At 48.6% G+C, this 71,564-nt stretch overlaps 1 protein-coding gene across 1 annotated transcript; it reads left to right on the forward strand.

Moving 5' to 3' along the window:
* Positions 1 to 47,232: 47,232 nt before the first annotated feature.
* Positions 47,233 to 57,713, forward strand: PKDCC (protein kinase domain containing, cytoplasmic). The gene is made up of 7 exons (XM_025354800.1): positions 47,233 to 48,046; positions 52,422 to 52,544; positions 53,218 to 53,489; positions 54,118 to 54,197; positions 54,464 to 54,571; positions 56,399 to 56,572; positions 56,781 to 57,713. Exons 1-7 carry the CDS (start codon positions 47,408 to 47,410, stop codon positions 56,864 to 56,866), a joined length of 1,482 nt encoding a protein of 493 aa, XP_025210585.1. The 5' UTR covers positions 47,233 to 47,407; the 3' UTR covers positions 56,867 to 57,713.
* The last annotated feature ends 13,851 nt before the right edge of the window (positions 57,714 to 71,564 follow it).

Raw genomic sequence — 71,564 nt, forward strand, 5'->3', positions numbered from 1 at the left:
AGGTGTCCCCTGCAATTTTGAACAGGCTGTGGATGTGCTTTACCATCGTCATGCTACTTTGGCTTCTAATTTAGGGAGCAGAGGGTAAGGCCTCTTAGAGCACAACATCTTTGAGCTAAACGGCTTTGAGTGAAAAGTAAAATCACTTAAAAAAAAATACAACTGCTTATCAACTTTATTCAGCTCCTATTTAGATGTGAAAAATGCTCCAGAGGGAGGTTTTCTGAGCAAAGGCCAGGATTTACTGTGTATTTCCCACAAACAGGGCTCACTGGTTCCTTCTGTGAGAAATGAAACCCAGCGGACCCACCCAGCAGGCCTCACGGGCAAAAAGGAGTCTACGCCAGATTAAAAAATCCACTTCAGGACTTTTTTACTGCTGGAGTGGGCTGGAGAGCTGTCAATGGGCAGGAAAATAGCACATCTGGAATGTGGCTCTGTCCCCGTGCTGGCTGGTATAACTCAACATGTACGTCAGATTTTTTTTTCTTTAATGGCCAAGATTTATCTGGCTTCTATTCATTTTTTAAGTCCAGGGTGAATATGATTGTTAACTTCTATACTTTTACATTTGTGTAAATTAAAAGCCATATTTCACTACTGGGCAGATGGCTTGCTTGCCTTAAATGTAAAAATGGCAAAGCTAAGCACTATAATCCAAGACATGGATTACCCAACTCACCCAGAAGATACTAAAAGAGAAAGATCTTGTGATTTTCTTCACCAAAGCTATATCCCCTTTGTGCCTTTATAAAATCTGGTTCTGGAAAAGTTGGCGCCAAGATGCTCAAACTGCAAGTAAACTTTTGGATTAATTTAGTCAGTCGTGTTCTGACTGTGGCAACAAGAGGTTATTACAGGCTTTTTTTTATTATTATTATTTGATTTTATTTTTTTGTAGCAAGCAAATTGGTTTGTAAAACAGATATAGCCATTTTAACTCCTAAAGAGATTTGGAGGAGAGTGGATCCTTCCGGAGACAGCCATCTCTTGCTTTTTTTGGTTGGGGGTTGACATCCGTTTTGAGCATAAGGGAATGTCTTTTTCATGGAAGTCCATACTTGGCATTTTCTCTTAAGTTAAAAGCAAGAGCAATATAATAAACGTTTGCTAACAACCCCCCACATACTTAGATTTATTGGCTAGTTAAATCTTTAATGGTTAAAGTTAAAAACCTTTTATTTTAAGGGCTTGGGGATTTGCACAGCTGGAATGTTACATTTCAATATATTCAAATTGGAATGGAAAAGCCAAAGTGGCCAGGACATTGACTTTCTTTCTTGGATGTCCCAAGCTGACAACAGGCATAGCCTTGCCCCAGGGCCTCCCTCCTCACCCCAAGCCAAGTCCAAAAAGGGAAGGGGAGAGGAGGAAAGCAAGCACACTACAGGGGCCAATTTGGGTGGCTCCCTTCCTACTTTCACTCTCCTGTTCTTGATCTGCACTCAAGTCACTGAGAAATCAAGGAGTCTCTACATTCTGATTCTGCCACTCAAGTGACCCATCTTGGCAGGGTCACACTCCGCTGGTCTCACCCTTCTGGGAGGTCCCTAATTTGGTCGTCTGGGTTAGAAAGGTGGTGTGCAGCAGCAGTGGTGAAGGTGCTAGGGTCACTGAGTTGATGAGGGTTGATAATGTGATGAAGGGAGATGGGAGAGAATGGAAGACTACCAAAGACAATGGAAGGACATGATTTGAGATAAGAGGTAGGAGTGACAGAAGTGACAAAGAAGTGACAAAGGGTGGTACTGATGACATCTAACCAAATGTTTACTCTGTGCCAGGTCATTTCAAGTTCCTTTACATGAATTATTTCACGGATTCTCCAATCTAGTACTATGTTGACCTTATACAGATAAGGAAACTAAGGTGTAGAGAACTAAGCAACTCACCAAGACTAGAAAGAAATAGACCCAGGCAATCTGACTGGACAGACTATAATTTTGATGCAGGCTTCAAAGAGATGGGGATGGGAATATCAGAGGCCTTGAAAATTGAGAGGCATGAGTGTTCAATCACTGCTAAAGCAGAACCAGTAAGGATAGTTCCATCACTTTCAGGAAACATGATTATGAGGAAATGCTAGTTCTCATGCACATCCCACAAGTGCAGACCGTCACTTCATCCCAGTGGTTCCTCATGTACCTTAATACACAGAAACATGTTCTGACAAGATATTTTACGCACTCACCTACTCACTTCACAGACACATGCTTCAGAAACACTATGGCACCAACACTTTCACACGGATGCGCCAACATTCACACTCACATCTGGCACCACACATGCACACACACACTTGTGTACGCCGAGGGGGATACGAGATGTAGTTATCTCTTGATGATCCCTTTGGATTCCACCATGACTTTGTTTCTCAAATACTGACTGACTGTTGTCTGTCCTACTGACAATGATCCACCTAGCCAAGGGCGGATCCTAAAGGATGCAGGATAAAGCATGTGGATCAGATGGCCAGAAATATAAGATGATCGAAAGGCTCCCAGACACAGTGGAGATAAAAGAATCTTCCACCCATCACTTTCAGTCTCCCATCCTGAGGGCTCTCACCTTGAGAAGAGCCACCCAGCCTTTGCTAGTGGCTTTTGCCATTAGGGGTTAAAGGTCAAAGTTGGGTCTTTGGTCACCAAACAGGATGAAGACTGCAGACAGCAGGCATGTGAGTCACTCTTCTTAAGGAAACTTGACTGCTGAGCCCAGGAAGAGAAGACTCAATGGAACACATCAGGCTCCCCGTGAATTTTCTAGCTCCGAAACGTTAATATTTCTCAGATGGAGGCTCACGACGTTCACAGGGTTTTCAATTTCAAGGCCATTTTTGCTTTTTTAAAATGGGGTTTGATGTTCTCTGCACAAACATAGGTTTAACAATCGACAAAGCACCAGGCGGCCGACCTTGGCACTTGTACGTCGGTCCTGCATGACAGTAAGGCCACTCAACTCGTATTGTCTGCAAAGCCATGACTCTGTGTTCCCTGGCACAGAGACCTTGCCAATTGCAGGAAGTTGGGAAATAAAAGAAACTTTTCAAATAAAAAGATGTCAATTTAACAGCCAGGGACCTGGAAACAGATGTTCCTTGCCTAGACCAAGAGCCGCCCACCCGCCCGCCCGCCCATCCGTCCTCCGGGTTTTCAAAGTCACTTCTTGTCAGGTGCCCTGGTTAAGAGACAGAATTAATGAGCTGTGCTCCATTTTACGGCTGCCGTCTGATGTGGGAGCTGTGTGCGCAGCACTCCGCGGACAGGCCAGCTCGGCCCCAGCCCTTCCTCCAGCAGCTCAGCCTGGATCAAAGCGGCGAGCAGCTCAGCTTTTATAGCAAAATGATTAAAACCACGTGGGGTTTATTTCCTCACACGTGACCTCCCGACAAAGTGCAGAGCGGGGAGCCAAGGAAAGGTGAACCCAGGGGTCTGTAGGCCCAGGGAAGAGTAGGACCCACAATGCAGAGACATAACAAGTAAGCACAGATGCAGCAAGTAAGCACAGACGCGCACGCGCACGTGCTGCTTTACACGGACTAAAATAATACACCCTCACACGCATAAATAAATGCTCTTTCCCTGCAAGTGGAAACGGCCCAGAACGAGCAACCAGAAGGCCTAATGGGCCAGGTTAGCTAGGACCACAAAGATAAGTAAATAAATGTTCCTAGTTATTCAATTACTCCTAACACTTGTAGAAAGTACTACTGGATTATAATTGCAAAGTAAGGCCCAAATATCCCTCCAGCATCTGGACAAATAATCTCTCACCTGTCTGTAGTCTTCGGCAACTTCACCACACGTGAAAATTACAGCTCCCTGGTGGCAGGCAACTTTGCCTCTAAATTGATTGATTTGATCAAATGATCACCTGGTTGGTTCCCCTCCCCTGGTATTCCTGCGTAATCTCCTCCGCCCAGTGAGACTGGATTTACTGGCAGAGGTGATGAGATGTCGCTTCCGAGATTAAGTCACTAAAGGACTGTGGCTTCCTTCTTGGGCGTCTCTGGCTTTGGGGGAAGCCAGATGCCATTTTGTGAGCTGAACTAGGGGAGCACCACATGGCAAAGAACCAAGGGAGACCTCCAGCCAACAGCCTGCCAGGAATGGAATCCTGCCAACAGCTCCTGGAGCCAGAGTAGAAACTGACCTTTCCCATCAAGACAGGATAACTGCAGCCCCAGGCCACACCTCAGTTGTAGTCTTAAGAAAAGATCCAAGTTGTGCCTAAATTCCTGATCCCATAGAAATAGTGAGATAATCAATATTTGCTGTTTTAAACTGCTACATTTTCGGGGTGATTTGTTGGGTAGCCATAGGTAACTAATACACCTAATTGGCTCCTTTTCCACGCTGAAAGTCACCGCTTCTTCGATCTTTTCTCCTCCCATGGGATATTCCTGTGCAGTCAGATAGAATTTACTGCAACCTTTAAGAACTTACACCATCAGCCTCACTGCTGCCTTTACCTCTCTGAGCTCATCCCAGCCACTCTGGCCTCTTTGCTGTGCCTTGAACACACCAGGTATGACCCAACTCAAGGCCTCTGCACTTCCCAGGGCTTGCTCTCCCACTTCCTTCAGGTCTTTGCTCAAACATCACCTCTTCAAAAGGCTTTCCCAGACCACTCTGCTTAAATAAATAAATAACCTCCATCTCACCCCTAGGGCTCCTTGTTCCCCTTTCCTGCTCAGTTTTTGCCATAGCCTTTATCATCATCTCACATACTATCTATCTTACTCATTTTATTTCTTGTTTGATTCTCTCCTCCCCAGGCCAAAAGACAGGAATTTTAGGGTTTCGTCTGTTTTGTTCACTGCTCCATTCTGTGTCTAGAACCCTGTTTGGCACAATGTAGGGGTTTTTCTTAGTCCATTCAAACTCTATAATAATGTTCCATAGAAATTTTTATTTCTTACAGTTCTGGAGCCTGGGAAGTCCAAGATCCAGGTGTTGGCAGATTTGGTGTCTGGTGAGGGCCCACTTTCTGGTTGATAGGTGGCACCATTTAGCTGTGTGCTCACATGGGAAGGGGCAAGGTAGCTCTCTGTCGCCTTTTTATACGGCCACTAATCCCATTCCTAAGGCCTCCACCTCCATGATTTAATGACTTCCCAAAGGCCCCAACCTCCTAACACTATTACGGAAACACCAGGGGTTCCATCTAGGTCCTGCTGCTCACCACACACAAAGCCAATCACTAAGGCAATGAGTGTTGCCAGGGAAGAAGGCTTTAATCAGGGACTGCAGCTGAGGAGATAGGAGATCAGCCTAAAATCCATCTCCCTGACCAATTAAAATCAGGGGTTTATATAGCAGGGAAGAAATGTAAGTACATGCGGGGAGCAGGAATTAGAGAAGGATAAAGAAGAGGAGTTGGTCAACAGGAAGCAGGTGGTCAGTTAGGCAGTCATGATGGTTGAAGGGTCTGGCCTCTCATGGCCCAGATGCAGTGATCTGGTCTCAGTTGCTTGATACTATCTGGGAGTCCTGATGACTGGTTTCCTGAGAAAGGAACTCAGATAAAACTATTGTAACTTTCTTAAGTTTTAAGACAGAGAGGGTCTATTTCTATGTTCATTCAAAAGAAACCTTAAACATCAGTTCTATGGGACAATTGGGCCAGTTTCAACACCAACACCTAGTGGGTTAGGATTTCAACATATGAATTTGTAGGGGTGGACACATACATTCAGCAGCATTCAACAAGCACTCATTGAATAAATTAATGAATGAAGATATCAAGCTCCCATTTTCTCAAGCACCTACTATTTGGTTGGTGCAAAGTAATTGAGGTTTTTCCCATTATGTGTGTGTGTGTGTGTGTGTGTGTGTGTGAGAGAGAGAGAGAGAGATGGAGTTTCGCTCTTGTTGCCCAGGCTGGAATGCAGTGGCGTGATCTTGGCTGACTGCAACCCCCACCTCCCGGGTTCAAGCAATTCTCCTGCCTCAGCCTCCCGAGTAGCTGGGATTACAGGTGCCTGCCACCATGCCCAGCTAATTTTTTGTATTTTTGGTAGACACGGGGTTTCACCATGTTGGCCAGGCTGGTCTCGAACTCCTGACCTCAGGTATCAGCCTGCCTGGGCCACCACGTGCATCCAGCCATTACTTTTAATGACTATTACAAAGCAAGTACTTTGCCTGCATTGTCGTTAATCCTCATAAAAACTCTGCAATGTTGACACTATTGTTTCTCAATTTACAGAATCTAAAATCTGAGATTAGGAGATGCTGTCTTTTTCAAGGTCTCGCAAGGCTGTGCTGGGATTCAAGCCCCCAACATCCTTTTTCTCCCCTTCTCCATTGCTTTGGATAGCTCTTTACAGTTAACAAAATGCCTTCAATGCAGTGATCTCATCTGACCTTAACAATAACCCTGGGAAAGAAGAATTGTAATTATCATCTCCATTTTGACATATATGAGAATCAAAGCTCAGAGAGGCAAAAGTATTTGCCCTGGTTGACACAGCTGGTGAACAGCAGAGCCATTCTTCAGTTCATTCAAAAGACATTTGCTGAACAACACCCAGGTGCCAGACCCAATAGCTAATAGGATGTGATGCCTCAAGCTTTCTGCCTCCCCAGTCTTGTGGTGCTGAACCTTGGCCACTGCTATGTGTTGAGTACACATCCAGGGTAATATGTGGGTACTTGTAAATGTTAACTTGTGTTGTCCAGACACGGCCTGAGAGGGGCTGGTCTGAAAGGAGATTGACAAGTGAGGGCTGAGATTACTGGGAAGCAGAACCGGAAGAGATGATGGAAGAAGGAGCTTTTTAAACACTGAGCCAGAAGATGTAGTAAGCAAGAGAAGGTTGTGGGTCAGAGCTTTTTAAAATCCCTTTTTATCCTTATTCCTCACTCCCATCCCCCCACAGGCAACCTTCTCAATGTGTTTGATGTGTATCATTTTGTTTCTTTGTGCTTTTGCAAAGTGCTTATTTTTCTTTTGTGCATAAGTGTTTTGATTCATGCAAATATTATTATGTTGTGTATTTAATTTTTCCACCCAGCAGTGTGTCAAAGATTCATGTGTGTTACTACATTTACACCTAATCCATTGCTTCTAATTGTTACATAACATGGTGTGTACCTATCACATCTTACCCATCTGCTTCCCCAGGGATGACACCCAGACAATGCTGTGATGCACATGCCTGCCATGTCCCCTCCTGGGCCTGTGTGAGTTAGACTGCTGGTTCATAGGGTATAGTCACAATTCAGTAGTGCCTGCGTGCTCTGCTCCCTGAGATACTCCCAGAAGCAGAGGATGAGCATTCATATACCCTCATATCCCTGCCATCACTTGGTGTTATCCAGTTTTCTAATGCCTGCCAGTCTAATAGATGTAAAGTGATATCTCATTATTGCTTTAATTTGCAACTATCTAATTATTAATGTGTTGGAGCAACTCTTTATATATTTGTTGGCCTTTTAGATTCTCTGGAGTAAGCTAATCAGATTTAAAATGGAAGAGGGAAGAGCCATCTATTTAATTAATCTTGATTCCTGGGAAAGTCCAAAGGGTTGAGAGGTCTCCAGGCATAGGAACCAGGGGTGCTCAAGCTTACAAATGGAAAATGTTTCCAGGAGAACCACTGGACCTGAACTGGGAGGTTTTTCTTGGAAACCATCTTTTTGTTTCCCCCAAAATACAAGACAGAGCATGGAAAACTGGATTTAGCCGGTTTGACTGGATTTAACCAGCCAAAACATATTTCCTGGAAACATAAATAAGTTGAATTACATTAAAAGGAAGAATTTCTGTTCTTTGAAAGACATGATTAAGAGATTGAACAGAGAATCCACAGCGTGGGATGAGATATTTACAAATATATATGGCAAAGGACTCAGATCCAGAATATATGAAGAACTTCTACAAATCAGTAAGAAAAAGACAAACCACTCGATAGAAATATGGGCAAAAGACTTGAGAAAGCACTTCATAAAAGAGCATCTCTGTATGGCAAAAATGTGCTCAACTTTTTAAATAATAAGAAATACAAATGAAAACATCAATAAGATGCCACTACACACCCACCGGAATGACTAAAATGAAAAAGACAGACCATACCAAACGTTGGCTGGAATGTAAATTGGCACATCCTCTTTGGAAAACTACTTGGCCAATATCTTCTAAAGATCCCCCTGTGCATACCCTTTGACCCAACAGTTCCATCCTAGGAATTCATCCAAAAGAAATGTGCTCATTAAAATACATGTCCAAGAGTTTCATACACTCTAGCCTGGGCAACACAGTGATACCCTGTCTCCTAAAAAAGGAGTGTTCATAGCAGCATTATTCACAATACAAAACTTGAAAGCTACCCAAAGACTCATCAATAATATGGGTAAATAATGGTGTTATATTCATGTAATGAAATACTACACAGCAACAAAAATGAAAGAACTGCAGTTTTACTTTACGCAATGTACAAAACCAGGTGGTGAAGTCAAGACAGTGATCACCCTTGAGCAGATATCAACTGGGAAGAAGTGGGAGAAATTTTCAGGGTGCTGGTCCCATGGGTGTGTTCCCTTTGTGAAATTTCATCAAGATGTAGTCTTATGATTTTTTAACTTTTCTGTATGTATTTATACTTCGATGAAACATTCAGAAATATTACATGGGTACCTACTGTCCAGCCCCAGCCCCATAGTGACAAATCAGGAATAGGAGACAGCCCTGAAGGTAGAGGGGGTAGTTGGCAACGGGTTGCAGAATCATCGTCCACATACAAGAACAAATCCTCGCCCTGCCTTGCTTTGCCAGTGGAGTACAAGGGAGGTCACAGCCAATATGTGAGATTTCAGAGAAGGCAAGATAGCAGTGTCTTAAATGTGGGTAGGGTTTTATTAAGAACCAAGTACTTTGACCAGGCACGATGGCTCACGCCTGTGATCACAACACTTTGAGATGCCGAGGCAGGCGGATCACTTGAGATCAGGAGTTTGAGACCAGCCTGGCCAACATGGTGAAACTCTATTTCTACTAAAAATACAAAAATGAGCTGGGCATGGTGGCGGGCACCTGTAGTCCCAGCTACTTGGGAGGCTGAAGCAGGAGAATCACTTGAACCCAGGAGGCAGAGGTTGCAGTGAGCCAAGATCACACCACTGCACTCCACCCTGGGTGACAGAGCAAGACTCTGTCTCAAAAAAATAAAATAAAATGAAAAAACAAATACTTTCACATAGTTCCATGCATGCAACCTTTGCAGCAGAGGGAGCAGAGATCTCTAAAGGCAATGTGACTTCCTTGAGTCCACACTGCCAGTAAATACCAGAGCTAGATCTAGTTCTCAGGTCTTTTAGTTCAGGGATCTCCCTCGCATGCCACACTGCCAGCTGCATCTGGGCTGAGGCAATCGGGAGGCTCCACAGGGGAGGAACAAGTTACACTGGAGGTTGAAGAATGGAGGCAATGCACGAGGGCAGACAAAAGCAAATGCTGTAGCAAGAAAGTGCCAGGGCCAGGAGCTCCCAGCTTTAGCAGGATCTCAGCTTCCTGAAGTGGAGCTGTCAGAGGTGTTGCTAAAAGACAGGCAGGAGTGGCTAGGGAAGTGCAGAAGGGCTCCTCCAGCCACGCTGTCTTGCCCCTTCTCTAGAAGCCCTAGGAGACTCTCCTCCCAACAGCCCCTGTGCCCCCAGATTTATTTTGCTTTCTTTCGCTAAATCAAACTTTATCAGACAGTTTTACTGTCAGCCGTTAAACCAAAATGTGTTTGTGCAACAGTAAACACCTTGTTACTGCAGGGAAGGATTACATAAACAAAGGTGGGGACGAGACCTAACTCACTGTACCCAAGAGCCGTGCAGCCCTCAGTGGGGGACGGAGAAGGGCAAACAGAAGGGCACTTCAGGGGCGTCTGGAGGCCTGAGGCGAGGCGACAGGCCATGCTCCAGCCTGAGGCTTCTGCCCTCGCCAGAATGGAATGAATGGCAAGCGTTCCTCCAGTCTGAAGGGTACTGTCCTCTAGAGATCTCAGAGGGGACCCAGGAACCTTGTCAGAGCCCTGAAGGGTGCAGAGGGGGAGGCAGAAAGGCTATACGGAGGATGGGGTGGTCAGTTTGGATTAGAATCTGGTGTGATGGTGGTGGGTTGGGGGCTAAATAGGTGTGGGAAAAACTCGAAGCCTGGGAGGAATGAAGAGAGGAGAGGGTTACAGTCAGATTGAGAAGACACGCAGGTAAAGGAAGAGCATGGTGGGGGGCTGCCTGCTTGGGCCTGAATTATTGGCCAAGGAGTGGAGAGATAAGGGCCCCTTTTGGGGTCAATGGGGCAGGGAGGTTTAGAGTGGCTCTGGGTGGGTGGCAGATACAGACACTGGGGTGTCAGACCAGAGGCAGGACCAGTGGGCAGAGCAGCCAGCTAGACCACCCCTCTCACGAGTGCACCCAAGGTCTCAAGGCCTCCCCTCAGGGCACGTTTCCCTGCCCCTCCCCTGATCTTCTCTCACTCATCCTTGCTCAAAACCCTCTAATCAGGGCTGCTCGCTGAGCCAGACTGCCATATGACATAAGCCGTCTAGGGACAAACCTGAAAGGCTCCGAGGGGACCCCAAGTGCTGTGCAGAACAGAGGGGGACATTCAGAGAGGAGGTGAACAAATAGATTAAAGGTGTGCCCCCACTGGGCACTGTGCTAGGAGCTTCTGCACCACGGGTACTTTCTCACTTACTTTTTTTTTTTGAAATGGAGTCTTGCTCTGTTGCCCAGGCTAGAGTGCAGTGGCGCGATCTCGCCTCATTGCAACCTCTGCCTCCCGTGTTCAAGCAATTCTCCTGCCTCAGACTCCCAAGTAGCTGGGACAAAAGGTGCCCACCACCACGCCTGCCTAATTTTTGTATTTTCAGTAGAGATGGGGTTTTGCCATGTTGGCCAGGCTGGTCTTGAACTCCTGACCTCAGGTAATCCATCCACCTCAGCCTCCCAAAGTGCTGAGGTTACAGGCGTGAGCCACTGCACCCAGCCACAGGCACATTGATTTTGAGTCTCACACCCACACTTTGGGATAGAAAGTATCTGCTTAAGCTGAAAAGTGAAGGCTGCAATGAGCCATGATTGTGCCACTGCATTCCAGCCTAGGTAACAGAGTGAGACCCTGTCAAAAGAAACAGAGAAAGAGAGAAGGAAGAAAGGAAGGGAGGGAGGGAAAGAAATAAAAAACTAGCCCCTTACACCAGGCTTCCTGTTGGCATCTGTTGTCTTATATTTCCTACACTGAGCATTTCCTGTAGGGCAGTCATTCTGGCTCTATTATTTCATTGAATCCTCACACTCATACGAGACAGGTTCTTTTATTATTCCCTTTTATAAATGGGGAAACCAAGACTCAGAGAGGTTAAATTATTTAGCTAGGGTCTTACAGTTAGCAAATGACTGAGTCAGAATTGGAGTCCAGATCTCTCTAATGCCAAAGGCTGTGCTCTTCCTGTCTGAGTCTGGGCTAAGAGGGTCTGGAGGAAGGGTTGGGACATTGTGGGTGGAGGTTAGTAAAAGGGGTGGCCCACACACTAAAGGCTTTGCCCTGAACACTAGGCATGCGGAGGTCCCTACTGAAGAAGAGAGGACAGTTATCAACCTCCCTCATGGTCCAAAGGGGCTGGCATGTTCCCAAACCCCTTCCTCAAACACTAGGATGTGCCTCCAGAGCCCTGGAAGTCTCTGGCCATTCTAAGCTAAGAGTCTGTAGGGCAATAGCCCCAGCTTCCTGAAGTCCTGGCCTGTGGCATTCTAACCCTGGAGGCCACAGCTTCCTCTTTTCTCCAAATGCCAGATCCCAAGCATCCCTTCAGCCCCACCCTTAGCCTTCTAATATACTATTCAGGTACTTCATCTCCCCATCACTACCCCAACCATCCATCCCTCTAATACCCCACCTCGACCACAAACTAGCTCCATCAGCCAGCCACAGCCCTGAAGCCTGAGGCCACACTGCAGAGGCTTTACCCCAGAGGTTAGCATGACCTAAGAACCTTAGATCACTGGGGCTGCAAGTTCCCAGGTCACTGCAATCTTTCTGTTCAGGCCCTGAGCACACACAGGCCACTGACTTCATTAACAACCTAGTCCCTTCTGAGGCTAGGGAATCAAGCAAGCTTGGATTCTGGGGTCTGGATCAGGGCCCAGGGCCACAAATCTCAGGATTCCATTTAGCAAAATCACAAGGTAGGACTCAAAGGGGCAGGCCCAAGGTCCCATGCTCAGAAGGATTCATGCTTGGTTATGGGTTTTTTTGTTTGTTTGTTTGTTTTTTGAGATGAAGTCTCGCTCTTGTCCCTGAGGCTGGAGTGCAATGGTGCGATCACAGCTCACTGCAACCTCCGCCTCCTGAGTTCAAGTGATTCTGCTGCCTCAACCTCCTGAGTAGCTGGGATTACAGGCACCTGCCACCACACCCGGCTAATTCTTGTATTTTTAGTAGAGATGGGGTTTCACCATGTTGGCCAGGCTGCTCTTGAATGCCTGACCTCAGGTGATCCACCCTCCTTGGCCTCCCAAAGTGCTAGGATTACAGGCGTGAGCCACCACGCCCGGCCAGAATTCTTATTACTTTTTTTTTTTTTTTTTAACAGGGAGCCCTGCATTTGTATTTCGTACCAGGCCATGCAGATTGTGTGGTTGGTCCTACCCAACAGCGCTGCTGTTTCTATGGCCTAGGCTGTCTCCTTGGGTCTTGCAGGGGCCAATTACAGACCTTGGAGGCCTGGTCTGGGCAGAAGTGCTCCCTGCCCTCAGTCCCCACCCACAGAGCTGAACACTGCTGTCCTAAGGGGCAACTCAGGGCTGGCCCAGGGAAGGGCACAGCTCAATTATCTGGATCCCTGGCATCTAGGACTCTGGGGACAGAGGGAGGGCAGAAAGAGGTTGTGATTTAGGAAGGAAGGTGGAAGAGAAGAGAAATGGGATTCCAGGGCCTACAGCCGGGGGAGCTGGGAAATGAAACAATCAGGGATCCAGGAGAACTCTACTCCATTCATCCCCCAGGGTCCCTGGAACCACAACGGTGTGGCCAGCTGCAGGCGCAGAGGCAGTATAGCAGAAGGATTGGATACTTGGGCTCAGGGCTGATAGGGTTCAAATCCTGCCCTGTCACTCAGTAGATATAATCTTGCTTCAAAAAACTTGGTTTCCTCCTTTGCAAAATAAAAATATTGCCTACTATGCAGGATTATAATTGGAGGCGATGTAAGTAAAGAACAACTCCTCAAACACCTGCCATTTTGTGTTTAGCATTTGACTAGGCACAAATCCCTGAAGAGGCCTCATTTAATTCCCAGTGTCAACCTGTGAGATGGAGACAGAGTGTCAGAGAGAGTTCCCTGCCCTAGGTCGCAGAACAGGTGAGAAGCAGAGCTGAGGTTTGAATCCAGATCTGTGGTATCCCAAGCCTTCTGGGTGCCACTGCCCCACCCTGTCTGGTGGTATGGTGCTGAGCTGGGGATGTGTGTTTGGGTTTAGTCACACAGAATGCAGGGATTTGTTGGTTAAGAAAAGGATTTCAAGAGTAGATGACACCAAGGAGGTTATTTCATGAACTATCATTTAAAGTCACTCTTTTAGAAGAAAAAAAAAAATTCTTTTTCTAAAAAGAAAAGTATAATTAGAGACCATCATGCTGTCTCTAGGGAGCCTCTTCTTCCTCCACCATCCACCATCCAGTCTGAGACAGAATTGTATGGAGGCTGCCACCATGTCTGGAGTGAAGGATGCTGGGATGTCTGCCAGAGACCCAGGCTCTGCCATATGCCCATTGCACTTACTGGCTTCTTTTCCCCCAATATTTTATGAGAGTATAACTTACAATACGGAAAGTGCACAAATTGTGTGTGGAACTTGATAAATTTTCACAATCAAACATACCCAAGAAACCAATATTAAAACTGAACATTCCCAGCATTCCAGGAGCCCCTCTACTGCCCCCTTTGAGTAACTGCACTACCCCACCCCCAAAAAGCTGACTTCCCACACCACTGATTAGTTTTATCTGTTTCAAAACTTTATATAAATGGAATCAAAGGGCATGTACTCTTTTGCATCTGGCCTTTTTGTTCAGCATAAAGTTTTTGCCCAATATTATATTACAAATATATTTATCTCACATATACCTATGTACAAACCTGCACATTCTGCACTTATATCCTGGAACTTAAAGTAAAATGTTTATATATATATAGTCATCTATATTTTCCTTGTACACAATTGCAGTTCATTTACTTACATTGCTGTATACTAGTCCTTTGTATGAACATGCCACAAGCTTCCTATTCTGGACATTTGAGTAGTTTCCAATCACTTGTAAGTTTTTAATGTCCTGTAATTTTTTATAACTAAAGGACAGTCTCTCCAAAAAAAAAAAAAAAAAAAATTGTTTCTAAAAACTAAGATTGGGGCCAGGTATGGTGACACACAACTGTAGTCCCAAGCTACTTGGGAGGCTGAGGCAGGAGGATTGCTTCAGCCCAGGGGAGTCAAGGTGGGAATGAGCCATGATTGCACCACTGCGCTCCAGCCTGGTGACAAAGCGAGAGCCTGACTCAATATCAAACAAACAAACAAACAAACAAAACAAACACAAAAAACCCTAAGATTATGTTTCATTACTGATGGACTGTTTAAACAAGGACGACCGTTTCTCTTCTCTGAAGCTAAGGCATCACAGTCAGTTGGCGTTATATTTTCACCTCCAGTGGAAGTCCTAGAGAAATATTAATATCACCTTAAAAAAGTTACTTGAAACAAAAACAAAGGTGAATTCTAAAGGCATCTGTCTTAGTCTTCTCTGGCTGCTATAACAAAATACTATAAACCTATAAACAACAGAAATTTATTTCTCACCATTTTGGAGGCTGGAAGTCCAAGATCAAGGTGCCGGCAGATTTAGTGTCAGACGACGTCCTGCTTTCTGATTCACAGACAGCACATTCTAGCTGTGTCCTCCCTCACATGGTAGGGAGTAGAAAGGGCAATGCAGCTCTCTCAAGCCTCTTTTCTTTTCTTTTCTTTTCTTTTTTTTTTTTTTTTTTTTTGAGACAGAGTCTCCCTCTGTTGCCAAGGCTGGAGTGCAGTGGCACAATCTCAGCTCACTGCAACCTCCACCTCCCAGGTTCAAGTAATTCTCCTGCCTCAGCCTCCCAAGTAGCTGGGATTACAGGCACCTGCCATCAAGCCCAGCTAATTTTTGTGTGTGTTTTTTTTTTTTTAGTATAGACAGGGTTTTGCCATGTTGGCCAGGCTGGTCTTGAACTCCTGATAGATGATTAACCCGCCTCGGCCTCCCAAAGTGCTGGGATTACAAGCGTGAGCTACCATGCCCAGCCTCAGGTCTCATTTCTAAGAGCACTAATCCTATTAATGAGAGCTCTGCCCCTATAACCTAATCACCTCCCAAAGGCCCACCACCTAATACCATCACCTTGGGGATTAGGATTTTGACATATACATTTGGAGGGGACACAGATATTGAGATCATGGTAGCATCCCACTGAGTCTTCTCTTAGAACCAATTACAGTTTCAAGAAAATATTGGCACTTTTCCTGTTAGCAAATTACGTTATGAGAGAACAAGACAAAAAAGCATGACACCAAAAAAGGTTTGCGTAAAATATCCCTCATGCAGAAGAGGCAGAAAGACCCTTTCAGCTGGCAAATGCTTGTATTTTTTCCTAAAAATACTAAGACACAAATGTGACTTAAATGCAGCCAACAAACATATGAAAAAAAGCTCATCATCACTGGTCATTAGAGAAATGCAGATCAAAACCATAATGAGATACCATCTCATGCCAGTTAGAATGGCAATCATTAAAAAGTCAGGAAACATGCTGGGCATGGTGGCTCATGCCTGTAATCCCAGCACTTTGGGAGGCCAAGGTGCTGGGATTACATGAGGTCAAGAGATCATGAGGTCAAGAGATCAAGACCATCCTGGCCAACATGGTGAAACCCCATCTCTACTAAAAGTACAAAAATTAGCTGAGCGTGGTGGCACACACCTGTAGTCCCAGTTACTCGAGAGACTGAGGCAGGAGAATCACTTGAACTTTGGAGGTGAAGGCTGCAGTGAGTCGAGATCACACCACTGTACTCCAGCCTGGCAACAGAGCAAGACTTCATCTCAAAAAAAAAAAAAAAAAAAAAAAAGTCAGGAAACAACAGATGCTGGACAGGATGTGGAGAAATGGGAACACTTTTACACTGTTGATGGGAGTGTAAATTAGATCAACCATTGTGAAAGACAGTGGCGATTCCTCAAGGATCTAGAAACAGAAATACCATTTGACCCAGCAATCCCATTACTGAGTATATACCCAAAAGATTATAAGTCATTCTACTATAAAGATACATGCACACATATGTTTATTGCAGCACTGTTCACAATGGCAAAGACTTGGAACCAACCCAAATGCCCATCAATGATAGACTGGATAAAGAAAATGTGGTATATATACACCATGGAATACTATGCAGTCATATAAAAGGATGAGTTCCTGTCCTTTGCAGGGACATGGATGAAACTGGAAAGCATCATTCTCAGCAAACTAACACAGGAACAGAAAACCAAACACCACATGTTCTCACTCATAAGTGGGAGTTGAACAATGAGAACACATGGACACAGAGAGGGGAACATCACACACCGGGGCCTGTCGGGGGCTGGGGGGGACTAGGCGGGGGGATAGCATTAGGAGAAATACCTAATGTAGATGACAGATTGATGGGTGCAGCAAACCACCATGGCACTTACATACCTATGAAACAAACCTGCACGTTCTGCACATGTATCCCAGAACTTAAAGTATAATTAAAAAAAAAGAAAAGAAAGAGAAAAAAAAAAAGAAAGGGAGAGAGAGTAAGTGACATACATAACCACAGTCAGTAATTTCCCTTGCTATGAATTTCTCAGCTGTTATAATGAGAGTCCTTCTATTACTGAAAATGCCTGAGAACTCATTTGAGCCCAAAGTATCACTGAAGCTTTCATGGTTAATCTAGATTTTTTTTTTTCTTTACAAACTTTCCACTGTGGGGGCTGACATTTTTTAATTGTTAAAGTGATATATTGAGAACATTTAAAACAAGTCACAAATGTCACTGGAAACACTTGGGTAAAACACCCACCTTATGGAGTTCTTAAGAAAGAGAAAAAGACAGTGGATATTGCCATATCTACTATGTACTAGCTGGTATTATCTGTAGCCAGGTCACTTCACTTCTCTGGGCTCAGTTTTCTCATCAGTAAAATGGGGACAATAATGACCATCTCCCAGGGTCTTGTATAGATTAAATGAGTTAAACTGTGTAAAAAGCTCTTTAGTCCAAAGCTTGGCCCATAGTAGATGTTCACTCTATAATAAGTATAGACAGTAGTAGCAGAGGAAATACTCCATTTATAAAGCAATATTTTTTTAAAAAGTTAAATATTACTGCTATGCCATTGTACTTGTCATCTGCTGTGTTGATGAGTTTCAATAAGGACACTTGATCCCAGGGAGTACTACAAATACTTCCATGAAAAAAGATTAAGAAATAAATTGACTTAGAAAATGACTGCTACTTTGGCCAGGAGAGGTGGCTCATGCCCGTAATCCCAGCACTTTGGGAGGCCAAGGCAAGCAGATCACTTGAGGTCAGGAGTTCGAGACCGACCTGGCCAACATGGCAAAACCCTGTCTCTACTAAAAATACAAAAATTAGCCAGGCCTGGTGGTGCAAGCCTGTAATCCCACTTACTCAGGAGGCTGAGGCAGAAGAATTGCTTAAACACGGGAGCCGGAGGTTAGCTGAGATCCAGTCACTGCACTCCAGCGTGGGTGACATAGCAAGACTCTGTCTAAAAAAAAAAAAGAAAAAGAAAAAGAAAAGAAAATGACTGCTACTTTGGTTTGTCACTTAAGTTTCTCACAATCCAAGCATTCATTCAATAAATATTTATTGAACATCCCAAATGGTCCTTCCTCCCAATCTAGTTGTGTTGAAAGACAATAAACAAGAAAATAAGCAATCAATATGATTACAAATATTGTAAATTCTATAGATCCTATGAAGAAAATAATCAGAGTGCAACAAGAGACAATCAAGGAAGGAATATTTAGATTAAATTGCTGGGAAGCTCTCAGCAGATGACATTTAAGATGAAATAAGAAGGTTGAGCAGAGCCAGCCAAGCAAAGAATGAGAGGAAAGTGTCCTAAACAGTGGACTAAGATTTAGGAAAGCAAAAAAGAAAGGAGACCAGTGTGGCTGGTACATGGAGATGGAGGAGGAGAGGGTAGGGAAGAGGAAGAGAAGGAAGAGATGAGGCTGGACCGGTGGTCTTGGCTCAGATTATACAGAACCTTCTAAGCCATGCTAAGGAGCTGGGATGTTCCCTGACCTGTGACTACGAACCAATTTCTACTTTTTTTTTAAGAAAAGAAATAAAATTCTAAAATACATTTTAAACTTCTTCAAATTAGATTATTAAACAAAAATAATTTTTTCCCTCATTGTTCAAATCAATGTGTTCTTTCAAGTGTGTATCCAAAATGGTCTTCTGAAAGCTTGTCACAGAAGGGCCTGGGCCACTTTTACACTTTCTCTATTCAATTAAAAATAATAATATCCAAGATATTACCACTGGGGGAAATTGAGTGACAGGTACATGAGCCCTTGTACATTTTTCTGCAACTTCCTTTGACTCTATAATTACTTCAAAATTTAAAAGTTCAAAAATAATAACACTAAAATAGCAAGTAGCCCTGTCGACTTGGAGATCCCCTTCATCTCATTCTGTCTTTCAGCATCATCTGAAGACTCTGAATGGCATTTTGAAGACACTGAAGCTGAAAAACCACCACTTTCCATAACTTTGTTATCATTCCAGAAGATGTATAGAAATATAGCCTCCAAAAAAATGATTCAAAATTATAGACATTTGCAGCCATTCAAGGCTTAAGAGTTTACAAAACATCTACTTTTCTTCTATTTGAAACTTTGAGGAGGGGATGACTTTTGGAAACTTTTCTCCACAAAAGGATTACATTGAAAGGCCTCACTGTGCTCTACATTTTCTGCACATTTTTGGCTCTATTTATATCTGGAAGTAGATTTTTTTTTTCTTCCATAGCTATGTTTAAAATACAAGGATGGAGTTGTGTTAACAAATGTACATTTAGGCAGTCTCAGTTTGCAAAAAAAAAAAAAAGGAAAAAAATTTTAATATTGGAAATGTGCTAAAAATTATCAAAGAGAGTATCATCTTTTTGGCTGGGGGCCACTAATGGAATACTGCCCAGGGACTCTTCGAAGTCCTCTGGGCTATGCCTTTACTTGATTCATTCCCATAACCCAAAATATATATATATACGTGTGTGTGTGTGTGTGTGTGTGTGTGTGTGTGTGTGTGTATATATATATATATATATATATATATATATATATATATATATCTCCTCCAGAGCCATTCACATACTAGGCACTGGATTAACTGCCGGGAATGGCAACTAGATTGAGACACCACGTTCTAATGTCTGGCCCACACCTCTCAGGACAGAAATTGGTTAGTCTTTTAACAGTCTCTCAGCAACAGACTCAGGCTATCAAAATTCATGGAAGCAGCTATGGAAACAAGGGTTCCAATGTGCTAAATTAATATGAGACTGACTCCTCGTTCCAGCACCAAAAACCAGCCAAAGCCACCACCTGAGTATGCAAGGAAGTGGTTAAGAGTGGAGACCTAAGCCGGGCTTGGTGGCTCATGCCTGTAATCCCAGCACTTTGGGAGGCCAAGACTGGCAGATGGCTTGAGTTCATGAGTTGGAGACCAGCCTGGACAACATGCAGAAATTCCATCTCTACAAAAATAATAATAATGAAAAAATGGGGCCGGGCGCGGTGGCTCAAGCCTGTAATCCCAGCACTTTGGGAGGCCGAGACGGGCGGATCACAAGGTCAGGAGATCGAGACCATCCTGGCTAACACAGTGAAACCCCGTCTCTACTAAAAAATACATAAAAAACTAGCCGGGCGAGGTGGCGGGCGCCTGTAGTCCCAGATGCGCGGGAGGCTGAGGCAGGAGAATGGTGTAAACCCGGGAGGTGGAGCTTGCAGTGAGCTGAGATCCGGCCACTGCACTCCAGCCTGGGTGACAGAGCTAGACTCCGTCTCAAAAAAAAATAATAATAATAATAATAATAATAATAAAAATAAAATTAGCCGAACATGGAGACACCACCATGGTGACACCACAGTAGCCTGTAGTCCCAGCTACTTGGGAGGCTGAAGTGGGAGAATGGCTTGAGCCCAGGAGGTAGAGGTTGTAGTGAGCCAAGATCGTGCCACTGCACTCCAGCCTGGGTGACAGAGCCAGACCTTGTTTCAAAAAAAAGAAAAAGTGGAGGAGACCTGAGGGCCCAGCTGCCTGAATCTGAATCCCAGCTCTCTCACTTATTATCTGTGTGACCTTGGGCAAATTAACTAACCTTTCTGTGCCTCAATTCCATCAGCTGTAAAATCCAGATCATCATAACAACCTCTATCATTGGTTATAGTGAAGATTAAATGAGATAGTGCAAGTACAGGACTGAGCAGAATGTTCTCTGTTGTTCCCTATGTGCATAGAAAGTGTTCTCTATTATTAAGTCAAATTCACCAGAAGGCTGCTTGGCAAGCCCAGAATCAGAACAAAGAGCCCTTGAGGAGATCATTTCCCTTCACTTGGGAGACATCAGTGAAATATCCCTCCCCTCGTCCCCCACAGCACTGAACACCCTCTCGTCACCAGGCTGCTTTTCATGTCCTATGCACCAGCCCCGAGGCCAGGCTGCAGAAGCTTGACACATCCTGCTTCTCTGAAGCCATTTTTCCATGTGAACCACCTCTTGTCCGGGGACCGATTTTTTTTTTTTTTCTGTTTAAAGTGCAGTGTCTTCCCACAGTCCTTGTAAACATTCTGTGTCTACCCCACCCCCACCCAGTTCAGTGTTGATTCAATTAGAACCGCTCTCCAAGCTTGGGCTGAGGTGCCCGAGGTCAGAGCCCATGTGCAGAAATCACATTACCTTCCCTGTGAATCACAACCCATCATTTCATATTGGTGTCAGCAAGATTTAAATCTTGCAGTAAGAGCTACACATGAATTTTACAATTGTAACATTCCTGCTTTTTTTTTCTTTTTTTTTTAGTTTAGAGCACATGTAATTTCTAGGTTCGTTGCTCTATTTGCCTCTCACAATGGAAACTCTACATGTTTCCATATTTTTTCACATGACAGGTAAACATGCTGAGGTAGTCCATGTTAATTCCTTTGATCTCAGTTTTTTTGCTTAGCTGAAAGTTGTCTCCTTCCATTTTGACCATGATATTTTTGGAGAACTGGCTTTGAAAATCTCCTAGCCTGGGCATATATCTGTTGACGTGACATTTCCCCTTTTGATTTCCAGAAGCACCTTACGCTTAATATGTCTAAAAACAAATTTGTATCTTACCTCTCAAACTAGGTCTTCTTCCGGAGTAGCCTTATTTGAGTGATGGCCCCTCCATCCACACATTTGGACAAGCTAGAATCCAGTGGTCCTTCTTGACACCTTCTCTCCCTTGCCTGCCATGTGCAACACATCCTCAAGATTTTAGCTCCTGAACACCCCCTGAATCCATTCACTTCTCTCCATCTCTAATGCCTCAACCCTTACCTAGTCCAAGCCCCCTTGTTTTCTGACCTAGACTATAACGAGGGTCTCCTGACTGGTCTCACACCCTGAGGCTCCATTTTCTTATTGACCATTACTGAGAAAGGAAGCTTATTCTGTCGTTCAGATTGTCTGGCTGTGGTTTCTAACCTTCTTGCACATCAAATCACCGGGCATCCTTACTAAAACGCATCATTCACCTGTGGAGATTCTAACTCATTAGGTCTTGAGTAGGATTCCAGGATCTGTATATTTAATAAACACCCTGTTCTGATACAGCAAGTCTGTGAAATTTGCACTTGAGAGTCATTGGCTACAGCTCACCAGCACCACACTTGGCCCGTTTTAGAGATAGCCAAACATGTTTCCTACATGAATCAAGGAATGAGTACCAATCTGACAAATTATTGAGCCCCCACTATGTGTCAGGCTGTTCAGGCACTAGCGACGGAGCAATGAGTGAAACAGACAAAAATCCCTTTCTTCATGGTGCTTACATTCTACTGGTAGGGGACAAATAAAACAAAAAATAAAACGTAAGGAACACTAGAAGGCAATAAGTGCTATGGAGAAAAATTAAGCAAGTCGAAGGATTTGCAGGGAGCAGGGGTATGGAATAGAGCTGTGGAGGGAGAGTGATATGGTTTGGTTTTTTGTCCACACCCAAATCTTATCCTGAATAGTATAATAGTTCCTATAATCTCCACATGTCATGGGAGGGACCTGGTAGGAGGTAATTGAATGTTGGGGATGGGTTTTTCCCATGCTGTTCTCGTGATAGTGAGTAAGTCTCATAAGATTTGATGGTTTTATAAAGAGCAGTTCCCCTGCACACACTCTCTTGCCTGCTGCCATGTAAGACTTGCTTTTGCTCCTCCTTCACCTTTCACCATGATTGTGAGGCCTCCCCAGCCATGTGGAACTGTGAGTCCATTAAACCTCTTTTTCTTTATAAATTACCCAATCTTGGGTATGTCTTTATAAGCAGCGTGAGAATGGACTAATACAGAGAGGCAAGTTGCAATTCCCAGATGGTCATGAAAGACCTCACTGGGAAAGTGGCAAATGAGTAAAGACTTGAAGGAGAAGAGGAGCAAGCCATAAGGTAACTGGAAGAAGGGCTTTCCCAGATGAATTCTAGAGGGAGCAAGCAAACTTAGCTCTTCTAGCATTCTCCAAAAGAAAAATATATTCTACAGATCCCATGTTCATGCTCAGTCTTCAACTCCAAGCTGGAAAAGATATTCCCAATGAAATATGGTATTTCTCACCTTCTTGTTACTGCTCTGCCTGAAAACCTGCCCTGAACCCCTTAGCTTTTAAGATTTACTAACTCAGCTTTTTTATGCTCCACTCTATCTGGGTGTCCTTTTACTATAGGTAGCTAGGACACCACATTGTATTTTCTGGCTTACATGCTTGTCTCCTCATCCCCAAGACCAGACTTCAGTTTGTTTGTCTCTTTCTTATCTGTTACCATTTACTTGGTGCATAGCAAAGTATTGGGCCAGACTAGATTCTTAATAAGTATTAAGTGCAGAAAAGAAAGAATGAGGAAGGAAAAAGGAATGGAAGGGAAGAATGAAGATAGGAGAGAGGAAGAAAGGAAGGAGGGAGGGAAGAGGGAAGATGGAAGCAAAGAAGGCAGCCCTAATTTTGTTTTAAATGCAAGGATAGGCATTACACAGTAGTAGATTTGCAAACCCAGGACTCCTGGATTTGACAAATTATTGAACCCCCACTCAATAATCCTAGGAGTCCTGCCTCAGTCTTATGAAAAGGAACCCTGAGGCCAGGCACGGTGGCTCATGTCTGTAATCCCAGCACTTTGGGAGGCTGAGGCAGGCAGATCACAAGGCCAGGAGTTTGAGACCAACCTGACCAACATGGTGAAACCCCGTCTCTACTAAAACTACAAAAAAACCTGGCATGGTGGCACATGTCTGTAATCCCAGCTACTCAGGAGGCTGAGGCAGGAGAATCACTTGAATCTAGGAGGCAGAGGTTGCAGTGAGCCGAGATCATGCCACCGTGCTCCAGCCTGGGTGATCGGGTGAGACTTTGTCTCAAAAATAAAAAAATAATAGTAATAAAAGGAACCCTGATTCTTCTGTCATCCTTGAACAGTCTCTGTGGAATTGCCTGCAGGTTCAGGTGGGTAATCGTAAGATATGGCAACAGTAATAATAATCTCCATAAGCAGGCCTCTCTTCTGGCTCCCCCAGACTGTCCTTCGTCTTCCCTTTTTGCACTCTTTTTGCACTTCTCTTTTTGCTCTTGCTTCCTCCTCTCTCTTTTTCTTGCTTTCTCAGCAGGGGTAGGAGATGTCCAGGGCTTCAGAGCCTCCATAATTCCCAGGAGCTCAGGCTCTTTGACAAAGCATCTCCTGAGCTGGCCACAAATGAACTTGGGGCCTCTTGTCCCACTGGTGCTACTGGAGGGTCTTTTAAGGATGCCCACTGGCCAGGGTCACCATGTTGCACGGCACCAGGGAGGCCATTCCTACTGGGCTGCAAGAAGGAACTGTTTTCCCCCATGATCAGCAGGCCTAAAGGGAGTTGTGTTTGATCCCTGTGTCCACATGACTCTTTCTTATCCGCTGCACAGAGACCCCTTCTCCATAGCAGCTATCTGTCCTCCTTCACCCTACCCTCGTCCTGCGTGCCCGACACTCCAAGGAAACCTTTCTTCCATTGGATTTTTTCCAACATCTGAAGAACAAAACTGTACTACAGGGAGTGGAGATTGGGCTAAACAGCCTTGGAATGAGAGAGAAAAGACACGGAAAAGGTGAAATTGAGAGAGGTGAGGGGTCTAGCTTGAGTGCAGGCAGGGCCTCTGATTCTGGAAGCTCTGGAGAAACTTGACACCAAGGCCAGGTCCTGAGCCAGGGCAGGGGAGGGAGTAAACCATCTTCCCCAGCAGGAAGTGAGGGAGAGAGGGAGAGCGAGCTGGGGAAGCGCTCTGTTTTCTTTGGCCTCCTCCAGCCCTGGAGGGAACTCAGAGAGAGGGAGAGGGGCTGGAGGGAGGAGGATGGGGCTGTCAGGGAGATCCGGTTTTTGTGTCCTACCCTCCCCCAGGAACTGGAGGCTGGAGCAGGGGCACTGGAGCGGGCACCCAGACCGGGCCAATGTTTTCCCTGCTGCTCCCTATAAATCATGGAAGGGAGCTATCAGATTGGAGTTGTGTCAGATGGGACTCTATGGGGACACAGAGTCCTGGAATCAGAGGCCAGTCCAGGGAGAATGTGGAGTGTGTCAGGGAGAGAGCTGGCTGGAGGTGGGGGGCCTAGGGCTTAGGTGTAGGAGGAATGAACCTACCAGAACTCAAACACGCTGGGCAGCCACAGTGAGTTCCCTACATTCTCTCCAGTCTTGATCTTCTAGGCTTTTCCACAAGGGAGGCCTTGACCTTGTAGACTGCTCTGTCCCCCAGAACAGAGCCTGGAGGAGTTATCCTGGCAATAGCTCAGGCTGAGGTAGACAAGGTCAGCCCCTGAGGAAGCCAGAATTTTAGAGCCCCAATGTGTCTCCTGAGTATATGCTGAGATATAGACAGATGTAGGCCTTCTATTTCCAACAGAAAGAACTTCCTTAAAGCCAACTCCTCCTCTAACCCTAATTCTCCCAGTGACTTCCATCCCACATATGATCCTGACCCTAAGCTCATGAGGGATGACCCTAAAACCATCCCTCACAGGAACTCCACACCGGTCTCAGCCCAAACACTTCAAAATCACTGAATGTAACCCCACACGTTTATCCTCATCCAAATTCTAAACCTTACTCTCACCCCAAATCCGGACTGTCACCTTGATCTGCATCACAAACCTGACTAAGTTATCTGTTGTGAGGTGAGAATTAACACAAAGGAAAAGTTAACATGTATTGTACAGTTATGAGGTGTTTGCAGTATAACAGGCTTTTTCTATTTATTGCCATATTTACATAATAGCAACCCTATGAGTTAGACATTACTATTATTACCATTTTACAGATTAGAAAACCAAGGCTCAAAAAGATTAAGCTAGTTACTCAGGTAAGGCGTCTCTAGCCTGGGAGGTGACTGCTGGAATGATCTACTCCCACCAGCAGTATCCTGCGGAGTGAATAAGAGACCTCAGCTAGGAGGACTTCAATCTGCAGAGGGAACAGAGATTATTATGGCTGCCCCAGAAGCCACACCAAGCCCTGTGAGATGAGATCCAAATGGGGTCTCTGCTCAGATAGGGAGTGAGAGTTGGCCCTGAGGATTCAGAGCCCGGAAACACACTGCAGAGTGACACAAGAATCATAGCACAGACAGGCAGGATCAAATCCAGAAAAATCACCCCAAAGCAAGTTAGCCCCCAGTTCCATGGAACCACCAAGGATCCCACAACTGCAGTCCCCATTCCACCACTTTGGGGGTCCTCTTTCTAATCAACCAACCCTAACTGGGCTCAGCTAATATTCCAGACCTTCCTGGAAAAAGGGGCCACATAAAACAGCATTCTAAATCACAAGTTCCCCGAGCCTTCCAGTACACAGTGAGGAGAGTCCTTGATCAGGACAAGGATGACAACCTTCTAAGCACAGTGTTTACCCCATGCACAGATGCACAGATGGGCTTGTTCATATATTCATACACTGTCCTGGTCGGGTCCTCTCCAGTGTCTTTTCTCTGCCCCAAAACTGATGGTTTCTCTAGTACAGTGAGGAAAGCCCACAGCAGGTCTACCTCCTTCATCCTAGAGGACCTTACTCAGGGGCATGCTGGCCTGCAAGAATCCACGGACATCAGCAGGTGTGGCCAGACTAGAAGAAAGGCATCTACTCTCTGGAGTCCTCCATTTCTTCCTGGGTCAGGCTTTGAGTCAGGGTTTTTATGGCCAGGATGTCTGTCCAACCATGAAGGACCACATTAAGACATGCTCAGAGCCCTGGCCCATACCACTCTCCATCAGTCTGGAAAATGTGATCCAGCCAGGACACCCTGGATGCAAAGAAACCTGTCCAGAGACCAGCAGAGGGACCTCGCCTATGGCCCGAAGTGCTCTGGCTTAAAAGCCAACAGAAGTCCCTCATGGATACTGGAGACTGGCCTGCAAGCACCGAACTTGTTGCCCACACAACCCTTGGCCCATGTGTTGCATGTTGGCATGACTTACAGCCTCTCCCAAACCAGACTAGGGACCCCAAGACAGCCAGGGGTTACCTCCTGAATCCACCAGCATCCAATACCATCTTGTTCTTCCTCCTCCTACCTCCCACATTCCTCTCCCTCTCATATCCAACCTGAGTGTTCCTTTTCTTCTGCCCTCATGCTCGTTTGTCATTTGGGATCCATAAAGTGGGGTCAGTAACAGTAATAAGCATAACTGGCTCCTGGAGGAGAGAGGTGAGTGGGCTAAGCAGAGTAGACCTAGAGGAGGGAGAAGGCCTGCAGAGGGAGATGCAAGGACTCTCATGGAATGGCTCCCCGGTTGTCTTTGTCTGAAACTTAAGAGCCAGGAATCCACGTCTGCAAAGAGGTGGGGGCCTATGACATGGAGTCTTCCCAAGCCCTCCCATAGAAACTGACAGCTCCTAGGGCTGGGAACCCATCATGCCCAGATCCCCTCCAGATCCCACAGATGCAGATAAAAGAATAGAAACAACCAGCTCTCAGAGGGGTGGATGCAGATGTGGCCATCAGCACCCCAGATGTGGCTCAGCCATGTTTGCCGCCAGGGCTGCTGTGACTATGAACAGGAATGTAAATCCAGATTGGGGTGGGGATGAGGGCTGGAGGAGGGAACAGAGCTTTTTCAGGGCTCCAGGAAGAACACAGCTCTGAGAAAGAGAGGGGTCTTGTGTCTGACTTCATAAAAATGCTCAGCCTGTTCCTGGGGAAAATAGATTGCTGCAAATAGGTATTCCACCCTCATCCACCCCAGCCTCGATCTCTCCTCCAACTCCTGCTGCCCATCCTGACCTCAACTTCATTAGGACCCTTATCCACTGGTGGCCAAGGCAGCCTCCTTGACCACCTCCTGCCACAGAAGGGAGGGCAGCAACAACTGCCTCCATCTCCGGAAAATGGAGGGAAATGTCAGTTTCAGCCTGGCAGGTCAGCCTCTGTCCTAAGCCTCGCTAATACCCAGCATTCCAGGCGCCATAAAGATGAAGGGTCTTACAACCCTGCTCACCAGCTCCTGCACATAAACACCCCCAATGATAGAGCTCCCTACACCATTGCACTCGAAGCCCATTTACTTTCTACTTTGTTTTGAATTTTCATCTCAGGAGAAACTTGCAAATCGCTAACAGCAGGAACTTTGTGGAAGTTGTAGAATATAATCAGTGCATTCTCAGATTTGTCACGCTCAGACAGAGCTTCCCCAAGGAGTCACCTATCAGGGAGCAGAGGAGGCAGGAGGCTGAAGGTAGCCAACAGAGCCTGTGGTGGGAAGAAGCCAGGGAGCCTGGCCCAGCCCCTGCCTCTGGGTGAGCTTGGCCTGCATCCCACCCAGCCCCCATCTGGGTCCTGTTTGTGAAAATGAGGTGAGCAGCCCACACTCTGCTATTTTGGGAGGACTGGCTATCTCAACATAGAACATCTCTCCTGGACAGGAAGTTCTTCTTTAAATATAGCCTGAACCCCTCCTATTGCAGAATCAGTCATTTCCTTTGGTCAGGCCTCAGGAGAGGGGAGGTGGAAGAAGACAGCTGTCCCTGTCCTCCACTAAGGAGCCACAGCCACAGTGCTGAGCTTGCCAAGTCCCCCAGCTAACACTCTTCTTGTCTGCATGCTACACAGACCTATTCACTTGCAGAGTGCAGCTCTCAGATCAACCTGCCTCTGAGTGGACAGCCTAGGACTGGGTTTTTCAGCGTTACCCTGTCCCTTCGGTGGGGATCCCTAGAGAAGGCTTTCTGAAATGACCTCTTTTAGAAAAAGTAATCCTCTTCTTCCAGTCATCTCCAATGAACCAAACAAATACTTATACCTGTTAGGTGCTTCATATAGAGAGAGGGAGAGAGAGAAAGAGAGACAGAGACAGAGTCTTGTGTTGTCACCCAGGCTAAAGTGCAGTGGCATGATCACTGCTTACTGCAGCCTCCTGAGGAACTGGAACCACAAGCACATGCCATCATATCTAGCTTTTTTTTTTTTTTTTTTTTTTTGAGACAGAGTCTTGCTCTGTCGCCCAGGCTGGAGTGCAGTGGCATGAACTCCGCTCACTGCAAGCTCCACTTCCCAGGTTCACGCCATTCTCCTGCCTCAGCCTCCCAAGTGGCTGGGACTACAGGCACCCACCATCACGCCTGGCTAATTTATTTTTGTATTTTTTAGTAGAGACAGGGTTTCACCGTGTCAGCCAGGATGGTCTCGATCTCCTGACCTCATGATCTGCCTGCCTTGGCCTCCCAAAGTGCTGGGATTACAGGCATGAGCCACTGTGCCCAGCCTTTTTTTTTTTTTTTTTTTTTAAAGAGATGAGGTTTCGCCATGTTGCCCAGGCTGGTCTCAAACTCCTGAGCTCAAGCTATCTTCCTGTTGCAACCTCCCAAAGTGCTGGGATTACAGGCGTGAGCTACCATGCCCAGTCTTCATATACTTTAGCACATTTAATTTCATCTCTACAACCCTACAAGTGAGAAAATACCACCAACATCTTGAACGTGAGGAAACCACCTGAGAGAGAACAAAAAATTCACCTGAGGTTACAGAACTGATAGATGACAAAGTCAGGATGGGAACCCAGGTCTGCGCCCTCAACCTGCGCTTCCTCCTCTAAGTCACACTCCCACCTGAGGAGACAGGAAGGCTGGACCTGACATTTGCTGAGTAGGCAGAGGAAAGAGAAGGCACACATGCAGTCACAGTGCTCAGCTGAGACTCCCCTGGCTGCCTTCCTGACAAGCCAGCGTCAGGGTTCACCCCGGCTCTCACACCTTCTCACAGCCCGGGGAACAGGATTTCGGCAGCCCAGCAAGGTCAAAGGGCAGCCAGAAACATTGCTTCCTCCTTTATCTTAAGAGAAGAAGGAATCGCTTTTAGAGTTCCACCTGGAATTATAGATTCAGAAGGATTATTCATGTCAGATGGGTTTAAACAAAGGAAGGCTTCCAGGAATAGAGGAGACCATGGCCAGTTTTACAAAGAAGTGAAATTCTCTGTGGCAGAAAGCAGGGAGAAGCAAGCCCCAGAGCAGAGAAGTGACCAGATCAAGTCTGGAGAAGTGGGCCACCCCCATGGGGAAGGGCTGGGGTGCCAGAAATGGACACACACATGATGTGGGGCTCAGCCGGCCATCTGCAATTCTCCCATCCCAGGGCCCAGAATCCGGATCCCCTGATCCCCGAGGGGGTCGGCTGCAGCAGCCCTCCTCATGCAGTCTACTCCACATTCCTCACATTCTTTACGCTCAATTAAGGAGAAATAATCAGGGGAGCAAGCAGGCCGCAGCAGGACGGCCATGCCCCACGCCGTCGGGATCACGTGTGCAGAACAGCCCCGCAGACCCCGGACCAGAGGGGCCTTGGGGGGACGAGGGAATCAAGCAGTGAGGACAACGGTGCCCCTCTGTGCTCCACAGAGACAAAGGAGAGTGAAGAAAGGCAAGCAGCGGGGAGATCAGGAAAGAAAAGGAGAGGAGAAGGCAAGGTCAGAGCAAAGGGAAGATGTGCAGCCCAAAGCCCTCAGCCATCATTTCCTAATCATGCCATCGCTTCCCCGCAATCACCATCCATCACCATCATCAAATGCCCTTTGAGACCCAGGGATGCTCAGAATGTTACCTGCCTTCATCAGTTAGTGGCATGTGCTGATTAAGTGTGTCATGGGAATGGGGCCTCTCTGTGGTCTTCAAAATACACTGTCTTTAGTCTGCAGGGGGATGCCATTCTTGGCCTCAGTGGAACATGCTTATTTCCTCCTCCTGGACCAATGAGTCTGATCAGCCAAGCAAGCTCCTACTCCCTCAAGCCTCTGTCCCTGGGCTGCCTCCCTCCTCCTCTCCAGAACCTTCCAGACTTCCCCAGTCCCCAGCAGACCCAGAGTCTCTTTCTGGGTTCCCCTTTCAGTCCCCAGCAGACCCAGAGTCTCTTTCCAGCTTCCCCCTCCAACCGGGGGGGAAATGCATCATGTATGTAACCAGCGTAGCTTTTATCATGCTGTTCTGTAATTGTAGGTGTTTATATCTTTATCCCCAGAATGAATAACTAAATGAATGATCATTATTATTTACTGAGCATGTTCTATGTGCCAGGCACTGTGTTAGCCCTTGAGAGATGACCTCATTTAATCCTTTTAACATCCTAGAGGTCATTCATATTATTATACCCAATTTACCCAAGAGGAAGATGAGACTGAGAAAGGTCAAGTAACTTGTCCACAGTGACCCAGCTAGTAAATCAAAGAAAGGAACCTTGAACACAGGATTGTAAAATGCCAAAGCACATGCTATTATTATGACACTAAGGTACCTGAGGACAGCACCTTAGCCTTGCTTACCACGGCATGGCAAAGAATAGGTGCTCAATATATAAGATGGCTATTTGGCTGGATAAATGGGTGATGTGTGCTCTGAAGAATTTCAGCAGCGGAGCTGAGCCAAAAACTCTTCCCATCTCCTTTATGATCAATGAGTCAAATTTGTGAAAGGATTTGTTAGACCAAAGACAAATGCTATGCTCTTTGTTGAGTCTCAGATTATGACTACTGTTAGGGCAACATCATCTGTGTCCACTCTAGGTCTCAGGGTGTGGTCAGAGATAAGACCCAGTTGATCTTCAGGGTGGGAATCAGTCTGGGGCTATGTTACAGGGTCAGTCTGTAGCCGGTGTAAGTTGCACGAAGAGAACACATCTCTGCCAAGCTGACTTGGAACTGAATAGAGAATGGAAAGTTCTCAAGCCAGAGACCCTTGTTCCTGGGCATTCAGGGTGGAGAGATGATATGTGTGAAAGTAACTGGGTGTGGGTGTGTGGGAGAGTGTGGGCCAGAGGACCCCAGGAACGGGAGTGTGGGGACGGACCCACTAAGTGTGCACCATGTGATTTTGAGTGCCACATACACGAGAGTGCATGGTGTGGCACATGTGTATGCTGTGTGTGTTGGGGTAACAGAGGCCGAGAAGGGTGTGAGAGAGACAAGCACACACCTGTAATAACATTGGCTTCAGACGCTAGGAGAGAAGAAATTCCCCCAACTGTTTTATCAGAGCCGAAGTTACCAAATTACATTGTTGTTTTAAATTTGAGCTTCTCTGCCTGCAAATGGGGGGCTCTCAGGTTCATGAGCTTAATGCTTGGTTGGGCCTGGAGCTCCACTTCCCAACCCAATCGGGGCTCCCAGAGCTCCCAGGCCCAAGAAACAAAAGTCTTCTCTCTCAGGGCTTTGAAGTGGAAACACTAACTGCTCCCTTTAATTAGAAAGAAACCCCCTATTGTTCCCGCTTTATTACTGATGGATGAAGACATAGCAGCAGGGGCAGATTCTCAAGAAAGGGGGAGGGGAGCTGAGGAAGGAGTGGAGGGGGCAAAAAAAATCTCTGTTTGGAATAGAGATTCTCCACACTTGGTCTCCATACACAAACCAGACCTATTTCAGCACCTAGACCACAAAGAATTTACTGGACATTTGGCCTTCTATTCGATGTTATAGGAAAGACGGAAAGAGTCTCAGCCCTCAATCAGTTCATAATCTAGGTAAAACAGTCAGGGCAAGGGGAGGAGCATGAAAGATCATTGATATTAAATCAGTCCTGCAGGCTGGGTGCAGGGGCTTATGCCTGTAATCCTAGCACTTTGGGAGGATGAGGTGGGTGGATTGAGGCAGGAGAATCGGTTGAACCCGGGGTGGGGCCGGAGGCGGGAGGATAGGCAGAAGTTGCAGTGATCCCAGATCGCACCACTTCTCACCAGCCTGGGCAAAAGAGTGAAACTCCGTCTCACACACACACACACACACACACACACACACACACACACACAAACTTAGGATAAATAGAGTGGGGAGATAGCTCCATAAGACAATCTCCTACGAAAATTCTGGGGGTGGCTGCTTGGGACCTGAGCTGGATGCTGCAGACTGGGGAGACTGGCAGAAAGAGTAGGGGAGGGTATTCCCACGCCAAGCAGGGTAAATGGAATGTGCAAAGGCACAGAAAGAATGGACACAGTTTCGTTGGAGGAAGCGGGTCTGGTTGTGGAGGAGGGTGCATGTAGGCGACCTAAGGGAAATCAGGTTGGGTAGAGCAGATGGAACAGAGGAGAGAAAGACTTCGAAAGTGTTACCGGAAAAGGGTCCCGACTCACCCCAGGAGAGGGTTCTTGGATCTCGCACAAGAAATAACTCGGGACGAGTTCATATTGTGAAGTGAAAGCAAGTTTATTAAGAAAGTAAAGGAGTAGGCCGGGCACGGTGGCTCACGCCTGTAATTCCAGCACTTTGGGAGGCAGAGACAGGCGTATCATTTGAGGTCAGGAGTTCGAGACCAGCCTGGCCAACATGGTAAAACCCCATCTCCACTAAAAATACAAAAAATTAGCTGGGCATGGTAGCGTGTGCCTGTAGTCCCAGCTACTCAGGAGGCTAAGGCAGGAAAATTGCTTGAATCCAGATTGCAGTGAGCCGAGATCATGCCACTGCACTCCAGCCTGGGCAACAGAGCCAGACTCTATCTCAAAAAAAAAAAAAAAAAAAAGGTAAAGGAATAAAGAATGGCTACTCCATAGGCAGAGCAGCAGCTTGGGCTGCTGGACTAAGGATACTTATAGTTATTTCTTGATTATATGCTGAACAAAGGGTGGATTATTCATGAGTTTTCCAGGAAAGCGGTGGGCAATTCCTGGACCTGAGGGTTCCTCCCTTTTTTATACAGTATAGGGTAACTTCGAGGTTGCCATGGCATTTGTAAACTGTCATGGCTCTGGTGGGAGTGTCTCTTAGTATATTAATGTATTATAACTAGCATATAATGAGCCATGAGGATGACCAGAGGACACTCTCGTCGCCATCTTGGTTTTGGTGGGATTTGGCCAGCTTCTTTAATGCAAACTGTTTTATCAGCAAGGTCTTTATGACCTGTATCTTGTGCCGACCTCCTAGCTCATCTTGTGACTTAGAATGCCTAACCTCCTGGGAATGCAGTCAGCCTAGTAGATCTCAGCCTTATTTAACCAGCCCCTATTCAAGATGGAGTTGCTCTGGTTCAAACACCTCTGACAAAAGCACATAGGGAAAATGGCCCTGATGAGATCATTAAGGAGCCACTGGGCCTTCTTGAGCCAGGAAGTGACCCAATAAAAAGTGGCCCTTGGGCAGATTAATGTGGTAGCCCCATGCAGGAAGGCATGGAGGGGAGAAAGAGCAAAGGTGGAAAGACCAGCTGAGGAGCTCCAGCAGAAACCCAGATAATGATGGCTTAGACTAAGGTGATGGCAGTGAGACTAGGAAAGAGAAGGTAAGTCTGGGATAGATTTCAAAGGAGGAAACAAGATGTGTTGACAGAATAGATATAAGATAATATAGAAGAGAGTCAAAGACACCTCCAAAATCTCTAGTCTGGGAGGATAGAAGGGTGGTGGAGAGGGGAAGGGTAATGGAAGCTGCCCTTGAGGGAAAGTGGGGAGCCAGAGGAGTTAATAAGCAAATCCCCCAAAAGTTTCATTCTCTCTTCCAGAGTCAAAAGATATCCTGAACCCAGTACTCAGGCAACAGTAACTCCAGGGTAGGAAGGCCCTGTTCCTTGAGACTGGGAACACCATTAACGAAAACAACCTTTGTATAATTTGTTCTTCATGCACTTCAAAGTGATTCACACCTATGCCTCATTTGATCCTCAAAACAACCACCACAGGTGTCATTATCCCCATTTTGCAGATGAAAAAACTGAGACCCAGAAAAGCTAAATAACTTGCTCAAAGTCACATAGGTAGTTCAGGCCAGAGTTGAGAGCAGAAGCCTTCTGACTTTCAGCTCAGAACCCCTCCCAGTGCCTATTGGCAGACCAGACTAGGGGAGGGGAGGGGCCTGGAGCTGCCTGTGCCCTGAATCACTGGGGGCCAGGAGTCTGGGGCTTGGAGAGAGGGTCCACTCCCAAGTTCAACCACACCCTCAGCTTACTCCTCACCCTCACATAGGGCGTAAGTCGGGAGCCCAGGGTTGGAAACGCCAAGTCTAATCAGACCTCACAAGCCCACAGATGGTTTGAATCAACATGCTACCTTGATAGGAATAATGAGGAGTCTCGAAGACAGTCTTATGCCAGCTCCATCCATCTGGACATAGAACCACTTCTTCCACGAGAGTTTCCCTGTCCAGGGTCCCATCACCCCCTAAGCCTGGCAAATGCTTCATGAGGAAGTCCCTGGTCCCACATTAACACCTGCTCCCTGGCCCCCACCAGCAGAACCACCCACAGGTTTTCCAAAATCTCTGGCCTTCTGATTTGACAAGCTCTGACTTCTTAGGCCTTTCTTGAGGCTGAAAAGGATTGCTAGGGAGAAATGAGTAGCCGGGGGTTATAGGCTGGGAAGGGGGTGTGGAGCAATGTGGTGGGGTCAATAAGCCTGGATCCAGACAAATGCAGACCAGACCGATGTCCCGCCCACTTCCTGGCAGAGTGAGTGTTCCCAGCATTCATCATTTTATTCACTCAACATGGCAAATGTCATCATGACATTTCTTTGGATGGGACACCTAATCTAGGGCACCCAAATCCCATGCGGTCTGGGATTTATAAATGTACAAGGTCACAGTGTCCCAGGAACAGAACCAGACCTATGATTTAGATAAACCTTGCCTGTTACTGGGGGAGCCCATTAGAGCCAGGCCCTCAGAACAGCAGCAGTGGTTCTTCCCCATGGAAAGCTCAGGCCTGGGCTCCCAACCCGCTATGTGCAGCCCTTTGGGCAGAGACCTGCTTTAATGAGAATCTGGCCCTGCCCAACCCCCTAGCTTAGCAGAGCTTGATTGGAAGCTTAAAAAACAATGAAGTTAATTTTTAAAAACCTTTCATTGAGTTCCATGAGACCCCTATTAATTTTATTGTTTCAATAAAGCATTTATTTAATTGTCTCCAGAAGGGCCCTGTTAAATGCACAGATGTTACCTGAGTCAGAAGGGAGGGATCTGGGTGCCTTTTTTTCACCCTTTCCCATTAGCACATTAGCAGGATTCTGTTATTGGATTAACTGATTGTCACCTTCAAAGTCACAAAGGACAGCGCTAAGCAAATACGACACAAGGCAGGTAAATTCTGAAGAGCAGGGCAGGTCACAGTTGCAGGAAACAGGAAACCTGGCTCCTGATAAAAAGACTGGGTTTGGTTAAGACAGAGGAGAGTGGCCAGGAGCGGTGGCTCACACCTGTAATCCCAGCACTTCGGGAGGCTGAGGCAGGCGGATCACGAGGTCTGGAGATCGAGACCATCCTGGCTAACACAGTGAAACCCTGTCTCAATTAAAAAAAAAAAAATACAAAAAATTAGCCAGGCTTGGTGGCGGACGCCTGTAGTCCCAGCTACTTGGGAGGCTGAGGCAGAAGAATGGCGTGAACCCAGGTGGTGGAGCTTGCAGTGAGCCGAGATCATGCCACTGCCCTCCAGCCTGGGCGACCGAGTGAGACTCCGTCTAAAAAAAAAAAAAAAAAAAAAAAAAATGACGACAGAGGAGAGGATTTTCTTCTGCTGGTGAAGAGACACTTGTCATTTAGCCTCTGACACAAGAATGATATCCCTAAAAAAATCAGAGGATGAGTGCATCACTAGATGCATGATGTCCAAAACACAGGAGGGGAAGGGCTCAGCTTGAGTTGGCAGAAGATCTCTGGAACGTCATGTTCAGTCCTTCTACAATTATTACCGAGCACCTACTATATGCTGCCACTGCTTAGAGCTTGGAGCATACATCGGTGAACAAAACAAAGACCCTCCTCTCATGGTGCTTACATTCTAATGAGGAAAGACTAAAAACAAAAAGTCAAAATACGACAGATATAGCAAGATACTTTCCAAGAATGTTAAGTGCTCTGAGAACATAAAACAGAGCAATTTAGTAGAGTGACCAGAAACACACAATAAAAAATATTGACTAATTGCCTACGGGCCATCAGTCCTGTCTGATGAGATGACATTTGAGTCTGAATACGGAGAAGCCAGACACAGGAAGGTCTAAGGCCTCCGAAGACCTCTCCAGGCAGAGGGAGCGTCAAGTGCAGAGATCCTAGGGCTGTATTTAGAGAGGAGCATCACCAAACTACGAAGTAATCAGAGGAGCGTGATGGAGGGAGGGGCCTCAAAGACCTCTTTCAGCAAGAATGTTTCAAGAAATGCCTCAGGACTAAGACTGCATCATTCATCTTTGTATTTTTGGTTATTTTCTTGGTGTCTAGCACAGAGTAGACGATCAATGAGGTAGAATGGAATGTGGGGAAAGGAATGAGATGGAAGGGAAAGGTGAACACTTGGGGGGAACTACATTTAGTCAGGTTTTTTTTGTTTGTTTGTTTCTTTTTGTTTTTAGAGAGGGGTCTCACTCTGTCACCCAGGCTGGAGTACAGGGGCTCCATCATGGCTTACTGCAGCCTCGAACTCCTGGGCTCAAGCGATCCTCCTGCCTCAGCCTCCTCAGTAGCAGGGACTACAGGCTCACCACCATGCCCAGTTTTTGTTGTTTTTTTTTTTTCATTTTTTGTAGAGACAGGGTCTCATTATGTTACCCAGCCTGGTCTCGAACTCCTGAGTTCAACTAATGCTCCCACTTTGGCTCCAAAAGTGCTGGGATTACAGATGTGTGCCATCGTGCCCAGTCTTAGTCAGATTATTGTTTATCTTAAGAGATTAAAAGAGAAGAGAAAAACAAACAAATGGACAAAAGCTCAGTCTACATACTAAGTCATTTGTTACCAAGCTAGGGAGGTAGAGTGAAGGAAAGGGGATGGGGGGTACACATCTGGGTATCAACATTTAATTGAAGAAACAGTAATAACATTTAATTGAAGAAATCAACATTTAATTGAAGGAACAGTAATAACAACCGCTCCTGAGATTGTTATAGGCCCTGCTTTATAGTTTACAAAACACTTTTACATACCTTTACTCTTTCCGACAGCCTTGTGAAACAGAAAATAACAAATATTGACTAATTGCCTATGGGCCCTGATCCTGTGCTAGACGATGGGGAATATATGTTGAGCAGAAATCAAACAGGGCCCTGTCCTCATGAAGTTTATAGAGTAGACTAATCAAACAACCCACAAATTAGAGAAATCACAAGCACAGTGAGTGTTGTAATGGACAGGTACATAGGGCTGTCCGTCACAAGGAGTGATTGAGCTGTTTGTCCATTAGCGAAGAGTCCTGCTTTGGTAAGGAGATTGGTTGAGACCAGTGACTCCAACTTTTTCACCACCAATAATCCCTTTTATGCTGGGTACAGTGGCTCACACCTATATTCCCAATGCTTTGGAAGGCCAAGGCGGGAGAATTGCTTGAGGATTGCTTGAGGAGTTCAAGGCTGCAGTGATCTGTGATCATGCCAGTAAACTCCAGCCTGGGCAATACAGCAAGACCCTATCTCTAAAAAACACTTTTAAACATAATTTTAAAGGGTCCCTTTTATTCATCCTGCTGCCCCACAAACCCCAGATTTTGAAAGAGCCCACCTACCTGGGTACATTTACATAACAACACACTTATTTCATTTTTCTTTTTTTTTTTTTTTTCAAAAAATGAAGATCTTGCTCTATCACCCAGGCTGGAGCTGGAGCGCAATGGCACTATGATGGTTCACCGCAGCCTCAAACTCAAACTTTTGGGCTCAAGTGATCCTCCCGCCTCAGCCTCCCATATAGCTGGGACTACAGGTACGCACCACCAGGCTAGGTTACTTTTTAAATTTTTTACAGAGATGGAGTCTCATTATGTTGCCCAGGCTGGTCTCAAATTACTGGCCTTGAGCAATCCTTTCACCTTGGCCTCCCAAAGTGCTAGGATTATAGGTGTGAGCCACCATGCCCAGCCTATTTCCAAATTTTTCTTAAGGAAAAACCAATGTCATTTGTCAAGATGAGATGCTGAATGCATGATATAATTCGGTCATAGGCAAAGAAAGTCAATGTTTCTCTTGACTGGGCCGGCTTATCATGAAATACATATAATTTCCTATAGGCTTTCTGGAATATTGACAAAAGCTGATAGCCACCCTCCTCCTAATACATTTGTAGACTCCTGGAAACCTTTGGGCCCTAAGCTGGGAACTACCATTCTATGGTCATACCCAAGATCCCTTTCAATTAGGGGCCTCTCTAAACCATGAAGCATAGCCCTCTTGTGTTCAGGCATTTTGGAAAGAAGCAATGGATGTGGACTAGAGAGGTCATGGATGGCTTTCAGGAAAAGAAAGGCTTGAGGCTGGGCACAGTGGCTCACACCTGTAATCCTAGCACTTTGGGAGGCCAAGGTAGGTGAATCGCCTGAGGTCAGGAGTTTAAGACCAGCCTGGCCAACACGGTGAAACCCCGCCTCTACTAAAAATACAAAAATTAGCCCAACGTGGTGGCGGGCGCCTGTAATCCCAGCTACTCAGGAGGCTGAGGCAGGAGAATCGCTTGAACCTGGGAGGCAAAGTTTGCAGTGAGACGAGATTACGCCACTGCACTCCAGCTTGAGCAACAGAGCGCGACTCCATCTCAAAAAAAAAAAAAGAAGGAAAGAAAGAAAGGCTTGAGATGGGCCTTGAAGGATGGACAAGGTTTGGCTAGGTGGAGAAAGGTCATCATCAGGCAGGAGTTGCAGAGTTTGCTCTAAGATTAGTGAGGCAACCCGCCAGGCTGCAACACAGAGTCAGGAAGCACTTGTGGATACAAGAAGTGAAGAGGTAGGTTGCAACGGACTTTAAATGCCAGGCTAAATTATCCTCCAAATGATGGGGAATCATCAAAGATTTTAGAACAGGAAAATGATGTGTTGGAGTGATGTCGTTGGCAGATGAATCTGGTGCCCATACATGCTTTGAGGTGGGAAGAGAACATTTAGGAAACCCAATCAACAGAGCAGATGTGAGAGGAAGAGCCAAGACTTGGGAGGACAGCAATGAGGAAAAAGGGAGGAAATCCAAGAAATATTTTTTTGAAAGCACAGGACTTGAATTTGAGTTTGGAAACATCAAAGAGACTCCAAGATGTCTAAGCTTGAAGCTGGTGGTAGAGAACAGTCACCATGGGATGGTGGTGGAGGGAAGGAGATAATGAGTGTGTGTGGGATCTTAGAGAGCCTTTACACACCACATGGTTAGCAGAGGTTACCTCTGGGGTTGGGGTTGGAGGGACAGATGAGGTAGTTCGCACATTTTACCATAGATAATCTCTTTTAATGGAGGGAGTTTGTGTAATTTTTATTCCTTTTTTGTGCTTTTTGGAATTTTTCAAATAATTATTTTAATTCCACAAAGACTCCCAGGGTATTGTTAGCCCTTTATAAAACCATCACTCCTGATTTCTTCTCTCTCCCCACAGGGCCCGCTGGAGTCTCTGAGAAACACTTTATAGGTGTCTGGTCTCAGCTCCTGAGTCTGTGGTTTTCCTTATGCGGCGGGGGAATGGGGTGGCAGGCAGGGGAAGATTCTCTTCAATGTGCCTCTTCTTGTCTCCATCTTTTTTCCCCTACTGCCCCAAGAGGGCCTGCCTCTATCCTTTAAAGGCTTACACATCATTCAGACACTTATCTTTGAACCACGATTGCAGCGCTGGGCTTGGAAAGACTGACCTTGGGATTTTTGTAGCTGAATGAAGCCCAACCCAGCTCAGATCATGAACTAAAATGCAGGACAGAACCAGGAAAAGCACAAGCTCTGCGGTCAGAGGCATCTGCATCCAAATTTGGGCTCTGCCTCCTAACAGTCTCTTTGGCTTTCTTACCTAAGTAACCTCTCTTATGTCAATTTTCTCATCTTGAAAATTGAAGATAATAACAGTATTTATCTCCTAGAGGTGTTAAGTGGATTAAGTGATAATGAAAGGCATTTAATAAGTGTGCTTTTTATTAGTATTAACAAGAACAATAAAATAATAAATCTTTATGACCAAACATTGTTGCTTGGAGGCAAAAATGACCTTAATGAACTTCCACGTTGGTTCCCATTGGTGACATGTATTTGCTTCTCTGCCTCTCCCTTTAACTGGAATTTTCTATTTTCTCAAACCAACAAAAAGCTGAAAAAAGACCCTGAATCGGGGCCTGAGGCACTGCTTCTTCATTTCTCTGCCTCTTAGGATTGATGTGACAGTTATCAGATTCCTTAATCTCATAAGCCTCAATTTTTTCATCTATAAAATGGGTGTAATCATTCTGACCTCACAGTATGTATCAAGAGGTTAGACAGCTCATGGTGCACAGCAGGCTTTCAGGACACGATAGTTCTCCATCAGGGTTCCAGGAAGGGGCCAGCCCTCTCTGAGTTCTTTCTTGCCTGTCCACTCCCGCCCCCCGCCCCGACCTACCCCATCTTCCACATTCTCCTTTCTATTAGTCCCTGATGTTTTGGGGCAAATCTTTCCAATTACATTGTAAGCTCCTGAGGGCAGAAGCAGGGGCAAGGCCTTCTTAACTGTAAGGAGCAGTCTTTCTTCTGGGTTTGGGTCCAGGCTGGCCTCCTGGGGGAGGCAGGGAAGAAGGAGAGAACTGTCAGCCCCCTAGAGGTTCAGAACCAAATGTACAAACTCAACAGCCCCTCTTTTCTTCCTCTTTTCTCTCCATTTCCCAAACTGCAGCTCTGTGACCACTTGAAATAAACTGCTTCTTTCTAGTTGACCATGGCCTAAAAACATGGCCCCATTGACTCGGGAGTACATTTGGCTTTGTCAGAGAAGGTGTGATATGGTCACTCCTAACCACCCAGCCCCTATGCGCCCATCCCCATCACATCTGGACAAAGACAAAGGCCTCTGCTCCATCAACCTGAGCCGCCTGAGTCCATCTGTCACTCACTGATCGATGGCCAATTCTCCCTCCCTCTACCTGCTGCTCCATCTGCCAGGGACTACGGAGGCCTAGGGGACCAGCCCCCACTTTTCTCACTCCCCTAAAGAGTCTCCAGAACACAGTCCCCATTCACCACAGGGTCCCCACCCCAAGGCTACCCCCTCACTCCTTCTCTCCAGTGAGAGCTCTAAACAGGTACCTCTAAGCCTTCTCTGGGACCACCAACCCCCTCTCCAGTCCTCAGTCCCACCCACCCCTAGCTCCTCCAATCTCAAGAAACAGTGAAGCAGGGGGACACAGCTCAGAAAGCCAGAAAAGGGACAGAAAGACTAAGTGTCACAGAGCATCTCCCCGGCTGGTGGGTGAGGCTGAGTAGCAGGAAGGCAGGAGGAATAGACACCCAGGCACAGGAAGGGGTCTGAGAGGGACACTGGGGGCCACAGACTCCGAGGCAGAGACAGAGAAGCCAGCCCAGGCATTGAGGGCTCTGCGAGCCCACAGAGCCTTTTGGTTTCTGGGTTCCAGGAGGGCCTCCCCATCTGACAGGGTCGTGGAGCTGAAATGGCTCGTATTCCCATCCTGAAACCCATGGAGGGGAACTAAGCTCTTTTCCAGAAACGGGTGGAAGCACCTCTCCTGAGCCATGGCTTCCTCTGTCTTCGTTTGACTACTTTTCTCAGGATTCAGAATTTTTTGTCTCTCTCTCTGTTTCTTCATGTTTATCTATCTCTGCACTCACGCTTGCACACTCGCTCGCGCTCTCCTCTGTCTCTGCCTCCGATAATTTTTTAGGGACTCTGCCTTGGGGCTCCCGCTCTCCAGCATGTGGGAAACCTGACCTTCATCATCTGTTTTTTGTATTTTGGAAACATCAGCTTCACTTCCTACCTGAGGGAGGTGGGGGTGGAGGAGCGGCTGCCTGGCTCCACCCTTTTCCCCACTCTTTTCAGAATCAGTCCCCTCCCCTACAGCCTTGCTCCTGGGAGGACAAGCTGGGGCTGTCCCTGCGCTCAGACTCTGGCATCAGGAGGCTCAGCCCAGGTCCTGATTCATGGTCTTCCCTCTGAAGCTCACCACGGTGTAGGGGAAGTGGTGAGGCCTCCTGTGATGGACTACTGGTTTGCTGATTTGGGAGAAAGGGGAAATTCCAGGCACAAAAGAGCCCAGGAGGTTAAGAGATTTCACCTATGGGAAACAGGATAGAAAGTGGTTCAGGCCGGGCGCGGTGGTTCACGCCTGTAATCCCAGCACTTTGGGAAGCCAAAGTGGGCGGATCACTTGAGGTCAGGAGTTTGAGACCAGCCTGGTCAACATAGTGAAACCCTGTCTCTACTAAAAATACAAAAATTAGCCACACTTGGTGGCCTGCGCCTATAATCCCAGCTACTCCAGAGGCTGAGGCACAAGAATCGCTTGAACCCGGGAGGCAGAGGTTGCAGTGAGCCAAGATCGCACCACTGCCCTGGGTGACAGAGTGAGACTCCATCTCCAAAAAAAAAAAGAAAGAAAAGAAAAAGAAAAAGAAAAAAAGAAAAGAAAAACAAAAGAAAGTAGTTCAACCCTGTAATTCCAACACTTTGGGAGGCTGAGGTGGGAGGATTGCTTGAGCCCAGGAGCTCAAGAACAGCCTGGGCAACATAGTGAGATCCTGTCTACACAAAAAAATACAAAAATCAGCTGGGCATGGTGGCTCACACCTATAGTCCTAGCTACTTGGGAGGCTGAGGTGGGAGAATCACTTGAGCCTGGGAGGTGGAGGTTGCAAGTGAGCCAAGATCAGGCCACTGCATTCTAGTCTGGGCAACAGAGCAAGACCCAAGACCCTATCAGAAAAGAAAAGAAGGAGAGAGAGAGAGGGAGGGAGGGAGGGAGGGAGGGAGGGAAAAGAAAGAAAGAATAAAAGAGGTTCAAGTTATTTCTGTCCCCTGGCAGAGTTATACCCAAACAAGTTGTCTAAGATGTTGTCACAGATGTTTGTTTGAAATTTGTGTAAATACTAGTAGGTCACTGATTAATAAGATTGAATCCCTGATTCCGAATCCCAAGCTCTTTATGTCAAGTTTTCCAAGACCTGAGAAATGTATTTTGTACATTTCTTTTCTCCACAAAACTCTAAGAATAGACACTCAATATCCCAAGGACCTTCTGCAACAGGACCCCAGTTGCAGAAGCATTATCTCTACCTTACCACCTTCTGGGAGGCCTGGAAGCATCACTTGGCAAAGATTAAGTGGAAAGGCTAGAAGACCGTATTTCAGGAAGAGGAACTGGGAGAGAAGGCACTGATGGGAAAGCGCAGATGATGGCTGGGGCAGGAGCTAGTACAGGCACCTGGTTGGGGAGTCTGACTTTGTGTGGAGGAATGGAAAGGGGGACACAGGCCTAGGTGGGGGGCTGGGGCCAGCTCATGGAGGCCTGAAGGCCAGTTCAGCTTATCCTCCCGTTTTTGAGTAGAAGAGTAATACTCCAAAAGAGGTGTCTGAGTCTTGGCCTGCAGGGAAAAAGGTGGACAATAAAGAACGCAGCTGGGAGGCTGGAATAACCCTTCAGACAGTCTAGGATGATGCGACAGAAACATGCAGAAAAAAAGATATTGAAAAGACACTTTGAAGGAAATTTAGCATTTTGGAGTCTGGGCCATCTGCCCTCTTCCCAAGGATTAATATCCAAGTTAAGTGTTTTGAGTGGGGTAGGAGCATGGCAGAAACATACAGGCAACAAGAAAACATAGAGCATTGGACATGTTGAGCCTTCTAGACCTCGCACAGACACTGTGGTGTGAGGACTGCCAGAAGCCCTGGGGGAGACAGGGAGGACGGCCATCCGATGGCTCCTGTATGAAGACGGCACTGAGGGCTCTGAGCTGGACACTGGCCTGCAGACTCTGGCCTGTGAGGCCCAGGCTATGGGCTCCACCTGGTCTTTGAGTGCATGGGCAGACTGCAGATCAGGGGCCTGCAGTAGCATTTCATGTATTTCAATTCTTTGAAATGATTCCTCTCCCTGGGTGGCAGGAAAAAAAAAAAAAACCCAAATAAGCAAAATACAGTTAAGAACTCAAGAACTGCCAATTCAGAAACTCTAATCTGCTCAAAAAGTTCAATCCCTTTCTTTCAGAAGCCAAAAATCCATCTCCATCTCAGATTGTATATGTGTGTGTGTCTGAGAGCTGGTGAGGGAGACAGTGAGTATGAGGGGGAGGCCAGTGAGAGGCCTTTGTTGCTGTGTGAGCTACTGCTCCGTACTGCTCCGTGGACCTGTGTGTGTTGCACGCACATTTGTGCCTGTTTCTCAGGCCCCTGTGTGCCTTGAACTTTCAAACCATAACAGAAACACTGAAGCTTGGCAAAGATATCACAGGAATAATTATCTAATTTCAGAACATGTTATTATAATACCTACATGATGTGTAACGAACTTAACAATGTTCACGTTATATTCACCTACTCTGAGCTATAGACTCACAATGCCAAGTTTTACCCTCAGAAGTTTCTCCAAGACACAAGGGCAGAGCAGGCCCCAAAGAAGGCTCTTCAAGGAATATTCCCCTACAACAGCTCCCTCACGGATTGAGATGTTTGGCTGGGTAGATGTCTATCGGGAAATTGCTGGAAGGAGGACAGAGCCTATCTTGGGATGGCAACTGTTCCTCCCAGAATCCTCATTCTTCTCCAGAAGAGAAGACATGGAACTGATAAGGAACTAGCAGCCATATTGGGGAGACACAGACAGGCTTTTCCTGATTCAGCTGTGGGCCAGGGGGCCTCCTGATCCACCCAGCTCCCCCTTTTCCCCAGGGGCCTGAATTGAACCGAGGCTGAATGTGAGGGGAATGTTTGCTGTTTGCTGCTGTTCCCTGTTGACTTTAGCCAGTAGCTCTGTTTACAAACCCAGGTTGGTTTTCCCAGCACAGTTAATTAGACCAAAGACATCTGGTGTAAGGCTGGGGAGGGCATCTGCTCAGAGCCTTCCCCCGACACCCTGCAGCCTGCAGCCACGGCCCAGAGCGGGATAGAACAGCTCCATCGGTACAGACCGGACTCCACCAGACCCAGCCTTCTCGGAGGAATCGTGGCTTCCTTCACCCTGCCTTTCCACACTTGCTAAGTCGGACTGGGCCCCAACTCCCCAAGCCATAGAGAACAAGGAAGTCCGGGCTGGACTCAGCTCTCTCCTTGGTCCTTCCATGTCCAAAGGAACAGGGCATAAATTCCGGTCCCTTTCTCATCACAGACACTGCATTCTGTAGGAACGCCAGACCTCTTCAGTGAAAATCTCCCCTTCCTGGACACACCCCCCAACCCCCTCCACCCTCCCCCCAGAAAAAAAGGCTCTGGACCCTTCTCCTCCCTGACCCCTCCCCAGCCAATCCCTGACACTATGAGGACGACAGAGATTAACCTGGCCCAGAGGGAGGCAGGAAGCTGCCCAGGAAGGTGAGAGGATCTAGGTGGGCAGTGTCAGGGCGGCGGGGAAGAGGAGAGCTGAGAGGGGGAGGGGCAGCGGCTTATCTCTCCCAGGAGGGGGGAGCTCACTCCAAACAGCTAATGCACTGGCGTGTGAAAGCCCCTCAATTAGCACTAATGATGCAATCAAGGAGGGAGGAGGAGGGACCGAAGTTCTGGTGGCGTCAGCACCAACTTACACACAAGGTACACATTCCCTTCATCGGACACAATGGCCCCTTCAGACACGCCGAGGCACACACTCCACAGACAGCCGTCCGTGGGCACAATCGCACTCTTTGCGCAAGGTACTAGCATGCACATGGTTCCCGGTACGCGGCTGACCCCGTCAGACCCCAGGCATCCTGGGGGGTAGGGAGCGACTCCCAGCTGCATTTGGGACTTTAGGGGCAAGGAAAATCAGAAACACTTAGTAAAAGGAGTTGAACAGGGCATCTCTGGCGAGTTCACGAGCATTCCTCTATGCCTAGAGCTCCTATCCCACGCGCGCTCGCAGGTGCTGGCCCGGCTGCGCCCGCCTCCCCCTCACCATCGCCCCAACGCGGAATCCGGGGCTGAGCGAGGAGCCACCACCCCCGGCCCCACCCGCGAGAGGCGGGGTCCACGCGCCTTCCCTGAGCCCAAACCGCCCCGAGGCCTCCAGTCCCAGGAGGCAGCGCTGAGATCACTCGGATCTTCGCACCCCGGACTTAGCTGCCCGTCCCCTCCGGAGCCCGTTACCCGCCGGCCTCGCCCCTTTATCTTCCTCCCACTCCGCCCGGCCGGCTCCGTTATCCACCTCCCGATCCCGTTATCCGGCCGCCCCGGCCCCGTTGTCCGCCCTCGCGTTAGGCGCGGAGTCCCCGCGCGCCTCCTGGCCGCCGCCCCCTTTCCCGCGCCCCAGACGGAGCTTGGGGGACAGCGGGCAGGGCAGGGCCGGAGCCGCCTCCGCGCCGCTTCCCAGGCCGGGACGGCCGCGGGAGGAGGTCCCGCTGTCAGTCAGCGGGGAAGGCCGGGCTGGGCGGCCGGAGGGGGCGGTGCCGAGGACGGGCTCGGGCCGGGAGCTGGGAGGCGGAGGCGGAGGGGCGGGGGCGGGGGCGGGGGCGGGGGCGGGGGCGGCTCCGGGCCTTATAAGCGGCGGGGGCAGGGCGGCAGGGAGGCAAGTGTCAGGCCGATGTGTCGCCCGCGAGGGGCCGGGGTCGGGGCCGCCGGGGCCATGCGCGTGGGCTGGGCAGGGGGCCAGCGGGGCGCAGAGCGGAGCCGCCTCGGAGCCTGAGCCGCCCGGGGCCGGGGCCGGGGAGCCGCGCGGGGCCGGCCGGCCGGGGGGAGGGGAGCGATGCGGCGCCGGCGGGCGGCAGTGGCCGCGGGTTTCTGCGCCTCCTTCCTGCTGGGCTCCGTCCTCAACGTGCTCTTCGCTCCGGGCTCGGAGCCTCCGAGGCCAGGCCAGTCCCCTGAGCCTTCGCCGGCCCCGGGCCCGGGCCGTCGCGGGGGCCGCGGGGAGCTGGCCCGGCAGATCCGGGCGCGCTACGAGGAGGTGCAGCGCTATTCCCGCGGGGGCCCCGGGCCCGGGGCGGGCCGGCCGGAGCGGCGGCGCCTGATGGACCTGGCTCCGGGCGGGCCCGGCCTGCAGCGCCCCCGGCCCCCTTGGGCCCGGCCCCTGCCCGACGGCGCCCCAGGCTGGCCCCCGGCTCCTGGCCCAGGCTCCCCCGGCCCGGGCCCGCGCCTGGGCTGCGCCGCGCTTCGCAATGTGTCCGGCGCACAGTACGTGGGCTCAGGCTACACCAAGGCCGTGTACCGGGTCCGCCTGCCCGGCGGCGCCGCGGTGGCGCTCAAGGCGGTGGACTTCAGCGGCCACGATCTGGGCAGCTGCGTGCGCGAGTTCGGGGTACGGAGGGGCTGCTATCGGCTGGCGGCCCACAAGCTGCTTAAGGAGATGGTGCTGCTGGAGCGGCTGCGGCACCCCAACGTGCTGCAGGTACGAGGGTGGGGACGCGGGAGTGACGGTGTTGGCTGGGAGTGCCCAAGACCTTGTCAGCCTGGCTGGAAGATAAACCCTTGATCTGGAGTGCCAGTGACTGCGCCCAGGCTAAGCTAGACGCAGAAGCCGGACCATGGCGCTTCCCACTGCACCACCCTGCTTCTCGCTTCTGGGTGGGCGTCCCTTTACCGAAGAACTCCTGGGCTTCTCCGCTTCCACACATCTCTTAAAGACAGACCAGGACAGAGGCTCCCAAAACTCAGGGGTGGAACAGTCCATTAGGGCTTAGGACTGTGCTTTGGGCTGGAGTTAGGAGGTTGAACACCAGGGATATTACCCCAAGCCAAAATGACCCTAAGCCAAGACACTTGAGTCAGAATTACAAGTGTGTGATAAAGTCCCCCTTCTTGATGGAACTTCTCTCAACTTCCAGTGATTTGTCTGGTTTTGAAAATGAAACGGGACAGCAACGGGGTTGGGAAGGGCTAGAAAGAGACCAAGCGTCAGCCTTGATTCCCATAGAATTTCCCCACCCACCCAGCCCCAGCGCCACCCCAGAAGACACTGGAAGGGGGCTGGGGGAGCAGGCTAGAAAAAGGGAACACAGCCCTTCCCAGAAGTGAACCAAGGGTTCCCCAGACCTTAAAAGTGGGTCCTTGAGCCCCTGGAGAAGCCTCAAGGTCTCAGCTCAGTGGACAGACTGGCGGCCTGAGGATCTAAATGTCACACTGTCTGAGTGTATATAGATAGCCAAGAGGCTGGAAGGTTGAGAAGGCCAAATGCCCAGGTTCCTACTCAATGGGACTCTGCCTCGCCCGTTCGCTGGAGACACAGGGGAGAGCTGAAACCCCCACCTTGTCCCCTCAAGCTAGACTTAGAGTGGGCCTCTCACAGTCCCAGCACTGCCGTTATACTACGTGCTCTCTTTCAGGTCTCCCTCCATCCTAAGATTAGACAGACTATTCCCTTTGAACATATCTGAGCAAACTGAGAGGGGAATCCCTGACCGCTGTTGGCCCGGTGAACATGGGGTGTGTGCAGCCTCCCCAGCGGATGAATCTTGCACACACCTTCCACCTCCCAGCCCACTCAAACTAACCTTTCTGCACCCGGCAGAAATGACCGGAAACCCAGGAGTCCCTCTCTCCTTTCCTTAGGAGTGAGATGGTGCCCCAGCCCTGGAGGGAGATGGGTGGGCATCGAAGAGTAGGAGAGATTGGCCGAAAAGCTGTTTATACTCCTGTTGGCTCCCAGTCTCGCCCTCCTCCATTGTATTCCCCCACCCTGGTCAGACAGTTGTGACCAGGCCCTGGGCCCCAAGCTGGTCTCGGGAGCTCGGGCAGAACCAACAGTTGCGTGTGGTGAAGCCCGGCTGCACAGCTCACACTGTGTCTGCAGCTTCAGGGAGTGAGCCCCTGGTTACGTGGCCATTCTGACTGGGAGGATCTTGTACTCTTTGCTTCCCAGGGACTCTTGGGAACTTTTTGGAAACTCTAGGGTGTCAGCCAGATCCTGAGGGAGTGGAGAGATCTTGAGTGACTTAGCAGGACATAAAGTCTTAGTTACGTGACTCAAGACCGCTCTGCCTTCAGACGAGTTTGATGTTTGATGTGCTTTCCTATCTTTTAAGAAACATCTCCCTCACTCTTCCTGCCAGCCCAAACTTCCTAACAAGCATTCAGCTAACGCCCCACGCATATATCACAGGACAGTCCTCCTCTGAAATGTCAGGCCCCCAGCCCAATTCTGAAGGCACCAAAGAACAAATTACAACACAATAGTTTCCACCCTTCCCTCACCAAACCAAGACCAGGGTTGTCTGGGGTTGGCTGTGTGACTCCTTATTGTAGAGTCCCAGACTCTACAATAAGAGTTAGTGGCCCCAGGGCACAGGGTTGCTAAGGGAGAGAGGGTCACAGGTCCTTTCTACCCAGGAAAAGTGAAAAGTGAAAAGTGGGGGGCCCTTTAGTGTGAGTTTAGGGACTGCTTTGAGGGTGGCTCTCCCCCATTCATCTTCTGACCGCCGGCTGTCTTTGCTGGCAGGGAAGCCTACAGTGGGGTCTTCCTGGCCAGGAGGCTTCAGGGCAGGTGTACAGGGAACTAGAAATAATGCTGCTTTAATACCTCTGAGTCATTTAAAATTTCAAAACCATTTGACTGTTTGCTGAACTGGGGAGGAGTCAGAGAACATTTCTAGAGTTCCTAGTGGTGCAGGCCCACCACCCTTCCTCTCTGAGCAGCGCAGAGTTGGTGCTGTGGATTCTAATAGAAAATGCCCAGGCTAGCAGGCCCCACTCTGCACCTCCCAGGGCTTTCTCTGGTCATGGGGATTGCCTGGGCGAGATCTTTCCATCCATCTTCTTCGACCCCTCCCCATCCCGCCCCTGACACACGCACACACACTCCCTCACGTGACTGACTCCTCTATAGCCCAGGGCCAAAGGGCACAAGGGTCTTCCCTCCCCTCAATTTCTCCCCACCTCTCCCCTGTCATCCTGGGGCCCCCAGGCCTGCCTGGGCCCAGATTCTGGCCCTGCTAAAGTATATTTCTTCTCCCAACTGAACAAAAGATGTGACTGAAATGCTCAGCCTCATGCTTCCTGGGGGGGTTAATGGTGTCTTTTTATTTTTTCCTGAGGGGTGTTGATTAATACCTCGTTAACAGCGCATTTAACGACCTCCGGGTGTTTAATAACCTTCAGAAGTTTCCCACAAAGGCTCAGACTCTGGGCAAGAAAATGAGAACCAGGCCCCAGGGCTGTTCCCCTTACCTTCCCCCCACCCCACCAGGATCTGGGGCCTCCCTGGACTGATGGGAAGGGGGTGGAGAGAGAAGAGGGTGCCTGGAGCTGCCCTGGCCCCCCAAGTCACAGCCCGAGAGTGAGGCCTTCCCCCATGCCAGCAGGATGACGGAGAGCTGAGGGGGCACTCCTGGGGCGGAAAGAGGACATGTGAGGACCTAGAGTGGCTCTGGAGAGGGTGTGAACGATGGTATGAGGGTGACAGTGCACAGGGATATCCAGGCCATGGGCTCAGCATCCCCACCCCTCTACTGCATAGTTCTCCTCTCCCCCAGTCGGCAGTCGGGCCTGGACAACTTGGCCTTTGTGTTTCTACCCCACAGGGTGCTGGTGGTTCTGAGCACCATACGAGCCCTTAGCTGCTGTGGAGTATGCTGGAAGAGCCAGGGAGAGGCCTGAGGATGCTGTTTAGGTGGTAGTGACAGTCAGACTGTGCTCCCCAGAAGTCCCTGGGCAGTGCAGAGCTTCTCCCCGCATGATATCGAGTGGGCAGTTCCCTGTAAGGGTAACCCCAAAAGAACTGATCTTCCAGGAGGAATCATCACTCACTACCAACCCCACTGATACACATCACTCATGTGCAAAACACACCCCGGCATGTGCCCTTAGGTACCTTGTTCTTATCAACACTTGTTACCAATCTGAGGGAACTTGCTTTTCCTCCCTGAAGACCCACACAGAGAAAACTGAAGCTGCCAGAAGGTAGAAATGGTGAGGGATACAGATTGGAGGAGGGGAGGAGGGATAATGCCCAACCGTATGCTGGCTTGTGTTTTAGCAAACAGCATCCTTAGAAAAAACAGATTGTGGCCGGGCACAGTGGCTCACGCCTGTAATCCCAGCACTTTGGGAGGCCAAGGCAGGCAGATCACTTGAGGTCAGGAGTTTGAGACCAGCCTGGCCAACATAGTGAAACCCTGTCTCTACTAAAAAGACAAAAATTAGCTGGGCATAGTGGCAAGTGCCTGTAATCCCAGCTACTCGGGAGGCTGAGGCAAGAGAACTGATTGAACCCAGGAGGTGGAGCAGAGCTGAGATAATGCCACTGCACTCCAGCCTGGGCAACAGAGCGAGGTTCTCTCAAAAAAACAAAACAAAAAAAAAGACAGAAAGAAAGAAAAACAAGTTGTAGAATCCGAGTGGCACAAATTCACATCTTAGCGCCTGCACTGATGGGCTGTGCCACCTTATGCAAGCAACTTAACCTCTCTGAGTCAGCCTCCTCACCTGAAGTTGGAGATAATAATAGTACCTACCGTGCCCATTAGAAGAATTGAGTTATGCACATAGAGCAATTTAGCAGGGTGCCTGGCACGTGGTTAACTCCCAGTGGCCAGACCTGCCCATTTACCTGAGTCGGAAGGGGTGAGGGGCTGGCTTGATGAGTAGGAAGTCTGACTACAGGGAAGAGAGGGCATGCTTCCCAGGCAACGCTGCATTCTCTTCTGGCCTGAGCTGAAGCAAAGGCCTAGGGATGGTGGGGGGAGAGAGAGGGGGAACCTGACAGTCCAGCCCTTCCCTGTCCCCACCGCCACCCTGTGACCTAATGACCTGCCCTCGGCTCTCCCCAGCTCTATGGCTACTGCTACCAGGACAGCGAGGACATCCCAGACACCCTGACCACCATCACGGAGCTGGGCGCCCCTGTAGAAATGATCCAGCTGCTGCAAACTTCCTGGGAGGATCGATTCCGAGTGAGCTTAGAGGAGGGCTCGGGCCCTGGGCTTCTTGCTAGGATGGTTCTCCCTTAGAAGGCCAGCCCTCCAGAGCAGCCCCCACTCCTCCTCCACCCAGGGAGAGGGAGGGGAAGAAGGCGCACAGGCTGACTCAGCCACCGGCCACAGTGTTCAAAAAAGAAGGAAGATGTAGAGGATCCCGACATTCTGTGCTCTTGCCCTCCTCACCCTTCCTTGTGCCCGTGTTCACACCAGCTTGTGGGGGCTGGCACCTTAAAGAGGGGAGCACTCACACACTCACACTCAGCCTGACCGTGGGAGGGCCAGTGTCCTAGAACGAGGAAAGACCTTAATACCATGTTGACCTTCCCGCTACTTCCATACACTGAACTAAAACTACATTCAGGATGCAACTTCAGGGAAGAGATGCATTACCCCCAGACCCTCGCTGCTGCCGTTTCCCACCCACTCCATATCATTTGCAGGGTCAGGCCAGCTGAGAGTTAATAGGAACTCACTGGCCTCCTCTCTAAGGCTGCTGACCTTGGCCTTTGTGGAGCACTGGGACCTACAGAAGAGAAGTGCCAACCCCCACAAGCAAAGTTCAGATTCCACAAGGAGGGCGCCCTCGAGTCCCACAGACCCCCACCCAGGAGAGAGGCAGTGAGCAGTCTTTTCTTCTGCCCCTCAGATCTGCCTGAGCCTGGGCCGCCTCCTCCACCACCTGGCCCACTCCCCACTGGGCTCCGTCACTCTGCTGGACTTCCGCCCGCGGCAGTTTGTGCTGGTGGATGGGGAGCTCAAGGTGACGGACCTGGATGACGCACGTGTGGAGGAGACGCCGTGTGCAGGCAGTGCTGACTGCATACTCGAATTTCCGGCCAGGAACTTCACCCTGCCCTGCTCAGCCCACGGCTGGTGCGAGGGCATGAACGAGAAGCGGAACCTCTATAATGCCTACAGGTGACCTCCACCCCCAATTCAGGAACTCCATTGAAGGAGAATGGGCCAGGAGGGCATGGCAGGAAGAGAGGCAACGTGGAGGCCAGCTGGGCAGGGAGACTCAGCCTTGACCAGAGTGAGGGAAGGCTTCTACCCTGTCCAGAAGGGAACGTTCAGGCTTCTGATGGGGAGGCTAAAAATAGCTCCAAGGAGAATCTGTGTTAGGGGGTGGCAGCTGGAAGCTTCTTAAAATAGTGTTGGACTCGGAGCCTAGGGCTGCTGGAACTGGCACTTTTCCCTTCCTACCCAGGCCCTTGTGCTCTGGGAAATTCCTCACTGGGCCCCAGCTATGGGGCTGCTCTGACACCGGGGGTCAGTCAGGAGATGATGTGGGGCTGGGAGGTGGGCAAGTCCTGGGAAGGGATGGGAACCAGGCCCCTGGTTTCGGTTAGTGTGAAGTTAGGTGTGGTCTTAGCATGCGCCCAGCCCCCTCCCCCGAGGCTGAGTAGACTTCACAGCAGCCTGCCTGGTTGCTAAGCCTGAGGGATCCGGCTCCCTGGCCAGGTTAGCGTTTACCCCAGGTTGGAATAGAGGAAGGATGTGTCTCCAAAGGCTGGATCCCTGAGCCACTGGTTTCTCTCTGCCACAGGTTTTTCTTCACATACCTCCTGCCTCACAGTGCCCCGCCTTCACTGCGTCCTCTGCTGGACAGCATTGTCAACGCCACAGGTGAGCTCTCCAGGGCCCATCTGCTTCCAGGCACCTTCCCCCCGCACCCCCCCCCAGCAAAAGTGGGGAGAAAAATAACCCAGGGCAGCAGGGGGTCCAGAAACCATCACTTCCTAAGGTGGCATTCTGCTGCAACCTCCCCACTCCCCAACCTTCTGTTCACTGGGGCACAGGCTCTGGAGGCAGAGCCGGGAGCAGCTGGCTGCTGACTTCAGGGAGGAGTGGGAGCCCCAGGCCTCCTGTCTTAGCCACACTGCACTCTGCAGGAGAGCTCGCCTGGGGGGTGGACGAGACCCTGGCCCAGCTGGAGAAGGTGCTGCACCTGTATCGGAGCGGGCAGTATCTGCAGAACTCCACGGCAAGCAGCAGTACTGGTGAGTGGCCCCAACCTGATCCACAGGGAAGTGAGAAACAGGTGGGAGGGTGAATGACCCCGCCCAATTAGGCTAAGTGGCCTATTTCTCTGTAACCCTTTCTCTGGTTACCCTTGTCTCCAAAGGCCACTCTAGGGGCTCACATAGAATCGTGGAGGGGCTGACATGGAGTAATCTGAGGTTCCATCTCTAGCTGAGCTAGAGCAACTATAATTCTGCCTTCAACCTGGGGGTGGACACTGACACCCTACTCTGGATGGCTCCAAACCCTATCACGTACTGGCTATGTGACTTTGAGCAAGTTACCCCTTGAACCTCACTTTCCTCATCTGTGAATTGGGTTCACCATTACCCACCTCACCAAATTCTTATGGGAATTAAATGTCAGGTGAAATGTGTGAAAGCAATTAGTGCAGTTCCTATGACACGGCTGGAACACAGTATATGTTTGCTTCCCTTTCCTTCCTCTAACCTCCGGGGGCTAGAAGGACACTGGATGTTAGGGGAGGCACACACGGAAACCAGCCAGGAAGCTCCAAGGGCAGGGGGAGAATTCTGGCCACTGGTTTCAGGCTGTGGTCCTTCTGCTGAAGCCCTGGGGTTTAGCTGGGGTTGGCAGGGGTTGAGGGGTGAGCAGCCTCCATATTCAAGGAGCTCTGGCTAGTCTTAGGGGTGGGGGAGCCCTGTTAGCCCTGTAAATAAAGTTTAACGAGGTGAACAATGGCTGGCTCTGTCCCTGAGGATGCCGTTTATGGGGCTGTAAATCACTGTCAGCCCTGGACTTTGGTCTAGTCCCTGGCAGAAGGAGGCAGGAGGGCGGGGTGGCCAGAGGCCCAGGGCTTCTGCATTATCAGCCCAGAGCTGGGGCTCTCCAGGCAGTGGGAAAGACAGGAGCAAACAAGAGGCCAGCAGCTGAGCAGCTCACTGGATTGTGAGTTTTCAGAGCTTCTGAGGCTCTCTCTGTAGAATGAGATCTCAGATTTTTCCCTCCAGCCCCGTCCACACTCTAGCCATGGATTTTTTGCATTTTAGTCCATTTACATGCCTCTTAACTTCAAAAACCCCTGACTCCCTTCCATCCCAGGCCCTTCTGAGGAACTTGCCTAACTTCTCTCCCCAAGGCCAGGAGAAAATGTGAATGAAGGTTGCTCTGAACCCTTGCAGGCCACACTGGATGCTGGTTAGAAGTGCAGATTCTCAGTTCCACCCCAGACCTACAGAATCAAAATCTCCATTTGGTGGGGCATGGTGGCTCACACCTGTAATCCCAGCACTTCGGGAAGCTGAGATGGGAGGATCCCTTGAGCCCAGGATTTCAAGGCTGCAGTGAGCTATGATTGTGTCACTGCACTCTAGTCTGGGCAACAGAGTGAGACCCCATCAAAAAAAAAAAAAAAAAAAGAATCTGCATTTTAACAAGAGTCCTTGGTGGGATTCACGTGCACATTGAAGTTTGAGAAGCCTTGGCTCTGTCTAAAATGTCCTGACCTCAGCAATTCGCCTAGACAGCTGGGACTCCATGGGTCCCTGTATATGTCTGTCCCCCTTGCATGTGCCTGCTATCTTGTACTGCCTGACCCAGCTATGTGCCCTTAGATTTGGGAGATATGTATCTCCTGAAAACCAAGTCTGTGCTTTATCTTTTTTGATGAATCAGCCCAGTTTCAACAGTGGTAGCTGCCTTCATCTCCATGCTAGAGGGTTGGGCTGGACTTTAGCTTTGACCTAGGTGATGAGTCTTGCTGCCCTTTTCAGAAAGTGACACATCCCTGGGCACTCAAACCTGGGCATACAGAGTTCTCATGTTACTCCATCCCCAACCCACAGAGTACCAGCGCATCCCAGACAGCACCATCCCCCAGGAGGACTACCGCTGCTGGCCATCCTACCACCATGGGGGCTGCCTCCTTTCAGTGTTCAACCTGGCTGAGGCTGTGGATGTCTGTGAGAGCCATGCCCAGTGTCGGGCCTTTGTGGTCACCAACCAGACCACCTGGACAGGTGAGCCAGTGGGAGAAGCCCTTCTAAGGGAGATGGCAGGACCTCTCTGGAGGTTGATAGATAGTGATTGCCCATCGTAAGTCAGGGGGGGTGCTGAGATGATGAGAGAGAGGTATACGTGTCTTCAAGGCAGTCAAATAAGGGAGAATGGCCCTGCATCCAGGAAGAGAAACATCCAGCCCTGTTACCTCTCACCTCTGCCCCCCAGGTCGGCAGCTGGTCTTTTTCAAGACTGGATGGAGCCAAGTGGTCCCTGATCCCAACAAGACCACATATGTGAAGGCCTCAGGCTGACCTGTCTGAGGGCTCGGCTGACCAGCTGACTATCCTCAGCAGCAGGGCTTGCCTGTGGAGGGAGTGACTTGCACTGGCAGTGCTGCATGTCACCTGGGAACCCCTGCAGACAAAGCTGACATCCCAGACAGACCGATGTGACCAGGACAAACGTGCAATAATGCCAAATGTTAAAATGTGAGTTTACCAGCCTAGCTATGGGACTGCTGGCTCCTAGTCCAGGAATCTTGGGGGGATGACTGCCTCTCCAACCCTCTGGGCTGCAAGCAAGCTCAGGCTAGTCTCCCCAGTGGGGGCTGTGTCCCTCCCTGGGACAGTTCCGTGAGCAGCCCCGTCACTGTGTTCAGTAGTGTGAGAATGTAGCTAAAGCCCCTGCTGCTGCTGCTGCTGCTGCACTTGCCACGGCAGGCGGGGGGCTGCGTGGGGACAATCCATCGCTGAGTGTTCTCTCAGCTGAGGTCTGGACAGGAGACTTGGCGGGGGAAGCTCCAGGATGTGGGTGATTCTGTACCTGGGGAGGCTATCTCTGACCTCCCGACAGGGGGCAGGCACTCCCAGGCCAGCCCAGGGGTCAGGGGCAGAGGTGCACACCTCCGCATGAGCCAAGACTGGGGTCGGGGAGCAGGTGCGGTTTGAGCCAGGACCTGGGGTGGGGGTGGGGCCGGGGCCTTTCTGCCTCATTTGCTTTCAATGAAAGCCGCAAAGCAGCCAAAACCAGGCTCTCCCCGTTCCTGGAGTTTGAATATCCAGAATCTTTTGTACTTCTTGTTCATCAAATTGTTTATTTTTGTAAAAAAAATAAAATAAAATTAGTTAATAAAATGATGTTTCACAGCAAACTCTTCCCCAGCAACAGTTTCTTAGGTTGTGACTTCTTGGTCCTCAGTTATGTCCTTGGTATATGTTTGTGGGGATGCGTGTGTCACAGGGGAAGATGAGTGAAATCTCAACAGCAAACCCTGAAGTCATCACAAAGTGTTTTCAGGCTCTGCTCCCACCCATGGTGCCCACCTCCCACTGGGCCCTCCATATCATGTCCCCAAAAAAGACATGGGGACTCCCTTTTCCCCCAAGGAAGTTCTCATTTTTACAGACCAGCTTCTTAAGTATGAAGCCCTAACCCAGTGGAGTAATGTCCTCATGGTGGGATGTCAGCCATGAAGGGGTCACCAGGGGTACTCGAACAACCTGCAGGTGGGTCAGCTTTACCTCTGCACAGGGTTGGACCTGGCCTGCGCCCACCACAAGGTCACGGGCACTAAGCTTTTCTGAGTCTTTCTCTGAACATGAAATATATGAACAGTCAGAAGAAAGGAGGGTCTGTGGAAAGACCAGCTTCCATTTTGTCGATTGTAGGAGGGAAGGTCTAGCCAGTCTGTATCGAAGCCCAGAGCAAAAACAAGGACCTGCGGGTTCGGGATCACACGGAGGCCAGAGAGCCCCGCCATGAATGCAGGGCTTCTGACTTGAAACCCACATCTTCTCTCCTATACACCATTCTACTTCTAGAATATTCTGGATGGACGCAAACCTTTGGAGGCTTTAAAAAGAATAACCAAACTTTAACCTGATTTCTCCTCAACAGATGTGGTTGGTATAATTTCTCACATAACAAGATGTCCCTGTAGTTCGAGGTGATTGAGAGCCGTATTAGCTCTGGAGCGCTCATCACAGTTGTCACTCTGACCCTCAGGGTTGCAGCTTGCCACTGCCATCCCCAGCCCACACACCTTGCCTCTGGTATTGGGCTTGGTGATTGTGGGTGGAGGGGAAAGGCAGAGCTTCCACAAAGCCTCACACCATGACAATGCAGCCAAATCCTGCCATGCTCACCACCCTCAGACTACCCTTATCCCTTGAAGGAGGACCTCAGCTTCCATTGCCCTGGGACCTCTTTCCCTAGCTGAACTCACTCCATGCAACATGCGTAGCCCACCCCACGCGATCCAGTACTGGACTTTACGCAATCCTCTATTACCCTCCAACTGTCATACGGTCTATGGGGCTCTGAGGGCCGGAGGAACCACATCCACCAAGGAGGCACAAGGCAGGACCAGAAGTGATGAGAAACTGAGGGGAGCAGACTGGGCCAGGAAGTGTGCGAGGGCTGCATAGTCCAGAGAGACCAAGGACCCAGTAATAAGCAGAGAGGCCTGCAGGACCTAGGAACCACAGGACTCTGGGGAAAAAGACCAAAGTGAACCAAGCACTGCCTTCCCGGCTTCGAGAGATTTCCAGACGAGGGGTTCACCAGCCCCTGGAGAGGGACAGAGGGAAATAATACTTCCAGAGGGCCAGGCTCTGGCCTCAGCAAGGTACAAAATTATTCCAATTTTACAGCCCTGAAAACTGAAGCCCAGGTAACAGCTGCTAAGTGTTTGAGCGAGCATTCTAATCCAGCCTCCCTCCAAGCCTGCGCTCTGGCCGGTAGTACTAAGTGCTGTGTCCAATAAGGGACCCGTTGCAGCAGGAAGAGTGTGAGTTAGAGTTAGGGAAGCGCCTCCTTCCTGTGAGTGTGTAACAAACGGAAATGGAGGTCCTGCAAGTCATAACATCTTTTTAGAAAGACTCATGCACAGTGGCTGAAGGGGATGGTGGACGGCTTCTTCCTTAGTGAGTGAGCCTTGTCCCAGAACCTATTTCTGGGGGCAAAAATGGCCTGATTCAGTCCTGCAGAGTCAAGAGAAGGGCATTTACAACTGGGAATGGAGAAAGGATGGAGTACCAGAAAGAAAGGGGAGGTAAAGGAAAGCCTGAAGCAAAATCATTCCTCTCCCGGACGACCTTTCAGAGGGAGCCACCTATTTCATCCAGAAACACACATCACCTCCCCTTCCACCCACCAAGCCCACGTTCTTCCTACTCCACAGCAATGCTAGTGATACCCAGGTGCAGTGAACGGAAAAAATACATTCACCCAACTGAAGCCTCAGGTGACAGTCGCCAGAGGAGGGAAGGCAAGGGTGGGGATTGGGAAAGGATCCCCCAGTTGCGTTCCTGAATTGAGGAAGCAATGCAGGAGGGCAGTGTGACCTAGTGGTTCCCCGTGAGGCTCTGGAGCCAGCCAGAGCTGGGCAGGAGTCCCAGACGGTTTTGTTTTTTGCTCAGTGTGATCTGGTTCATGACAACCTCCCTGAGCCTCCATTTCCCCATCTGCAAATTTCAGATGAATAATCTGCTTCACAGCAGCCTTACAGAAACTGAGTAAAATCCTGCCTTAGCCAGGGTCAGCAAACAGTACATGCTTAGGAAATGCTGGCTGATGCTGTCATTGTTATTATTTATTAGCGAGCTGAGCCCTCAGTGTTATCCATGGCCTGGCCTGGAAAAACATCCAGGTCAACTGCGGGGGACCAAGGCACGAGCTGGAGTGCCCACCCCTTGGCTCTGCAGCGCCCCCTCTGCCCCGCCCCACCCTCCCGCCATAGGGAATAGGGCCTTCAACTGGGGGAGGTGGGGCCCGGCTCTCTGGGTCAGTGCCCTGGGAGTTCAGTGTGTGGTAGACAGAAGGAGGAAGAGGATTAACATGAAAGCAGAAAATGGGATTAGGAGGCCTTAGGATAATGTGCCCACCCACCCCCCATCCATGACAACAGCTTCTTGCTTGCACGCCGAGGCTTCTGGAGCCTGGAGCATCTAAGACTTGGTTGCCCCTGCTCCTGAGGGCAGAGCCAGGAAAGGAGACTTGGACTCTGAGCGTGAGACTACTCAGTTCACTAGGAAGAGGGGTGGGGCTGTAGCTGGCTGCAGGGCAGGCCTGCGTGACTTTCTGTGCACTTTCTCATTTAATCCTTACGGCAAATCTGAGAGGTGGGTGATGGCCCAGAAAGGTGAAAAGTAGGGATCCAAGCCTAGGCTGTTGCCCCCAAAAGCCTGTGTTCCTTTCCCTCCACCCAGGAGCACACCCATGTATTGCCCTAAACCTACAGGAGACACCTGCCACCTCCCCTGCATCATCCGCAAGAGTGAGGATGTCCCAGGGACCCTGACCTTAAAGGACCCCTTTGAGGTCTGTGTGAAGAACATTTATGTTTCTCTGTTCACCTCTTCGTGAACCCCAGCCAAGGCTACCCCCTGAGGTGGACAAAGTGCCACATCATTCCCACCTACGGGAAGGAGATAGACCAAGATATTTCTAATAATTGCCTCTTAAGCTCTAGAGGATCCCTACAGCTGTGTTTGGGGGAGGTTCCTTCTCCCACTCTCATTCCAGCCAAGGGCCCTGTCAGCCTCCTTTTTTCAGCATTTTAATGGCTTGTTGTCCTGGTCCATCCTACCCAGCCCTAGGCCCTCTGGCCTCATTCCAGCTCCAGAAAGCCTCTCCCAGGATTCAGCAAAAAGAATTTCTCCCTCTATCATTCAAGGTCCCAATAGGAAACAGCATGGTGTGCATAAGACACATTTATAAATGCGTATGTCCAGGGGAACCCCAAAGGATAGCTATGACCTGAGCCAGTGGCAGCCAAGCTATTTCCATCTCTATCCCCCACCAAAGGAAGGGAGTGAGAGCTATTACCAGAACTCAGAACCTGGAAGAAGAACCCAGGAGTCATGTAGATTTGGCACTTGAAGAAGTGAGCAAAGGACCCCACCATACAGGGTGACCTCACAAGGTGGGACATACACTCTCACCACACATTCCCTCCTCACTCCTTCAGTCTCCTGCTGAGCTCCCCATTGGCCAAACCCAACTTGAAGGCAGAGGGCTAAGGAACTCAATGTGGTCACCTAAAAGCTGGTCAGGAGCACCCCACCTCACCTCACATCTTTGGGATTTTGTTCGGCTTGAGGGGAAGGCAAGAGAAGACTCTTGTTCCCAGTTCCATCCTTAGATATTCAGCAATTTGTTGTTGTTTGAATGAAGTCACACTTTGGGCCCAATTCTTCAGCAAGTCCCTCACAGCACGCATTCTCAACAAAGCCACCATCATTCCCAAGGAGACAACACTTGGTTCTTGGGAGACGAAAAATCTTAGATATTACAATGACTTATGGCCCTGCAAAGGGCCACAGGACATAAACAGAAATGCAATATTCCATGTTATTAAAATTTCATGGAAGGTGGTGGCAACTGGGGGAAAAGTAGGTTAAAAAAAGTACTTGGTGGGGGTGGGGGAATAATAATGGAAAACAGGTTGAGAAGCACTGGATTATATTGACCCAAAATCTTTCCTTGGGCTGTCGCTGACAGCTTTAAATCTCTCGTCCTCAAAGGTGCAGCTTATACTATTATTTTCTAAACTGGTATATATGATGTATTCACTATTATTTTCTAAACTGATATATATGATGTATTTACTTGTATTCTCTTTACACATCTCATAAAAACAAAGTGCAGGCTGGGTGCGGTGGCTCATGCCTGTAGTCTCAGCACTTTGGGAGGCCGAGGCGGGCAGATCACTTGAGTTCAGGAGTTCCAGGCCAGCCTGGCCAACATGATGAAACCCCATGTCTACTAAAAATACAAAATTAACTGGCATGGTGGCAGGCACCTCGGGAGGCTGAGGCAGGAGAATCACTTGAACTCTGGAGGCAGAGGTTGCAGTGAGCCGAGATCTTGCCATTGCACCCCAGCCTCGCCAAAAAGAGCAAAACTCAGTCTCAAAAAAAAAAGTGCAATTCGAATGCTTTACTCAACCTGACCTTGCCCATGGGGAACATCTTCAGCCATTCTTGAGCCCCCTGTATCTTCCTGCATCTCACAGCCTTTTGCTGGTATTTTCCTACTTGGAAGAGCTCAAGGTCATTGGCAAGCCAGAAGATTTCAATGTACACTCATTCTTCTCTCAACTGATCAAGCCACAAAATAGTTCTTGGACACTAGTCACTCTAATGAATCCAGAAATATCAGCTATGCTCTGCCTTTCAGGAGCCCACTAAGTCACTGGAGATGTCACAATTCAAGGTGATATGTAATCAATGACTGTATAGCGATGGGGATGATTTCCACATGTGACTTGTGAAAGTAAAGGGCTTGATAGTCACATCTCAAATCACTAAGGGCCGGTTAACCTGGTCCCCCCAAGAGCATCGATTCCCCAGCAGGAGCCCCACAGTTCACATTTTTCCATCCAGATAAAGCCTTGTTTATCCTTACTCTTTATTTCTTATCTCTAAGCCAGTTCCCTATTTGTCGCCGACATTCTCCCCATTCCCATGGTGACTCAACTCCTTTAACACGCTTTGGTGTGGCGCCTCTCAGAGGATGCTTGAAAGTGTAAGGAGATTGTGTCTCCTGTTTCCCCCTTATCCGCACACTTATTTGACCCTTCAAAAACTCTAGTAGATTAGGGAAGCATGATTTTGCCTTACCAGAGACAGGCTGCCTTTCCACAGGAGGTGGAGCTTTCTCAAGCGCCCCGTAATCCTGCCCTTAGAGGTTCTGTCAGCTTGCCTGGCATCGAAACTAAACTCTCGTGCCATTTCCCAGAGACCCCTCTGGTGCCTTCAGTTCTTCAGCACGAGGGTTAGTCTCAAGAAAAGGCTCTCATTTTGTCCTATGCTTCCATGATGTCAATCTTCTTATTTATTGGCAGCAGCCTGGGCTAGGGGGTGACAGGGGGTGCAGAGAGGGGATACAAAACAAAATATACAGCATGCTTTATTTTCCGTTGCTTGGAGATTTCAGGCACTGTAATTCATCTGAACTTGTGCAGAAGATAATAGTATGGTTATCTGTATCACATTTCATTTTATGACATATCACCTTGTTTACACCACTCTTTGGGTTGTATATGGGATATAGATTACCTTTAAACGCTCTGGTTTTGTTTAGTCCTTTTATTCTGCCATCAATAAAAAGTTTTAAAGGCAACCATTGTTCTAAGAAATGACTATTGTACTTAGGGCACAAAGATACTTTAATTGAGAAAGACAGATTATCTTGTACCTTGGCCTCCCGTATCTTATTGAAACAGGCTTTGATGCTGTGCGGAGTCTTCTGACTCCATCGTTGAGCTATGCAGCATTCTGCAGTTATTAAGAGCAAATGAGTTTCTTCTTTAAACACAGACCTCTGCTTAGCACATTTAGTACTATTTGACTTGGGTCTCAAGATAGTGCTATTCCCGGAATGGACTTCGCATGCCGAATTTTTTTAGAAATTACCCACAATCCTATCACATATGCTGAAGTGATCTTTTTTTTCCTATAGGCTCTCCAACAATGTGCTGAGATGAAGAGATTTCTACAGGGCACTTTCAGGTTAGGAACTTACAGGTTAACTCTTTAATGCTCAAGTCTTTATGTAATCCATTCAAGCTGCTTCTGAAAATATATTCTTAGCAAATAATTCAAAATACGAAAAGATTCAAATGCACACAGATGCTCCTTGCAACATTATTTAGAATAACAAAAATGAGAATTGTTTGGCAATATGAGAAAATGTATAAATTATAGTGTTAAATGAAAAAGCAGTATGCAAACCAATGTATTCAACTATGTAAAAACACATTTTTTTAAATTTATATATAAGTGCACGGTGGCTCACACCTATAATCCCAGCACTTTGGGTGGCTGAGGTTTGCGGATCACTTGAGGCCAGGCGTTTGCGACTAGCCTGGCCAACATGGTGAAACCCTGTTTCTATGAAAAATACAAAAATATCTAGCTGGGAATGGTGGCATGCACCTGTAATTCTAGCTAGGAGGCTGAGGCATGAGAATCACTTGAACCAGGGAAGCAGAGGTTACAATGATCTGAGATGTGCCACTGCACTCCAGCCTGGGTGACAGAGTGAGACTCTGTCTCAAAGGAAAAAAAAAAAGAGCCGGGCGCGGTGGCTCAAGCCTGTAATCCCAGCACTTTGGGAGGCCGAGGCGGGTGGATCACGAGGTCAGGAGATCGAGACCATCCTGGCTAACATGGTGAAACCCCGTCTCTACTAAAAATACAAAAAACTAGCCGGGCGAGGTGGCGGGCGCCTGTAGTCCCAGCTACTCAGAGGCTGAGGCGGGAGAATGGCGTGAACCTGGGAGGCGGAGCTTGCAGTGAGCCGAGATCCCGCCACCGCACTCCAGCCTGGGCAACACAGCGAGACTCCATCTCAAAAAAAAGAAAAAGAAAAAGAAAAAAAAAGAGACTCCCCCATCTCAAAAAAAAAAAAAATGTGGAAAAGACTGGAAGGAAATACACAAAAATCCATAATTTTGCAAGGATGACAAAGGTATTTTTCTTTATTGTCCAATTTTTATACATGCTGTGTGTTTTTTTGTTTTTTTGGCATTTTTGAGATGGAGTTTCATTCTTGTTGCTCAGGATGCAGCGCAATGGCACAATCACGGCTCACTGCAACCTCTGCCTCCAGGTTCAAGGGATTCTCCTGCCTCAGCCTCCCAAATAGCTGGGATTATAGGCATGTGCCACCATGCCCTGCTAATGTTGTATTTTTAGTAGAGATGGGGTTTCACTATATTAGTCAAGGTGGTCATGAACTCCTGACCTCAGGTGATCCACCCGCCTTGGCCTCCCAAAGTGCTGGGATTATAAGCATGAGCCACTGTGCCTGGCTGTGTCATGATTTTGTCTGGTTAATATAAATGGTTTTATTTAGATCGTGTTTCAACATCTTAAGTAGTTCGATCCTTTTACCTAAAATGGGACTAAAATCTCCCATTTTGTTATATAACCTTTATTTATCCTGGACTGTTGGAAAGTCAGCCCCACTAATTCTTTGATGCCTAACAAGTGTTTGATGGCCTAATACAGGAGTTGAAATCACAAATGACTATAGAGCCAGCACGGAAGGGATCAGTGGTGCCTAAGGCCACCTGGAGAACTTAGGCATGACTTGCATAGGTATTTCAAGAAAGCTGGAATTTTTTGTGACTCTCCTGATTTGTACACTTTGGTTACTTGTTCAAATTCAAAATTAAAATGAAATAAAAAGACATTTGCAGACCAAACAGAACATGTCTACAAGCTGGATTCAACTGGCTGGCAGCAATTTTATGACCTCTGGCACGAGACCCATTTCTGAAGTTATAACCAGCTGCCTGATTTCTTAGCACTCAGACAACCAGACCTTCTCCACGTCTTTCCATCCCTTCTTCCTTGGCAAGCCCTGCACCACTCCCGACCATGTGACGAGGGTGATAAAGAATATTGGTCCTCAAAATTAGGAAGGCTTGTGAATCTGTCCCTCCTTGGAAGCATTTCTTCTGCCAGAACGTGAAAGCTGGAGACATTTTTGTTATTAGTCTGTTTCTCTGTCTGTTGCTTGCATTTAGTGTGGCTGTGAGGAATGAATTTGATGGTGTTCAAATATGACCAATTTCATCCTTAAGCCCTTCTCAGTTGTCAGATGGTGCCAGCCAGTCCTAGGCTCTGTTTCCAGTTTGCTGTCAATCTTTCAGCAGTCAGTGTCATCGTCACTGTTTATTCCAATACCACTGCCCTGTCTGGCACACTGGCCAGCTTCAGAGGACTGACCTTAAGAGGTGGCCACCTCTTCTGCTCCAGCTCCACTTCCCCTGTCTCCCTCTCCCTCTCATCCTTGGGAACACCTTTGGCATCTCTGCCACGGAGGGATCCTATCTGCCTCTGTGCTGGTGTCTGCTTCTGATCTCTCATGAAAGGCTTCAGGCAACCTCCACTTCCAGAAAATAATCCCTTTCCCTGCAGTGACTCTAGGGCTTTGCCACACAGATTTCCCACTGTTCTCGGATCTCTGGATATCGGCCCCTGGACTTGCAGTAAGGTGCAACAGACACTCCAGGACTGACCATCATCCCCAGTCCCCGGCACACCAAGGACCATCTGGTGCCATGAAGTTGACGTGACATTTCTGCTGCCCTGGGGGCATTGGAAAACTGCATCAGCAGGGTCTTCTAGGAGCTTGTGCACTGATCAATGAATTAATCACCAATCAATAAACGAATGAGCTGAGGCTCACCACTTAGTCATTTTAGCTTCTGTACAGTGAAGTGCCCCTCCCTTCTCCATGCAGGACCCATTGTGGTTACAAATGCCTCCTATTAGTTCTTCGTTTATTTTGGGCATTGCAGATGCTGCCAGATGTTTACTTTTAACGTGAGGAGAATTACACCGCTCTTGTGGTTGTGGGGAAAGAAGGGGGAGCTCAAGGCTGCGAAGCTGGGAAGTCCCTCCATAGCCCAGTCGCTGGGAGCTCCTTCCCACTCCCCTCCAGATGTGGCCCAGCCTCCACCCCATTTTGTCAAGTCAGCAGATCCCGACTATTCCAAGCATGGAGGGCCTGGCAGCCTCCAAAGCCCAGGCAGCAGCGCACATGGCCCACCAGGTGGTGTGCACGTATGTAACTCCGAGGTCACGCTGGGCTCCACCAGCCCTCCCCACACTCAGATCGGGACTCTCACCACAGAGTCCCCTTCTCACCTGGCCCTTTGAAACAGCTCCCTCCTTGACAAGACCAAAAGGCAGAATTACCTTTTGAATGATTGGGGCTGCCAGAAAATGACACTGTTGGCAGGGATGGCCAGGGTACTACCCCAAGACTAACCCTGGAACCCCACAAAGCCTGACCTACTTGCAGCAACACCTCTCAGCCTGCAGAGTCCATTAGAATTGGCAGGATCTTGTGCAGCTAAGGGAAGCTGAGGCTAATGGCAGAGGCCAGTGCAAACACAGGTTCTTCCCACCAGGGTCCAGAGTCTTTCAAAGACATTCAGGCTATTACCTACAATCCACATCTTCTGAATGGAAGTTCCTGATCCACATCACCTTATGCCACCGTTACCTCTGCTGCTGGACAAGGAGCGAGAGCCTGCCCATTTGTCCATCCATCAACCTGTTTAGTCCATCCTCCTCTCCATCTGCCTTCCTTCTCCCTTCTGCCCTCTTAGGCTGTAATAACCTAGAGCCTACAGATACCTTCCTTTTCTTTTTCCTTCTTGGTGCCCAGGAAGCAGAGTCAAAAAGCAGAAGCTATAACCTGCCCATACTCCCAAACAGAAATGAACCTGAGAGGAGGGTGGGATAAGCAGCAGCTCCCTGTCCAGCTCAGCCCAGCTCAGCCAGGCTAGAGGAGCCTTGCAAATGAGAAAGGCCCAGAGCAGAGCCACATACTCATATTGCAGGATTGAGGACTTACAATATGAGTGTGACTGAGTTGGCTGCAGCCCATATGCTAGATTCCTAGAACACAGACCCGTCTCCTTTCTGAACAACTGAAAGTTGCTAAGAGAAGGGGAGATGTCCCTTGATATCTTTCTCAAGAACTTGTTTTTCCAAGAATAAATGGGACTCAGAAATCACAAAACACTGTTTCACTATGAAACAGTGAACTGACCCAGTTGTAGTCATGCCTGTATCCAACCCCTCCAAGCCAACCATCCTATGCCATCTCAGTTCCTTTCACCAATCCACAGAACAGATGGTCCCCAACTTATGATGGTTCAACTTACAATTTTTCAACTTTATAACATGTGAAAGTTACACATATTCAGTAGAAACTGTACACTGAGCACCCATATGACCATTCTGTTTTTCACTTTCCGTACAATATTCAATAAATTACATGAAATACTCAACACATATTATAAAATAGGCTTTGTGTTAAATGATTTTGCCAAACTGTAGGATAATTAAAGTGCTCTGAGCATGTTTAAGGTAGGCTAGGCTAAGCTGGATATCTGGCAGTTTAGGTGTTATTAAACGCATCTTCAGCTTACAATATTTTCAACATACAGTGGATTTATTGGGATGTAATCATGTCATGAGTCAAGGAGCACCTGTATGTAATTATTCTGTTAGAAACTGAAGTACCCCCAATCCAGCACGTATCCTTCCTTTTCCTCTCCCCATAGCTGCTTTGAGGCAGGGCTAAAGCCAAAGTGATCTGCACCACTGCCTCTTCCAAGAAGCCCCTCTTTTCCTTAAAGACTTTTGGCTAGGCACAGTGGCTCACACCTGTAATCCCAGCACTTTGGGAGGCCAAGGCGGGCAGATCATGAGGTCAGGAGATGGAGACCATCCTGGCTAACACGGTGAAACCCCATCTCTACTAAAAATACAAAAAAATTAGCCAGACGTGGTGGTGGGCACCTGTAGTCCCAGCTACTCAGGAGGCTGAGGCAGGATAATGACATGAATCCGGGAGGTGGAGCTTGCAGTGAGCTGAGATCGCGCCACTGCACTCCAGGCTGGGCAACAGAGCGAGACTCCATCTCAAAGAAAAAAAAAAGAAAAAAAAAGGACTTTTGCCACCCCCAGGGTACCCTCTCTTTTCTTCTTCTCTATTCATTCAGTCTCTGACCCTTCTAAGAAGGTAGATCCATCAATTAATAATTTCATCATATATACATAAAAGTCCCATTTTCCTGTTTTGTTTAACAATGTTACTACTTGGTGATTCTCTCTGAAAACTTTCCAGGAGCCTAAGGGAGGGGACACGATGGAAGAAGGGTCTGGGAGACACACGAGGAGAGCTGGGAAATGTGTGGCTCCAGTAGGTCACTCCTGAAGATGAGCAGAAATTCGCTTATTCCAGCCTTCTCTAAATACAAAAAATTAGTCGGGTGTGGTGGCGGGCGCCTGTAGTACCAGCTACTTGGGAGGCTGAGACAGGAGAATCGTGTGAACCCTGGAGGCGGAGCTTGCAGTGAGTGGAGATTGGGATAGTCAAAGCTTAGCTAAATCTCTGGCCTTAACCTTAACCCTACCCCTGTGGGTCAGTGGATCTCAGACCAGGGAGAAGTCATTGGACACAATAGAGAATGTTGCTGGGCCTTCCCCAGCAGTCACGGAGGAGGCGCTTTGGTCTAGTGGTTATGAGCATGAGCCCTGAAGTCAAGCACCTGGTTCTGAATCCTGGCTCCATGAATTATGCCCATGGGACCACACTCAGGTTAATTTCCATTGTTTAGCCTTAGTTTCTTCATCTGGGAAAGGGGATATTAATAGTACTTACCTGATAGGGTAGTTATGCAGTATAGAGTAGTTCTGGTAAATCATTGAGCCGGTCACATCCTAAGTTCTCAGTAAACATTAGCTATGATTATCATTACTGCGTTTTATTATTGGGCTCCTGATCTGGCCCTTCCCTAGAGGTCCAGAGGGAGGACGCCTACTTCTCTGGGGATGAGTGTGCCATGGGCCCATTCAGGCTACCCCAGCTCTGTATTCAGCCAGATGTGGCTCTGTAAGTACAGCAGATGAGGCAGGCTGGGAGCGCCAGGAACCGGACGGGACCACCCATGAGGCTGCGGAAGGTGCTGGCAGGACGGCCTCAGCTACAGCTGCTGGGCAGCCGTCCAGAGTGACAGGCAGAATGCAGTGTACAAGGGTGTGGAAAGAGACAACAGGTGGCAGCTCAGCACCAGTCGGCGGCTGCGGAGGGGAGTGGCAGATCGTCTAGCGTTTGGTAATAGGGCGTTGCTACCAGCAGGTGGATCACAGCCATGGGCAGTTTCAGAGGGGTCTCCTGAAATCTAAGCAGGCAGGCAGCAAGAAGAAAGTCTGTCAGCAGATCCCAGAACCCAAAAAAGGCTAGATGAGGAGCGGGAGGGAGGGGAGAAGGCCAGAAAGAGCAATGCAGGGCCTCAAGCCTGGAAAGACTAGACAGGTTGGCAGGACCAGGCCACAGACACAGGACACAAGGAAGCCTGGCATGACCAGAGCCCAGGCATGCAGCGGCAGGAGCAGGAGGACTGCATGGGCTGGGAGTACGGCAGGTGCTGATGTGGTGCACCCCTCCCCCACCCCAGAGCCCAGGCCAGGCCAATCACCAGGGCAACCAGGGCAGGCCTGAGCCTGTGCTATCCCCAGGATGAGGGTGAAGAGAAGGAAGCTGGAGGTCATCGTGGGGGTAACTCCTCCCTCCCCCCCGACCTCTCTTTCTCTCACACACAAACACACATCTAGAGTTCTGTCCAGCTACTACTCCAATTTTCCTGATTCTTGCCCTTTTGCATGCTTTCTCTCCCCTAGATCCTACTTACTGATGAAGAAATAGAATCAACTCTCAAAATGAAAAGCCCGCTCTATCAGAACCTAAACAGCCCCCCAACAGTCATCTGGTAAGTGACAGGTCCCTAGGCTTCTGCTCTGTGCCCCAGCAGAAGGAGCAGTCTGCAGGAGGGGACGTGGCTAGAGAGGGCTAGACTCCCTCAATTGAGGAAGGAGGGTGAGGGTCTCCATAGCCCCTAACTTGGGTTCATCTCCCATGTGTCTCCTCAGGCTTGGCTAACAACTCCCTCCATAAACTCCATTCTGGGCCTCCGTCTTGCCAGTGACCCCAGAAGACTTTGTCTTGGAGACCAGGTGACCTTGGGAGCCAGGCTCAAGCTTATCTCTTCTAGATAAGAAGACCCACATCTTCACAGAGGAAATGAACCTATATTCATCTCCATAGGATGTTAAGCCTCGCTTGCACATGTACATTAGCTCCTAAGCTTCACACACATTTTTATGGTTTCCCAAGTCACACACGTGTGCTCTTAATCACTGGCCTCCAAAACTTAAGGGTGTGAGCAATGAGAATGGATACCATATTGGGGTGCCCCATAAGGGCAGACAGTAGCCACTAGAGCACCCCTCACCCCAGCCTCTTGGCATGTCAGCCACATTGTCCACCCTGCTCTGGCTGTTCTTCTAACTCCCTAGAAAAATGGTCTGAAGTGACTTGGGCTTGGTGGGAGCAGGCCAGGCTGCCTTCTCAGTTTGCTGTTGGCTTTAGAATACGGTCACTGATGTGCATAGCATATGGATCCAACTGGAGTTG

The sequence above is a fragment of the Theropithecus gelada genome, chromosome 13 (assembly GCF_003255815.1).
Source record: "Theropithecus gelada isolate Dixy chromosome 13, Tgel_1.0, whole genome shotgun sequence".
Classification (NCBI taxonomy): Eukaryota; Metazoa; Chordata; class Mammalia; order Primates; family Cercopithecidae; genus Theropithecus; species Theropithecus gelada.

Bases quoted from the DNA above. Each gene is read 5' to 3' on its own strand.
- PKDCC (XM_025354800.1), top strand. From the start codon at position 47,408: ATGCGGCGCCGGCGGGCGGCAGTGGCCGCGGGTTTCTGCGCCTCCTTC. The intron at 53,490-54,117 runs GTGACCTCCACC...TCTCTGCCACAG, and splicing joins AACCTCTATAATGCCTACAG to GTTTTTCTTCACATACCTCC. The intron at 54,572-56,398 runs GTGAGTGGCCCC...CCCAACCCACAG, and splicing joins CACGGCAAGCAGCAGTACTG to AGTACCAGCGCATCCCAGAC.